At 50.6% G+C, this 70977-nt stretch overlaps 1 protein-coding gene across 1 annotated transcript; it reads left to right on the top strand.

Annotated features, from left to right (window-relative positions):
* Positions 1 to 5767: 5767 nt before the first annotated feature.
* On the top strand, positions 5768 to 52213 carry HS3ST4 (heparan sulfate-glucosamine 3-sulfotransferase 4). The gene is made up of 2 exons (XM_008490891.2): positions 5768 to 6435; positions 51577 to 52213. The coding sequence occupies exons 1-2, from the start codon at positions 5768 to 5770 to the stop codon at positions 52211 to 52213; spliced, it is 1305 nt and encodes a 434-aa protein (XP_008489113.2).
* The last annotated feature ends 18764 nt before the right edge of the window (positions 52214 to 70977 follow it).

Here is a 70977-nt window from a genome sequence, read left to right on the forward strand (position 1 = left end):
GTTGGTGTGCGATTTTTGCTGGCACGCATACACCACACCGGGCCAGCTTGGCATTCCCGTCGCATGTGTCCAGGGGCTCCGCATGGGAAACAGCGATATTTTTTTGCTCGGTTCGCTGAGCGGATGCAGCCAGGGCTTTGCAGGGGTGCAAGAGCAGCTAACACCTGAGAGCTAGTAGCCCTTGCCTGTTCTTTTAGGCTTTCACCTAAGTCCTTAACTGCCTCTAAAGTAGCATTTGCCCCTGAGTTACTGTTGCATGCGCTCTAATAAGTCCCTACCGACCAAGTCCCTGGAAGTGTAACGATGACACTACGAGCCTACAGAGTTACAATTTTGCATGACACATTGTTTTAGTAAAGCCCATGCATATACTCCGGAACTCCGCTGCCTGAATAGCGCTAGCAACTCTGTCCACAAACGACCCGAAAGGCTCTTCCCTCCCCTGCTTTATCCCATATAAGACAGAACTCCTCCAGCGCTTTAACGCGCCTCAAGGCGAGACGTGCTAAAATGCATGGATTCCTTATTTTTATCTGGTCCCAACAGTGCTTGTGCCGCAAGACCGGTGCCACGGACCTAGACCATTAACTCCTCAAGTGTTGTTCCACACAAAGGATCGCCAGCTGCCTCTGCACTGGCCACTGACTCCTGGCAGTATGATTGCCAGTATGTATTGTATAGCAGTTGCTGATGCTGAGTAAGAATCAATTTCATGATGTTCTTAGTATCTTCTGGCAGAAGCAGATTTACCTCCCCAGATATAAATCCAACATTGCCTAACAGGCTCACTCTGCACTCCGTTTTCACTGACAGTGGCACGTAATTGTGATAGTATTTTCCAGACCAGATTATTAATGTTCGCCTGCCATAACCACCAGGTACTTGAGAATAAACTACTGGGAACGGCACTGGTTAAAGAATCGCTGCGTCCCTATCTCCCGCCTGCATGGCGTCTGCAGCAATAGTTTGCCACAACATTTGCCGTCTCATGGCAGTCATTTGCAGCTCCTCAGGCGGCAAGAAATAGGAGCACTATCCCCTAAATGGATTTTTTTGACAATTTAGAGGATTCCAAAAAAGGATTTGAAGGAGGCTCAGGAGGATCTAAAAAATTTGGTGGTGGGGCAGAACCTGACAAGGGGTAGAAGAACCCTCCGGAGTAGGAGGCACAGCAGGGGCAGACAGCAAATCACTTCCCTTTCCTAAGGGCTCAGTCGGAATATTTATGACATTGGTAGCGGGGGGTAGTGGGCAATTAGGCTCTGTAACAACAACAGGAGGATTGGGCTCTCCCAGGCGCTGTGCCGCTGCACGAGCAGCCTGTTGCTCAGCCTTATGTTGTTGTAACGCATTGAATAACCGCCACTGTTTCCCTAATTTCTTAGCAACTTTATCATCCTCTATTGTACCTTCCCACAACTTGTCCCCAAAACGCCTCCATTCTCCTTCCTCAAAAACTGTATTGGGGTCTGCAAAGCAACCTTTGGCAACCCCTGCTGCCAGTAGTCCTGGCAGTTCCTTTTTCAAATCTAAACCCTTAATTCCCCACAGTTGCAAACTGCTGCACTTGTACAACCTCAGCAAGTCAGAGAGCTTGCACTCTGACCCTTGCTAAGTTTTCTGCAACTTTGGTCAGAGTCCGTATGCCCTTGTTCGGCTAACCAACTCCTCCACAGTTAAGGCTTTGATAGATTAAAGGTCCCTTTCTTGTCAGAGGTCTTCTTCTCAGATTGATGCTTGTGAATGGCAAGAGGAGTGTAGGTATGAAAGGGACAGCTTGGGCTGCAAGGAATCCCAATTCCTTGCAATTGCTGGCAACCATGTTCTGAAGTCCAAACTCAGTCTCAAAGCTAATTGCATGCCTTTGCCCCCAATATTGCTCTCAGAAATCTGTTCCAGAACATTTCTCCCACAGTCAGAGATCATCTCGCTTCCAGCTGAAATGTATTTGCCAGTTCCTACCTCTCTGGTTCTGTGCCAGCATTGCCTGATATCTGAGGCCATTTCCCTCATTTCTTGGTAGTCATTTGCTGATGTGTTTGGAGGGCAACTCCTCCCAATTGGCCAGGTCCCCTCAGATGGGCTCTGCTGGTTAGGGGTTGTCCTTGGAGTCTGGCTCTGCCCTGTTTCCTTCCCTAGTTTACTTTCCTGGAGCAGAGGTGATGAGAGTGCTGAGAGGCCTTTGTGCTGCTTGCAGGTGCAGCCACATCTCAGCCAGTCTATCCCATGGAAAACCTGGCTCTAGTTGGAGCCTGGACTTCAGCAGGTGCAGAATCAGGCCCTCCCAGTTGGGGCAGGGAAGGGGTCCCTGTTGTCTGCCAGCACTAATTGTCACATGTCCCAATTAGCTAGTGTGAACCTCAGTGCTGCTGTCCCCACAGAGATGAGAGCATCACAGACACATCCCCCAGGCAGGGACAGCCACAGGTCACACTAAATGATGAGGACTTGAAAGAAATTTGGTCTCAGGGGAGACTGCTCCATGGATGCCCACTGCAGAGATCCTCCATCTTCCTCCAAAGAAACTGGTCTTGATCCCTGCCAAAGTTTAGGGCATGAGCTAGATGACCCACCATCATGACCTCTCCTGCTGATTTCCAGGCTGGGATAAAGCCCTTCATGGACTGGACATTTCCTGGGTGCTTGGGAAGAGATCTCATTGCTAATTAATGTGACTAGAAGTGTGCAGGTCTGCAGTGTAAATACACAAACCTTTAAAAGCAGAACTGTCAAGTAAAGTGTTACACTCCATCAGCTCCTATTGCATCCACTGGCTGAGCACCACCAGGAGCTTGGATAACACTTGGAGCTGCTCATGGATGCGTTTGACATCCATGCTGGAGAAATACACATCCTGTGATGAATAAAAAGAGTCAGAGCCCAGGCAGCAGGCATTTAAGGCTAAACCATTTGTCTTAGAGGGCTTACATTCTGGCTGTAAAATTTCCTCTGGGCTGGAGGCTGGTGCCCAAGAAGAAATGGTCTTTCCGTTATGTATGATTTGCCTGCAAATCCTATTAGTTTTCTGCACAGCACATCACAGGAGAAGAGACATGAGGATGTTGAAGGAGGGCATTTTGCTAAGCACTGCAGTTTCGATGTGTGCTCAGTATAAGAAAGACCAAAGCACTGTGACTCCTCATTAAATGGTGTCTAATTTGAGATTTATCTTGCATTTTTGGAACTGAAACATTTCTCCATTTCTCTCTCCCTCTTTTTTTTTTTTTTTTTTTTTTTTTTTGGGGGGGAGGGGTGGGAGTGGGAGGCGGGGGTAGGGAGGGAACTCAAGAGCAGACTGTGTGTTCTCCATCTTGGAATGAAGGTATCTCCTGGTATGAGGAGGATGCATCTGTCTCAAGGTAGTCTATACATATTGCAACAGTTATGTGGAAGGACAAGCTTATGAAGTAAGCAGAGCAAACGCCCTCTGTCCATGGCTTCCCAAGAACGTCATTCTCTCCCTAGTCCTGCAGCCCTTGCTCCCCTCACCATGACCCAACTGTACCCACTTGAGATTTGCAGTGAAGTTCAAATCCTATTGATAAATTTTTCTGTACATTTCCCTGGGCTCAGCCTGTCCAGGCAGGGACCACGTCCCCCCTGGGTGGGCTCTGCAGAGCTCTGGAGGACACCACTGCTTGGTCACAGGCTGTGCAGGGGTCCCTGTGGAAGGGTGGGAAGCAGTGAGTGAGGGAGTGAGCATTTGCTCCTGTCAGTTCGAGTTAGTCCCATAACGTTCACATTACCATAATGCATTTGAAAAGGAATCATGAGTTACAGGAAATGATTTACAGGACACAAGACACTGCATTCAGAGGTCTCATGTGTACAATAAAAATATATATTAGGAAGGAATAATCTCTATCGGAACTGGAGCTGCACAGAGAGAACACATGTCCAGCTGAGAGCAAGCATTGAGCTTTTGTTCGTTATTGGAAAAGTCTGAGCTCTTCTTTTTCAATGAATATTTTTTTCTCAGCTCTGTGTGTCTAGTTAATATTGGCACTTAATTTTTTTCCCCAAAATGTTGCTTTTGTCTTGAGGGCCAAGGATAGCTGAGCCTCCAATGGCACATTGCTCTGAGGTGTCCCTTGCTGAGTTCACCCACTAACAGTAAGATTTGGAGCTGTCTCTGGACTTTCCCTGTAAATTTAGGCCATGTCAGCTGGGGGGAGCATGAGGCAGCTCTGCCAGCTCTCTCCCATCCAGCCCTCACCTGGACACCTTGGCTCAGTGGGATGCAAAGCTCTGCAGTTTCCCAAAGTGGAGGCTGGTGAGGAAGGGTCACGGCCTCCAAAACCTCCAGTTGCTCATGAACAGGATGAGGTTCCCAGCACCCACAACCATGGGAGCTGGAAATGTCCTCTGCACTTTTCCATCACTTGCTCAGCAGCCCAACTGGGGGCTTGTGTTAATGTTGCAGTTCTTGCCACCTGTGGCAGCGCTGGCTTCTTGGGTGACTGGCAGCATTCAGATGGTGCTTGTGGGTTGGAGGTAGCAGTTCAGGTGCCTAAGGTCGGATTGCTGCGCAGCAAGGGCCTTAGTAAATGACTGTGCTCCTCAGTTCATCTCTGTACCATGGTGATTCCAGCACCATTCTGCTGAGGGAAACCATGGTGTCTGGAATGCCAACACCTATCAGGTGCCCCAATGCTACAGGGCAATATCTATGACGGAGAGACTCCTGGGAGACCCCAGAATGAGACATGGGAGGAAGGTGAGAGACACTGAAGCATTTAATTCTCTCACAAAATCTTTGCTGAAGCCAAAGCTGAGAACTGAAGGTGGGAAGTGCCAAAATGTGGAGCTGGAAAGGATTGGTGGCTTCTCCAGAAAAGCTGTGAGACGGGAAGCTCATAGCCCCATACTGCTACATGCAGGCTGGGGACAGAGTTTCTGAAAAACAGCATGTGAAGGTGTAAGTGGCCTCACCTACCTGTGCACTAAACTACCTGCCTATGCCCGGGGTCTTCCCCCTGTCCTCCAGCTCCCAGGAGGCGGCAGCTGCCTTATCAAACCCATCCACTCTGCTCCAGATCTTCAGAGTGCTGGGGCCTGGGGGCCTTGGCCCTGCTGTGTGGGGCTCTCCCAAAGACCTGTCTGGGCATTCCCCTTTGGGGAGCTGGAGGATTTGGGTAGGAGGTGTGGTTTAGTGTGGTGAGAGGGGGAGGGAAGGGTAGGTGGGAGCAGGCTGAGATAAGGGGCCAAGGAGCATGTGGCATGGCGATTTTCTGAGAAAGGAAAGCAGAGGGATTTGTAGAGGAGAGCTGGTACTGTCCCTGCGCTGGGGTGACACGCACTCCCTGCAGGGGTGAGTGCGGGCAGGGGGTGGATGTGGCACAGCACGGGGGAGCAGGGATGCAGCCGGCGGGGCTCCGAGACCCCGCGGTCCCTCCCGCTCGTTGTCCATGGTTCTGACCGACGCTGTCCGTGGTTCTGACCGGCGGGGTTCGGCGCGCTCCCGGTTGGGGCGGGCCCTCCCGCTCCCCTCCCCGCGCCGAGAGCGCGCTCCCGCCTCCCACCCGGCACAAAGTTTCGCAGTAGGAACTCGGGCAGCACCAGTGCGGAGCCGGCGGCACCGGGGCGCTGCCGCACTGAGCCCAGGCGCGCCGGTGCCCGGCGGGGGCCGGCGGCGACCGTGCCATGCGGGGCTCCCCCCCAGCGGCGGCGGGGCGGGGGGGCAGCGGCGCCCCATGCGGCTGGGGCGGCCGGGCCGCGGCTGACACCATGTGCGCCCGGTGCCCGGGGCGAGGAGCGGGAAGCAGCCATGTCCCCGCCTGCCCAGCCGGGGGTGCCGGGCGGGCGCGGCTCTAAAGTGCCCCCGGCGCGGAAGCTCCTCTGCATGTGCAGCCTCTCGCTCTGCCTCACGTACCTGTGCTACAACCTCATGGGGGGCACCGGCCCGGGTGCCCTGCGCTCCCCTGCCGCCCTTCCCGGCACGGCGGTCCCGCGTTCCCCCGCCGTGTTGTTCCTCGGCACGGCGGGCTCTGGGGCCCCGCGCTCCCCTGCAGCGCTCCCCGCCACGGCGGCCCCGCGCTCCCCCGCCAGCGGCTCCGGAGCCCCGGCCCCCTCCGCGGCCCCGACACGGGCCTTCAACAACAGCCGGGAAGGGGCTGCGGGTGCCTGGCTGCGGACCCCGCTGGCTCCCGGGGAGGTGATCACGGCGCAGAGCGGAGCCTTCGAGAAGGACCCACAGGAGTCGAGTACCACGGACGAGGAGCTGAGCCGGGCCGGCAGCCCCGGGAGCCGCGGCGGCGGCAGCACCACGCCGGACTACGGTGAAAAGCGGCTGCCGCAAGCCCTCATCATCGGGGTGAAGAAAGGGGGGACGCGGGCTCTGCTGGAGGCCATCCGAGCGCACCCCGACGTGCGCGCCGTGGGCACCGAACCCCACTTCTTCGACAGGAACTACGAGAAGGGTCTGGAGTGGTACAGGTGAGGACGCGGGGGCTTGGGATGCGGGGAGAGGACATGTGTCCGTGGGCTCCGGGGTGGAGGTTCCCCCTGTCCCCCCGGGTGTCTGGGCGGTGGATCCCGGAGACACTGCGGCGTCCCCCAGACGCTATGGGAAGGGAGAGGAGGCCGGGGGCCGGGGCCCGCGGCGTGTCCTGGGACCACCGCGCGGGTGCGTAGCCCACAGCCGGAGCGCGGTGCCAGGGCTGGCTGGGCGATCGCGTGGGTGCCTCGCCTGGCAGCTGCTGTGATTCCAAATGCGGTTTTCTGGGAAAGCAGAAAATGTGTGAAAACATCTTTTTCCCGTGATTCCCGTGCACAGAGTGCTTAGGCAGATAGTAGTAGTCCAGCTGTTCCTGGCGTAAAACGTGTCCGAATAGCTCAGTAATTAATAAATTGCTGAAATAAACCCGACTGCACGCTGTTCCAGGTGGTGCTGAGGGCTTTTGAGGTGAAAGCTACCTGCTTTCACACAGGCTGCTGGGGTGACTTCACAAGTAGGATTTACTCTTAATTCAACAAGTTCCGTGTCAGAAAGTTTTTTCCATTGACAAGATCTAATTTTCTTTGTGAAAAAGTCTATGTGTTGTCTCACATAGGGTAGCTTTTTAAAGGAATATTATTCTAAAAGTCCTGATTATTAGAAAATACTGTTCTGCAGTAATGAAGTGTTAAGTGCCTTGGCAGATCTCACAAGTCAATGAATTGTGATGGCTCAGGGTTTCTCTCTCTCACAACTAAAAAGAATGCAATACACCAGTTGAACTTGCAAATTCTTAGCAGTTCTTTAGCTTACAGTTGTAAGCAACCCATACTCTTTCATTTGTAAGTAATGGTCTGTGGTTTAGCTGGCAAAGTTCTGTCTTTTTGTTGCAGTTGGTATGGAGGATGTTTAGCTGCTCTGAAAGTGAAGGGAAAACAGAAGAGAGGCAAGTAGTTACTGCTTGGGTTATCTGGTCACTGTTTATTAAAGCAGAATGCGTGGTCTTTGTGCCACTGGCATTTAAATGTGAGGAACTCCAGTCAGTCCTCTATGGCAATTGTGGAAGCAAAGGCTTCATAACACTTATTTGGTGTAAGATCCACTTGGCTTTGTTAAAATGCTCAGAGATTTTCTTGAAGGACTTCAATAAAGTGGAAATCAGCATGGGAAAGAGCATTTGTCTCTGAGTGTCTTTTCGTGTGCTGTACTGACAGGGGAAAGAAATAAAGGATTCACTGTGGTTATTGTGTTTATATGTATAAATTTCAAACATAGTATTTTGCAGAATTTTCCTGCAGGAAAGTCTTGCTTTGAAAAAATAACTTTAGAAACTTTCTGGAAGAGGCTAGAAAGTGACATATAAAAAGGTTTGGTTTTATTCAAAATAGACAGAAGAAGATCAAGCACTGAATATGGCAAGCAGCTGCTTTTTCATCTTTAAAGCCATGATACAAGAAAAAGGCTAGAGAGTGGGCGTAACTTCTCTCCTGGAGTAAAAGGCACACACAGGTTTTTATCTGCAGAATGTGTTTTGAGATTTTTGTCTTCCCTGCAGTAGCTCTGGGGTTTGTTTAGCTGATTTCTAGCACTGGCAGAGAGGTAGGAGAAGAGGTTGGGTCAGAGCTGGGTTGTTATGGTCCTGAGCAGAGTAGGTTGGGGGATGAATTGTCTGCTCATGGGATAAATGAATTACATAGCTGCTTAATTGACATTGTGGCCCTGAGTCTTGCCCAGGTTGCGTAGTCTAAAGCCATTTTGCACCCAAAGAGCATTCCTCTCCTTTCTCCTGGCAAGTCTTTCATGCTTGCTGGGATAAGGCACAGGGCTGGAGATCTCCGTGTCCCCTGGTGCTGTCCCAGCGCCAGGCTGGCCCCCGAGCAGGTAGCTGGCAGCTCAGTGCTGTGCAGACATGAAGAAAAAACAGAGGGGGGTAATGTGGCCATCTACACCAGCAGCTATTTCCTGCTGACCTCGGAGATTACCTGATAGAGTGCACGGGCTGGCTGCTGGCAGCTGTGTCCCAGGCAGAGTAATTGGAGTTCTCTCCATGGAAATGCCAATTTTCTTTAAGCAAAGAAGCAACTATTGAAGTGTTTATAGCAGCATCTCCTCAGAGTGACTTCTCTCATGTGTTTATATTTTGCGTATCACACTTCTTTTCATGCATTATAAACTGGGAGCTTCTAATACTCTCAAGTTTTTCTTATGTAGTGAAGCCAGGGAAGAACAGACCCTCAGGGCTGCTTTGTCATTCAGCACTGAGAACATGTCCTGGTCCAGCAGAGCTGGAGGGAAGAGCAGAGGTTTTTCCCATCTTGGTTTCTCCACCTGTAAAATGGACACAGTACCTAAACACCACTGTTCCTTGTGTCTGTGTCCCATGCTGGAATATTGATGTCTTTGCCGCCTGGAATTTTGGTGAACCCTGAACACTGTGTCCAGGATGTTTCTAGGAGCTGGAGCCAGGGTGAGGGGAGCTGACTGCTGCGGGTCTGTTCTCCTGGGAACCTTTAGGGAAAGCCTTGCTGCCTGTGATTGCTTTCACTCTGCAGTCAATGTTTATGTAGAAATTACTGAACCAAGGTCTTCCTGCACACGTACAGGTGCAAACTGGGTTGAAGGCTTGTTCCAGCTGGTTACTGTTATGCTGCCAGAACTGTTTGTATGTTTGTAATCTATGATTCTGTGCATCCTCATGTTGAGCTCTCTGGAGGGACAAAGTCAGTGATGCAGCTTTTCCTTCAACTGCACATCATACCCCCTTGTACATCAACTTCTGTTGTGAAATCTAGCTCTTTTTTTTTTTTTTTTTTTTTTTTAACCCTTAATGCTGGAGATAGCTGGGTCACTGTTAACCAGTGATAAAGACTGAGTGGGAAAAAACTTTTAACCTTTCCTTTTGTTAACACTGTGGCAACACTTCTCTCTGGGGTATACATTACTTGTATATCTTCGCTTTCTCCTAAGTCCAGGGCACAGATACCTGCCAGTAACACTATCTTCAGTGACAAACTTTGCTGACTTTGTCCCTTATAGGATGCCAGAACTTGGTCACACTGCAGATGAAAGGTAGTGGTGAGGAACAGATACCTGCCTTTCTCACTGGTGCTTCTTCACCCACTTGTTCCTTCTCAACCTCAGGATATGCCATCCTTGCTGATTTTTAGTCAGTGTCAAATGTCCTCCTGCTCCCTGGGTGCCCACAGGTTCTCATGCTGCCCAGCCAGCACAGGCACTGGTAACCCCCAGCACAGCCCCCCGGAATGTTTGCATCTCCCACGAGATGCTCATGGCCCATGGTGTGAGCTCTGCCCTGAGCTATCCTCCCATTGGGAATGAACTGTCTGAGCCTTTCTGAGAGCACAGCAAGGGCAGCAGAATGATGGGGAGTCTTGGGAGGCCCCTGAGCACTGAAGAAATTTAGCTTATATCTACAAATGCTCTTTACCAGCACAAACAGAAGTAGCACCTGGGATATACTCAAGTTCCTTGCCTAGGCATGAAACAAGTTCAAGAGCAAGAGAGGATTTGTGGATAATGGGAACTGCAAGCTCTCCACAGCATCTGCCCTTTGGGAGATTGAGGACTCTCTGTGGGAGTCCTGGCTTCCCTGGAATCTTGGGTGGCTTTAAGCACTGGAGAGGGGGAGGTGATCAGGTTGGAATAGCTGTGCTGCCCATCACCAGCAGGTTCAGGGATGGGACTGTTTCTTGTGTGGTTGCTGATACCTCCAGATGCTCCAGTGCTGCTGGTGAGCAGTCAGGAGGTGTCAGAGCAGAAATGTTTTTGGTGTCTGTGTGCAGAGTGTGGGTGCCCTCAGCACTGGCATAGGTGGCACTTTACCTGGGTCCTTCTGCTTGTGCAAATGACCAGCTCTGAGCCCTTTGGCATTTCAGTAGGTCCAGAGCTCAGAGGAACAGCTCAGTGCTCACAGTTCCCACTGCCCATAGGTGCAGCACTGTGAGGTGGTTCAGCTCTGTCTGCTCACGCTTCCAAAGCTAACCTGACATGCTTTGTTCAGCAAACAAGTAGCAGGATTTTGAAAACAAATTTGAAGTTTTAACAAAAACATGGTCTCCACAATGCAAAGAGAGTATCTGATAGTGGTGAAATCAAATTGTAGCATTCTAAAGTTCACTGATTTGAAGCTTATTCCAGTCATTCAGGAATTAAATTCTACGTGTACATGCACATTGCTTTACTCCTTCCCTCTCTCTCAGTGGAGCCCTCACGGAGAAGCTGCAGCAGTGTCTCTGTAATTAGACCATGTTCCTCTCTCTGCCCTAGGCCTGTGCACATTAAGCACTTCTCCAGGGGCACAGCTTCATGCGTGCAGCAGTCCCACAGCAGGGAGAAGCCACCATGACAGGCAATCAAATGAGTTGCATGTCTAATGCTATTTTCACTGCCTGTCTGGGTTTTTTTCAGCATTCTCCCTAACAGTCAGGCCTGTGTGCTATTCTGTGAGCTGCTACCTCATGCAAGTAATGAATAATACTGTGACAGGGAGTATAACATGTGCCCTGAGCAGTGGTTCCAAGAAGCAGCTGGCTGTGACTGTGGAGCCACCGCTCTCACTCATGTCCCTGTGGACATCAACTCCTCTGTGCTGGAAGTGGCCGTCGTGCCTCGTTATCACTGTCATGGGCTCTGCTCTTCCCAGGGTTCTTCACCATCTCCCCACCTTCTCACTGTGTTGGTCAGAGGCTGCTGGGTCTTTCTGTGCTCTGGGTCTGACCCAAGGCAGGTGGCTGGCTGTGGCTGCTGGCAGAGGAGGTGTGAGGGGTGTTGGGGGCCATTGGGATGAGCCCCCCAGCAGCTGCTGGGCAGCAGTCACTGAGATCCATTTGAGTTCAGCCCCAGGCTGACCCTTGCTGGGATTGCCCTGCTGTACAATGCTCCTGCCTCTGGGATCAGCTCAGGGAATTGGGGAAATCAAAGCCCTTCCCTCAGGGTGGCTCAGCAGGAACATCCACAGGTCAGGTGGACGGGGCTTGATGCTGGGGATGCTGGCAATGCACGAGGCCTTCCCAGTGCCCTCTATGCTTCTGGGAACTTGGGAAAAGCTTATTGATGGTTTTTCTGGGACCTGCTGCTTGTTGGCTTTGGCTGAAATGCAGTGACTGAGCTTCCATGGATCCCTGGGCACAGCTCCCTCAGTACCTGTTCCCCTTCATCCCTCCTAAACCTTTAGGTCTGGGTTAGGTCCTACGTGTGTACTTTTGAGCCCACATGGAGCAAGTCCATGATGCCAGGGTCCAGCTCCCAGTAGAGTCTCAGTCTGGCACTGGGCTGTGCAGGGTGTGGGGGCCAGGCTGTCTGCTGGCTGGTTCCTGTGTTTCACCCCTTTGGGGACTGCAGAGAGGCCTCTCCAACATCAAGCATGGGTTGTTTTCTGCTCCATGAGTGAACCCACTGCCTGCCAGAGCTGGGGGGCTTCCAGCTCTGCCCTGGGTACTGAGCCAAGGCCCACCCTGTGCCTGCTCCTGCCTTCCTTACCAGTTCCAGCCCAGGCACTGGGATGCAGGAATGAACTGGCCTCTTGGCAGTGTTTTATCACCTGATGATGGTTCTCCATAGGCTGCTGGGCTGTAGCCATGGGAATGGCAATGGCTCTCACACCTGCAGCCCCTCATGCTGAGCTTGCTGCTCCTGTAGAGAGAGGGAGAGAAGTACCAGGGACAAGGTGGTGGCAGAGAGGGCTCCAGCACACCTGCTCCTGCAGAGCTGCTTCTGCCTCCGGGTGAAATGTGTGTTTGGGGGTGACTGTGGGCTCACAGTGCAGAGAGCTGGGGGGGTCTGCATGGCCCCCCCTTGGCAGCCCAGGAGCACCTGGGAGGGCAAAGCCCAGGGCTCAGGGCACCAGCCAACCAAGTCAGGGATGCCCCTGGTGCAGGGATGCCTCTGCTGGTGACATCCCTGGGAGCACACAGGGAGCTGTCATAGGTTACCAGGCCTGAAATAACCAAACTGTTATGTTGTATTTTCAAGAACACTCTTTCTCTAGGATTTAGCTCAATAATTCACAGACAAAAAACAGCAGATATTATTTGGTTTAAGTGGTGTTTGTCATGTTGAAGTTGGTGAGCTCTGCTCTGTGTGTGGATGGGGTATCACTCCAGCACGTAGATGCTACAGAAAATGCAAAAACAAGCCTGGGGAAAAACAGCCCCTTTGGAACAGAGAGAGGCAAAGAGTCAGCCGGTTGCATTCATGGGTTTAAATGATGAGCCTCACCCCTGCAAGGCTTCTGGTTTAGCAAGCCTCATTCTGCTCTGTTCAGAGCCCAGACAGGCAAAGAAGGAACTACAGGTTCTCAAAGAAAGTTACAGACAAAGGCTTTCAGTTTTCAAAGTGAAAATTCCAGCACAAATTGGTGACACCTTGTACCAAGAGAGGTCGGAGTCTTTTTCTTTTCATGGATTTCTCTTACCTCTTGTTGTCATGGGGACTTCTTTTCCCTGAGTCATTATATCATCCACTTCAGCAGAAATTTTATTGCTTTGGGGGCTGGAGAGGCTCATGTGGGACATTTCTCTCTGCTCATGGTGTAATACACAGAGGTAATTTCTTTCAAATTATTTTTTCTTGAAGTGGTTTCCATGAATTGAGAAGGGTAGGAGTATGAATGAATGGCTGAAATGCTCGTGCTGAGTTCAGGTGAGGAGCATGCACTATCAAACTTTCCAGAGCATTAAGTGTGGATATTGTAATTTCACTGTGGTACGTATGTAGGCAGCAGTCCATTTTATCCTTTTTATTCACTTTAAAAAAAGTATTATGTAGGATTTGAAATGGTTTAAATTGGTTTCTCATCCCTTTTAAAAATTTTAAAAGGAAATCCTAAATTATAATTGTCTCCTCAATCACAGTGAGAAATTAGTGTTCAGATCAAAGGCACAAGCTCAGCCCCAGCAAAGCCTGGCACTGCCTTCATTCCTGGGGTGTGGGAGATGAAGATCCAGGGCAGGATCCATCCGGGAGTGGCTCAGCATACCTGTGATCCAACCCTGCAGGAGCTGTGCCCAGACCTCTGCTGCAGCACTTGGGCACACTTTGCTGCTTCCACCTTTTTGGGGACACTCAGTGCATGGCAGTGTGTGGCCAGGGTCCTGCCTGTTCCCCCCAGGTCCTGCCCCCCCCAGAGCTGAGGCCAGCACCCCCGGGGGAGTCCCTTCCCACACAGCCCCTGCCCAGCTGCCTGTCTGTCTGCATGGGGAGCTGCTGTTTCCAAGCTGAAGGAGGGTATTTAAAAGCCAACTGTCTGAAGGCTGTGGAAAAGATCCATATTTATGGGAAAAAAAAAAAAAAATCACAACCCAAACAACCAACAAACCAATCTCAAACCCTCCAACCTGTTTTTTCAAATCTCCCATTCCCATCCCCAGAGTCCACACACCAATTTAGTAAATGTTGCGAGGAGCACTATTTTCCCCCTTGTCATATTATACATCCAAGCATCAAGGGTGGATCATAAACTTGCTCTTTATGGCTTTAACATTTCAATTGCTAGTCACATTTTATGTAAATGAAGGTATTTACCTTGACAAGCTCTCCTGTGAAGTACAGTACTTCTTTAAAGAATTTATTTGGCAATATAAACAGGCCAAATGCTGAAGGTGGATGCAAAATTTACAGTTGATTTTTACAGTTAAGTAATGTAGGATCCTCTCAAAATATACCCATAGCTGTCTGCTCCGATCTCATCAATGTCTTGGAGAAACTGAGGCAGGGGGACAAGGGGGAAGAGGAAATAGCACAGGGGCATCAGTTATAGCCACAGACCTACTAAACAGAACTGACTTTGGATAAAAATAACTCTATCTGCCAGTCCTTATTTTGTATCACAGCTGTAACACATTTCAAGCCAAAATCTGATTTCCATTCCCTCCAGAGCCAGGCTGGAGTGGACTTGCCCCCCCTCCTCTATTAGTGGGTAATCATTTTGGATCTGAGCAGAACAGTGTTGCTCTGGTAGCCTGAATTTGCAGATCCCCTTTGTTTTAGAGCATATTTCCTTTCATCTTGCATTGAGATGGCTCCAGTAATATAATATACTTTCTCTTAGCATTCATCCACATCTGCAAATAACTTTACTTCAGCCTCAGCTCTGCCCTTTCTGTGTTTGTTCTTGATGGACAGTCATATAATTAAGCTGAGCAGTGGGCACACTCCTGGAAAGCCAACAGCAGTGTCAGAAGCATGTGTTAAATTCACATTTGTATTCCGCAGCTGACAGCAGGAGCTGCCATCACCCTAACACCAGGAGACACAGCCACCCCATCCCTGGAGCACCAAGGGGCTCTGGGATGCTCCAGCTGCCCTAGGGGCTCAGCTGCCCCCACTCAGGACCCAGCGCTGAGCCCAGGGCAGGGGGCGGGGGGGGGGGCTGCATGGCCTAGGCAGGGTGTTCATGGGGCAGCACTCGGCTCCAGTTCTGATTGTTTAAAATCAGAGACCCCAATCAGAGACCCACTGTGTCTGAAGTGCTGGTGGCAGCCCCTGGATCCCAGAGCTGTTGCTGCTGGGGGTCTGTGGGTGCCTTTGGGTTCATCCCCACTTGGTCAGTCCCTGGGCAGTGTCAGCACTTGTGCTGCTGGGTGGGTTTGGAGGGTGTAAATCATCAACCATCCCCTGCTCAGTGGTGCCAGTGGCCAGCAGAGCCAGCCCATGCTTGGAGGAGACAGCAGTCCCTCAGGAGAGGACTCTGCTTCTGCTGCCTCAGCTATTAAAAGCACACAGAAAGACAAAGAGCAGAATCCAGCAGCTGGGCTTGAGCTGGAGCTGGGGAGGGTGGTGCAGGAGAGCTTCAGCTGCTGGGAAGGAGATGGAAGTGTGGTGGCTGCTGGAGCAGGAGGGGATGAAACCTGCCCAGGGCTGTGGAGGGGAGACACTCGGCAGTGCTTTTGCTCACCAGGCATCATTAATGGCTGCCCAAGAGAAATTAAATGTCTGGTCAAGAGAGAGCAATCCAAGCTGACCAGGCATCTGCTGCAGTTGCTGTTGGAACCGTGTCTGTCCCACGGGGCTGGGCCTGATGGGACCCAAAGGGGCCCAGCAGCAGGGTCAGTGAGCTTGTGGCTGTGCTGGCCACAGCAGAGATGGGCTTGGGGGTCTTCCTCTCAGCCCCCTCTGGGGATGCTCCTTCAGAATGCCACCTAGTATGCCCCTGGGGTTGCTCTCCCATCACTGCCTGCATTTCCATGGGGCAGGAGGGTGCAGGTGGTGCCTCTGGGTCTGCTGCACACTCCTGGGTTGAAAACAGTAACAGTTCCTTACTCAGCTCCAAATCCTCTAGAAACCCCTGAAAATAATCAAAGCACTGTGGAAAAATGCCCGAGGCAATAACTTCACTGGTAAACTAACGCATCTCGCTGAGAATTTCTAAGACCTGGCAAATTGTAACACAATTTCCTATGCAAGAAGGGTTTATCTCTATCTAAATATTATTCTGCATCGCTACTCATTGTAGGGGAGCTATTGCTCTCCTAGGTTAACTGATTGAACTCTGGAAATAAAGCTGCAAGCTTATCATGCAGACGGGAGCTTGACTTTTATTGCTCCTAAATTGTAGTGATATTGTCAGATGTGAGTAAATGTACACTCCATTTAAAAATATTAAAGTTTGATACTACTTTAGAATTAAGAAGATTAAAAGAGGCATTTCTGCAGTCAAGCCCACCATGAAGTTGGAGTCTATTTGGTATGTAAAACATGTAATGTGAACAGTCTAACAATTAATGACAAAGGAGAAGCAGGATGGATTTAAGGCTCAAACTACCCTGGATTTCTCAAAGCTGGAGTGGCAGCAGGGGAAACGTGTTATTAGATCATTATAGGCTTTTCTGCTGGAGCCATTGCTAGTAAAGTTACATCAACGTGTTTTATTATTACTCTGTTTCCACAAAGTATCCTGAAGCACTCTCATCTTGGGATGTGTTTGTCTCTGTGGGAGAGTGTCCGTGTCTCTGCCATAGGCCGTCTCATTTGGAAAACCTGCACATTAATCCTTCAGCCATTTTTTGTGGTGGGCCACAGTGAGGGAGTGTTTTCCCATCATCAGAGTGTTTCAGGAGTTTGTTGATTACTGTTTGAGTTCAGAGGTGCTGGCTGCAGTTGAGGTGGTGGTCTCAGGAGGAATTCCTGCTGGCTGGGGTCCCTGCATGGCTCCAGCATGGACGTGAGCTTTAACCTGTGATGATGTCCCTGTTAACCTGTGATGATGCTGCCAGCACGCTGTGGGCAAGGGGAGACCTCAGCTCCTGGCTGTGCCTGAGGATGAGGATCAGGAGCTGATGCAGGGAGGGCTGGGGGACCCATCCTGGGGCTCTCTCCTGCAGGGAGCTCAGGGGCAGCCCAGCCCCAAGCCCTCAGCAAGGGGGTGCAGGATGAGATTCCTTCTTTGCAGCTCCAATGGCTCCTGTCCCTGGAGGGCCCCTATTTCTGCCCTCAGGTCTGGGAGCACCCCCTGGGGCACCCCTGCACCCCTGCTTGGCCTTGGGGGTCCCCAGGGGGCCAGGAGCAACTGGAGCACACTCAGGGCTTTGCTGGTGCAAATTCAGTGCTGACATTTGGAGTGGTGCTGAAAAAATATTGTAAAGCCTTGAGTGCAAACTGGGTTTCTGATCTGGTTTTCCTCCTGGCACACCCCCTGTAGCAGGCATTTGGTAACACTGGTGCCTCTCTGCTGAAATGTACAGAGCAGAATACACAGCTGCTCTTTCATTAATGGGATTTATATCCTTGGAGTTTCTTGCTGGATGACTTAGTATTGTAATGAAGAACATGAATGCTGCCTTAATTAACATGCAACCCTCTACACTAATATATATATGTTGCCACTGAAAATTAAGGTTTCCTGAAAACAGAGAGTTTAAAAGCTTGCGGCAGGTTTAGCTGGTGATGTGTGAAATGGGAAGGGATTTGGGAGGAAGTGCCCCAGCCCTGAAGCCCAGCTGGGCATGGAGGGGGGATCACTGCTGGCTCCACACCCTTGGCCCAGCAGGGAGCTGCCTGGTCCCCTCTCTGTCCCCAGTGGGCTCTGGATGTGTCCAGGGTGCAGTGGAGCAGTTGCCTCACAGGGGGCTCAGCTGCAGGTGCCCTTGGTGCTGGTGCTCGCTCCCAGGTTTTGCCAAGGAGGTGCGAAGGAACTTAATGAACCAGAGAATTTGTTCCACAATATTGCTTTAAAAAAGTATATTGTAAATGCAAACGTTCCCAACTCCCTCTCTGCGAGCGCTGTGCATGCATTGCCTTTGGCACTATTATCAGTTAGGAGGATATTTTGCATTCGAGGATTTGCTGTTTCCAGGCCCATGAATATTCAGGCTCCAGTCCACCCTTTCTCTCTGTGCACTGCACCTTTCCTTCCTTCCTTTTTTTTCTTTTTTCTTTTCCAGTGGATTCAATTAGTTCTATTTGCTGCTTTAGCAATAAAACAATTCCCTCTGTGGCATTAAAATGAGTTACTTTCATTATTTCATTTGGGTTCTTGCTGTATGCTGAAGGAAGGGAGGGGGCCCTGCTTATTGTTTGCCCCTTGGCTGGGGCATGCTGCCAAGCCAAGGAGGACTCTGGGTGTTCTTGGGGCAGCATTAGGAATTAATGAAGGGCACTCACTGGCACAGAGGCACAGGGTCTTCCTTGATGGAGCCATGGGTAAAATTTGACTGATACCAGAGATTTTTCCATACGACTTTGGTACCCGAGTCACCGAGTGAGCCTTGAGCGCACCCAAGGAGCTGGATCTGATCCATCTCCAAGCATGCAGAGCCTCTGCATTAGCTATTGGTCATGAAATACAGACTGAGCCTGCATTACGTTTTAGCTAGGGCAGGAGTTAAGCTGGGCTGAAGCATCAATTTAAACCCTGTAGCAGCTCAGTCCATGGGCTGGGACCAGTGTTGTGTTGGGGGTTGGTGCCAGGTGAGGGTCCTGGTCCTATTGTCTCCCACAGCAGAGCCCAGTGTGGTGTAAGGAGAGCACACAGGCACCAGGAGAGCCAGAATAACAGTGATTATGTGGGCAGGGTATAAAATAATTGCACGTAATGCCAGAACTCTCGTCAAGCTGCTCTTGGACTGCCCTTTCGGAGGGCTGAGATGGCGTCAGGTAGCTGTGTAGTGCTAACAGACCCATAAATCATTCTTGTTTCACACTGTGCTAAACACAAATCATATTAGTTACCATACTGAAGAATATCTAAGTAAAGAAAAGAGAGAGGCAAGGTAGAAAGAGGAAACTAGATTCCAATCTAATTGCTTTTCTACATGTGTCTCCTCGTGGTTGGGCTGGGAGATGACAACACAGGGAGGGCAGTGGGAGCGTGCAGTGTTCCTGCTCTTCTCCCCCGATGGTGAGCAGCCAAGGTGGGTGTTAGAGGTGGATGGGAGGAGACCTGGCCTTGTGTATTTAATTTTTCTTTTTTTTTTTTTTTAAATTTTCCTCCTCTTTCTGTGACTAAGGAAGGTTAAAACAGTTGCACCGGTTGTAATTCCTTTTTCATTACAAGATTAAATCTAGACCCAAATGAGAATTTCCAGGCTGGCATAGTGGCTGTGACCCCCTTGGGCCTGGCAAGTGTTGACTTTATGGAGAAGGAGGTTTGTGCTTTTTTCTCTCCCTTCGAGAAGTCCCGAGCCCTCTGCCATGGGAAGGGGGTGGCTGATGGTGCTCATCACCTGCTGAAGGGATGGGTGGCTCCTGGGGAAGTCCTGGGGAACCTTCCCCAGCAGGACTGTCAAAAGACAATTTCAGTGGGACAAAGTAAAGGAGATTAAAAAAGGCAATACATCTGTTTGGGATTGAAAGCCATTTTAAGAAATAGAAAAATTAGAGTGTACAGCAGGGCAAGCAGGACTGCAAAGTTAAGTAATTAATCACACCAGTTGTAACTTGGAGAGGAAATAAATGTGATAAAAGGATTTGTCTGAGTAGATTACAGCCAAACTAGAAAAGGAAAAAAAAAAGAAGGGGTCATCACAGACTTGGGAATTGTGCTCTTCAGAAATCTTCAATCATCCTCACAATCAATTCTGCATTTCCTTAACAGCAGCGCAGAACACGGCCCTCCCCGTGTTGTCTTAGATTAACCACTAACTGCAAACCATACATTAAATGGGGTATTGAATATTAGTCTCTCAACAATGCACTTGGAAATTGTTTATTTCCCTTCTAGGTTTTCTGCAATGCATTTAGGTACTGTAACCTAAATTGCAAAATACAGACTTGCAATCTCTGTGCTTGATGCCCTGCCAGCACCAGCACTGGTGGCGGCTGCGCTGAGGACCCACAATTACAAGAGGATTTTTCTCCTAAACTGCTGTTTGTTTCTGGAGACAATTACACTGACTTTATTATACCACGTATGTTTCTCTGCAACAAACAATTTGCTTTATGGGTTTTCCTAGTAAAATACCAAGTCACTATGCTCACTAATATGATTCAATTGCATTGTTATCTGACCTTTAAGGAACTCGCAATCTATAATAACGGGGTACTACAGCAGATCCAGTGCTGTAAGAAGTCTCAGCTGCTGGGAAATTCAGTCTGCAAATAAGTGAAACTCGGGTATGAAGGGAATAACAAGGCACTTAACCCCTTGGCTGCTGGCCTGCCTGGGGAGGTCACCATCCTGCAGGGAGGGGTGCAAGGACATGTGTGCCCAAGGAGACCAGGGCTTGGAGAGCCAACTCAGTGCCTCCATGTGTCCCATGGAGCCCAGAGCTGGAACCTCTTCTCCCCCTCCCTGGAGAGGACATGTAGGGGACCCTTTTTTTGCCAGAGGGCTGTGGTGGTCGAGCTGTGCTGGACGGGCAGTCCCACAGAGCTGCTCTGTGCCCAGCGCTTGGCAGCGGGGTGCTGCGTGCTGCCTGTGCCTGCTGTGCCACGGAAATGATGAGCACTACTATCATCCCACCCACCCACTGCTCCCGTCTGTTCACTGCGGGCACCCTGCCACACACCCAGGCACCCGGGAGCCTCTGCAGCCCCTCGCCATGCTGACAGCACAGGGACCCAACCCCCCCAGTGCCGGCTGCCCCCCCAGCTCCAGCTGACCCCACAGCGTGGTGCCACCACGTGCCCACATTGTCCCTTAGCCCGGGATGTAATTTTCCCACCTGGAATGTGTCCACTGCCACCAGGATGCTCAGGTCTGCTCTTGGTCTCAGTCAAAGCCAGAGCAACCCCTCACCTGCAAAATGAGCAGCCCAAGCTCCTGGAGAAGGGGCTTCCCACCCACCAACTCATGCTGCTGGTCCCTGTCCACATCTCCCCAAGCGGATCTCGTGTCCCCCTGAAGGACACAGTTCTGCTGAGGTGGCACTGAGAGTCCCAGTATTTGCCCTACAGGGCCAGGGGGTCTCTGCAGCCCAACAGGCAGCACAGGGGCTCGTCCCGTGCCCTGCTTGGATGCATTTCCAGCCCACTAATCTCGCTGTAATCATTCTGTTTGCTTCTTTCTGACCCTCTGCAGCAGTAATGCTTCTCCTAAGAGGCATTCGAGGGATTTTATTTAGCTAAGTGAAAGATGGGAGATAGTTGAGAATCTGTTAGACCCAGGGAATTGGCAAGAGCCTGGGAACTGAAACAGAGACAGAAATACTTCAGAAGTTTTTAATGATTGCTTTCTCAGAAGTTGGAGGACAACCTGAGCCTAACTCTAGGTGTTGGGATTTTAAGGAAGCTTCCTCAGCCTGCTGCACAGACTTTTGGCAGAGATCTTTGTGAAACAACTTCTCCACCGAGGAACAGGAGATCAGAGAACCATTCCCTTTAGCACTCGAGTGTGCATGAACTCACGGGGATATTGTTTGAGGCTCTGCTAACCTTGTTAAAGGTCACCTTCTGATCCCACCAAATATCTCCTTTACCTGGAGATAGGATTTAAAAATGAAAGATCAAAGAAAAAGAGCTTAGGAAAGAGGAAGAACCTGGAAGCTCGCTGAGCTCGCCTGCGCCTGGCTACGCAGGGGAGAGCTGAAAGGGAGAGCTGAGTGGAGAGCTGGCATGGCTGGGGAGAGGCTGTGGGGTGGGCACAAGGTGGGCAGGGGTCTCGGGGGCCATCGGGACCACCCTGTGCCACTGTACCCCCTGCCACCCCCTGCTCACCACCTGCCTTGTCACCCTCATCGCTGCGGTGCCGAGGTGCCGGTGAAGGAAGCCACGCTGGGCCAAGGTCGTGGCTGAGGTCAATACATAATACATGACAATTAATCTTAGAAACCTGCGACTCGGGGGAGAAAGGAGAGGACACTGCGGATCCTGGGCTGGGCTGTTGGGCGGAGGCTTTGGCTCTCTGTCAGCCCTGGCAAGTCAATGAAGATCAGGGCTGTGCTGGGGGCCCCTGAGCTCCCACTGCGCTCCCAGCAATGAGAGGGGGGGGTGGGAGTGGCTGCCCCGGGGGGGTCCCAGGTACCCACCCGTGGGACCCATACATCCTCATGCTCCAGCAAGCTGTGAGCCCTCTGCTTTGGGGTTCAGCAATTGTTTGTCTCTTACAATCAATTCCCATTTGAGATGTTTTAAAATGTATAGCTATCTCCTTGAGACCACAGTGTTCAGCAGGTGGTAACACTCAAAGCTTTTTTTTAATCTGTAGTAAGGATTTACAAAGGAAACCTTGACTTTTAGATTGATTTTTAAATAAGCATATATTTAGCTGTTAGTGCTTGAAGTGCATATTGGATTATATTCTTCTGCAAACAGAATATTCTAATTGATCTTGCTAATAAATAATGAAAGCCAGCCCTGCTACACAGAATTCAAGGTTACACTGCATTTGTACCAGCAGCACTGGGGAGTAATGCTTAAAAGATTAATATTTTAAGAAAAGGAAAAAAACCTGAGGGAGGGGTGGAGAGGGACTAAATGCTGAGCTTTTCTCTAGAATTTCCTTTTGTTATTTTCTGAAATGTAATTAGCAAGTGTCACTGTTTGAGACCCTCGTATCTATATAAAATTAAATTTGAAAGCCTCTCCTCCTCCCCAGCAGCTGCCCCTCAGGAGGGGCTGCAGGAGAGGGAAGGGGCTCAGCCCTGGCTGCTGGGTGGGCTGGGACCTCCGGACCCTCCTGTTCCCACCCGGGCATTGGGTACAACCAGGAATGGCAATCTGCAGAAAGCCTGGGAGAGGAGGGCACTGGGCTGGATAATCCATCTCAGTGTTCAACCTCACATCAGTCAGCACCATGATGGGCCACTGATGCTGTTTATTAACTGAAATGAGTAAAATTTTGGGGAAAAAACACATAAAAGAGCATCTCTAAGGATCCTCCACTCAGGGACAGGCATGGGACCGGCTCAGCCCAGGGGGTGTGAGGTGGGGGCCTGGGTCTGGCACTGCATCAGGAGCCCATAGAGGGGGTCTGCTGGTGTACTGTTGCTGAGAGGTTCTGGCAAGCTGCGGACCACCCTCTGTGTTGGCTCACCAGAGCCAGCAAATGGCCAGTGACAGAAAGGCCATGCAGAGCTTGGGGGAGCTGGTTATTACAGTTTGCAAATGTTGTGCAGATTCTCAGCTTGTAGAGCAGGCATTAATCACTCAGCGACACTGCAATTACCATACAGGATAGGGCATTTATTTGGCATTTAACTTGTAATTAGGGGAAATAACTATTTCTTTCCCATGCTAAGGAAGTGCAAATTGCAAAGGGCCAGGCTTGACTTGGTGAATTCATGTGGCTCAGCTCCATTGGCTTTGCCAGGGCGCAAGGGGCTTTTCTGTCAAGGTGAGCCTGCTATTAAAACTGGCATTGGTGGCAGCCATCCCTGCTCAGTACAAATCCTCCCACCCACTAGAGTGCCAGCAGTGACCAGAGCAGGGGAGGGCACGGTGGCTTGGGGTGGTCACTGGGACAGGTTCCTGAGCCCTGCGTCCTGCCTTCAGAGTTGGGTGCCTGGCAGGGCAGCCCTGTATGGATAAGGAATTGCTCCCCAGCATGTGGAATCCCTCCTGTCATCTCAAGTAACCTCAGCCCAAGGATGGGGACAAGGGCTGGGTGCAACCCTGTGTCCTCTGCTTAATGCTGGAGGAAGGGATAGATAACCTGGGAGCAGGCAGTGGTTCCAGCTGGGCAGGGCTGGAGGGTGGTGTGACACAGAAGGGCTGTCACCCTTTGAGACCAATGAAGTTTTACATTTCTGGAAAAAATCCTGTGTACTCCTGTCTGGGACCCACCGTTCTGCTCCCTGCCAGCCTGGGGCTGCACATGTGTGCTGCTGACCCTCTGCTGCTGTCCTGTGTCCGTCTCCAGGAGCCATGGTTTTGTAGCCAAAAGTGGTGCTGGGGGATGAGCCAGTGCAGGTCTGCAGGCAGGAGGAGACGTTGCTGTCTCTCTTCTCCTGTAGGCAGCTGGCAGTCGCTCTCCTCACCAGCTGGAGGGATGACATGATCAGCCAGCACAGGCTGCATAATATGAAAGAGCTGCTGGCATCTCATGGGAAACTCACTTTAAAAATACTTGATTTAGGTGCAAGCCTGTGAATGTTTCTCCCTCGCCTCACTCCATACCCCAGAGAGCACCTCCTGGAGCCCCAGCATCTTTCTGGATGAGGCCCCATGGAAGGGGATGGGGATGCAGAGCCAAGTGGTCTGAGCATCCAGGACCCATCTCCTGCCTCTGCATGGCTGCCTGGTGCATCAGCATGGGGTATGGTCTGACACGGAGCTGTGGGGCTCCAGGGGCTGCTCAGGGTGGGAGCAACAGGCAGGAGCATAGGAGTGGACACAGCAGGAAAGGCAGGAGAAAATGACAGGTGGACTCGACTGGACCCAGCCAGGGCAGAGGGCTGCAGCTGATGGCTCTTTTTTAGCTGGGCTGCTCCTTATGGTTTTGCCTTATGTGTGTTCTAGGGAGTCAGGATGAATATGGATGTGAGTGTGCAGGGAGATGGGATGGGTAATTAGAGCAGAGTCCTGGGAGTGGAACTCCTGGGCTGTAATCACACCCCAGGGAGGGATCTGGTCCTGTGGGCACCATGAGATCTCCCAGGTCTTCTGTGCTGCCTCTGCATGGCCACACTGGGGGACCCAGGGCTGCTCCCTTTCTCTCTCCACAGGTCTAATTGTACCTGCCTTGCAGGCGTGTTGTGTGAGTTGGAGTTAATTAATGCTCATGAAGCCGCTCTGCATCCTTGGAGAAGAGCAAAGTACCATAGCTGCTGTTAGGATTTGCTAGGCATTGCAATTAGAGAGATTTCAGAGTTCTGCTGCCCTAGTCTGCAGGCTGCCATGCCACCACGCTGTCCCTGTCTGCTCACTGCCACGTGCACTCACCAGGAGCCAGATCACGCTGTCTGCTGGGGAGGAGACAGCAGCACTCTGTGTCTGCTCCCTGTGATCCGCTCATCCCCTCTGCCCCCTCCCTGATTCTTGAATCATCCCCAGTTGTCACCCTTAGGCCCCATCAATGGCTGATGTCATCATGACCTGTGGCTCTGGTCCCAGCAGCCACCAGTGATATCATCAACAGCTGAAGAGTCAAAGTCACCCCAGTTATCCCCCACTGCTTCCCTCGATGGGAGCTCGGGGTGGGGAGCAGCTTCTGCTGTGGGATCAGGGTGTGCAGTGCTGGGGGGAGCAGATCTCTGGGCAGGATGGGGCGGTGGGTGCCCAGTCCGGCCCCTGTGTGTGTGTAAAGGTGGTGGGGGGGGGTGTTCACAAGGGGGTGTGTGTACAGGTGTATGTGGGGGGTGTGTGCACAAGGGTGTGTATGTACAGGGGTGTGTGTGTAGAGAGGTGTATGCACAAGTGTGGGTGTGTGTTAGTACAGAGGTGTGTGCACAGATTCAGCACGCTACCCAGGGCAGAATCCCCAGACTGCTCTTTTGTTCCCCATCTCTTCACAAACTCCTCCACTCTTACTGGCTTTTTTCCTCCCAAGACATGAAAACCAAGCCTGTTGTCCTCCCCTGTTCCTTTGCAGCAGATGAAGATGTCAGGGAGCTTGAATAGCTGCCTGAGAGATCTGTCATTACCTTTTTCCTCCTCCAATTCTTGAGATCATTTCAGAGGGATCCAATTTTCTCTTTCATATTCACTCCTGCAAACAGATTGGAAAAACTCTTTGTTAGTTGTAATAGTCTCTGAAATGTGCTGCTGTATTTCTTTTTGCTATTCTAATTAGCCTTTTAACTCAGTGCTGCTTGTATTTATAGATGGTAATCCTGCCTCTTCAGTCCTCCTCCATAGCGGAACGCTGCCACTATTTAAAAGCTGTTTGCTCTTTCCTGTTTTCTGTTCCCAGTCCCTTTGCTGTTGCTGTTTAAATGCTCCAGCTCTTTACTGAGCTTCCTGATCAGAGGCAGGGGCTCCTCTGCGCCGGCACCTTTCCCGGAGCAGGATTCAGCTCCGGTCTGGCACATGCCTTTGAGCAGCTGCCTCACTTCTCTCCTTCAAGATTATTCCAAGACCATCTACTTTAGCTGTTCACATCCTACCCTCTGCTCCTGCAAAAACCGGCTGCCCAGGGTGGGCACCAAGGCAGATCTGGTTCCTGTGCACCTTTCCAGCCACTCCGCTGCCAGCAGAAGCCTCCTGGAGATTTTTTGCAGCTGCACCCTCACATTCTTTCTCTGAGCACCTCCATTCCTCTGCCCAGAGCAGCTTCTGGATCTCTGCAAAGAAGCAACGAAACCCAGTTGGTGTCCTCAGCCATCATCCTATATAATCACCATATGTTAAAATACATTTTTCACTTTCTGATGTTTTGATGTACTTAGGAGGTTGGAGGAGTTGGTTTGCTGTAGTTTTGCTATAAGCCCAGCTTAGTGTTGCCGAGCATGGTGCATTTTTGCAGGGTGTGGGTGTAAGCATGCACTTATCCCCACAAAGCCAACGGGAGAGGACCCCCTAAGAACCCTTTTTGCTGTGCCCCTCTAACCCTCACTTAGGAACAATTCCCTTCTAATGCTTTAGCTCTGCATTTATGGAGCTTAAGATAACTCAGAGCTCTTCTGGAGAAATGCCAAATTCTAGCATAAAATATCAAAATGTCTTGTCTGGTGCAAAGCTTTATCTGTAGGCTGGAGAGGCAGGGCTTTCCCTTTATGTGGCCCTCCTGCCAGAGCTTTTCATAGCATGGTTTCAAAGAGCAAATATGCGGGAGATCTGCTGGCTTAGCGCAATTTCTAAATGCAGATAAGGCTTTACAACCCTCACGCCAGGTAGGAAGATTCCAGTGACAGCTAAATGTGCTCACTTGTCCAAATCTCTGGCTGTGGCAAGGAGAGATGGGGAGCGCAGACAGATGGTCTGGCACAGAATCAGGCTGGGAGCCTGCACGGAACTGCGTCCTGGTGGCCTTGGGGCAGAGTCCTCTCCAGGCGTGGATGTGAGGGAGAAGGAGTCCTGGCTCCCAGCCCCAGTGTGCAGTAGTCACACAATAACTGTGCAGAGCACCTTCCATGTGGGGGTCAGCAGGAGGAACGGGGCCATCAGAGCGTGTGGCCCTGGGCACTTTGGGGCTGTTGGTGTCTGTCATCAGCAGAAAGAGCTCCCCCAGGTTTGAGAGCTGGAGCAGTGGTCCTGTCCCATCATGCCAGGCTGCAGCAGGGAGAGTGCCTGAAGAGGAAAATGCTTTACTCCATGGTGCTGCTGAGTGCAGGGTAAGGAGGTTGTACTTGTCAGGGGCTCTGATGAGGAGTAGGGGAAGCCACGACTTTCTTCCTAATACCACATTTTAAAATATGTGTATCTGTTACTAGTAGGTTGCTTGCTCCACATAAAATATTAGTTCTTGTCAAGATTTATCTTCCCTGTGCATAAACTGCATATGTTGATGCCTTGTTTCTTTATCCAATCTCTCTCCTCCCAAAAATTCATCTCCGTTTTATCTTTTGCTCAGTTCTCTTTGTGTTTGCATGGTGTTTATGAGAAAGCCACAGCATTAATTCTCTGCCTCAGGAATCCCGCAAAGCCCCAGCTGTGGAGAGGGCCTGGAATGTCACCACCCCTGGGTCTCCCCGCCGGCACTGGGATCCATGGGCTGGCAGATGCAGCATAGAGAAGCAGATGGAAGTGGGTGGCAGCTTCCCAGGGACCCTCAGGATAGTTCCAGGAGTGGTGCTGAGAGGCTCAAACACAGGCTGGGGCTTGAGGCACAGAGCCCAGCTCACTCCAGCTCATCAAAGCATGGTGACCTTCCATGTGCTTCCCAACAGCGGTGGGCTGAGGACAGCACCAAAAGAGCCTGAAATGAGCATGGGAGACATGGACAGTTCCAGCACCCCTCCTACCGCTGCTACAGAGCTTCAAGGAAACCTTGGCAGATCCCAGTAGTGGCCCTAAGGAGAACCAGAGGATAGTGCTTAAGGATTCAGTGTCCTGGGATTTTCCCCTGCCCTCACCTGGTGGGACACAGCCCCCATGCTGGGCACCTTGACAGCTCCTGCCCTGACCAGCCCCTGTGACTTTGCTGAGTGCAATCTCATTAATGATCTTCCTCTCCCAGAGGGTCCAGAAATCTCAGAGAAGGTTTCAAGATAAAAAAATAACTTTCTTCCATTCAAGACTGCATCAAAGCATAGGAAAGGGTTTAAAAAAAGAAAGTAAGAAAGCCTGCTAAGAGCATCATAGCTACCAGGGCTGCCTCAGTGTCTAAGCTATCTCAGAAGACTTCAGCTTCATGGGAACAGGGTAAACCATTCCTGGGCTCAGGCTGCTCCCAGCCCTTCCCCAGATTTGCCTTTTGATCCTTCCCCCAGCTGCCATTTCCTCAGTCCGTGTTTCCCAATCACAGCCTCCTTAAGACCTCATGCTAAAACTTTACGCATCATTTATCATGAGATGTGTTAATGGTACAATCTCTGAGCTTCCTTTCATCCCAGCATGCCCACCACGTGGGCAGCACATCAGCAGTACAGATGACAGCCTCGGCTGTTTTCTAATTTGCTTTCTTCACCCCATTACATTGTGTGCTGCTACCAACAGTCCAACCTGAGCACAGACTGGAAAGAAGTTGACAGTGTGCAAGGGGTTAAAGTTTTTTGTGTTGCTATGCACAGACCAAGAAGATTTCTGTCCATTTCCCCGTCCAGTCTTGTATTTTTTAAGCATCATAAATCTGTCTCCCTTCTGCTAAAACCAGCAAGAAATCACGCCTCACTCTGTCAGTCTCTTGTCCTGATTTAAGCAAAACCATGCAACTGGTTGCTACTGTACACGAATGCAGAAGTAAATGCCTCATCTGCTATGCTGCTGGTGGTGCTGCAATCATTAATCTAATGAAACTGATAATAACTCTTGGGGATGTGGTTCTGGGTGAAATCTCAGCTCAACCAGAGACACGCTGTGCAGCCTGCACATTCAGGGACTGATTTGTCATCTGCAGGATGGAGACACCTGTAATGAGCAGGACAACTCCTGGGACAACACAGTTGGCAGGGAGGGAGCTGGGAGCTGTTTACTGGAGGAGCCCTGCAGGCAGTGCTGGGCAGTCCAGTCCCAGAAGAGCCCTGTGGCAGGGATGATCAAGCAGGACATTTGCAAGAGAACCTGAAGAACCTTTGGTCTCACTGTCAAAACTGATTGGGCACCCAGGAGCCCGAGCCCTGGGATAGCAGCCCCCTTTCCAGCAGGGTGAGATGACCACATCTCTGGTAATCCAGTGTCAGGGGTCAAAGGAAAATGCTAGTGTTTGTTTTCATTCTTGCCCCCTGTGAAGGACTGAGACAGGAGGTTTCTGCTGTCAGGGAAGGGGCTTTCATTATTTTGCACGTGTCAAAGTCTGCTTTGTGTCTGGGGATGATGTACCCAGACGTCCATGGTGGCATCTTCCTGCTGCTCAGTCAGAGATGTCCTCCCATGCCAGAGGAGTCAGAGAGTGATGGGGGCCAGCCATGGCCCAAGCTGCTAACCCCAAGGACACAGAACCATAGCCAGGAGACCATGGTCTGCTAAACATTACACCATTTTGTCTTCTTTATGGCTGGAGGCTTTTACAGGAACATGCAGGTTTTGTCTGCATTCCAGCAAGAGGAAGAAGGATGCTTATAATCCAGCACTGGAGAAATTGGCTAAGGATCAGAGATCTGTGCCAGCCGCCTTTGCTCTTCCAGAAACTGCAGCAGAGATGCCTGGGAGCATTTCTGAACTGTTTGTTTTTCCACCAAAAAAAAAAAAACAAAAACCAAAAAAAAAACAAAACCAAAAAAAAAAAACAACAAAAAAAAACACACACAAAAAACCAAAGCTGCTAAACAGTTTGCAAACTGAAGTTAATTTTGATGAACCTTCAGATTTTAAAGCATTTCGGGCAAAAGTTCCATTGTTGACAGAACACCTTCATCTGCTTTAGTGCACAGGCTTGAGATGAGTCATAATTTGAAGCCTTAATTAATTTCCTAGTATGAGGAAAAAAAAAAGACAAAACTAATAGGGCTGAATTTCAGGAGGGCTGAATTTCAGGAGGGCTGAATTTCTAGAGACCTCAAGTAATTCACTGAGAGATCATAATGTTTTCCCAGATGTAGATCTTTCATCCATATGGGCAGGAGAAGAGAACCATTCCAGGCTGGTCTGTAGGCAGGACTTCCTTCCAGAGATTCCTCTGTACAAACTGGGCACGCTCTGAGAGGAATATCAGGAGCTGACGTGTAGTCACCAGCTCTTTGCTGCCTGGAGGTCCAGGGTGCCCAGCAGGAGCACTGCCCACGTCGAGACCTTCCCAGGCAAGGGTCCCTCTTTGTGCTTGTTACCCCCCTGTGGAGAGTAGTGGGACCCAAGGTCTGGGACCTCCCCCCAGGACCTGCCTGGCTGTTGCAGCCCCCATTTAGCTGTTGCCTCCCAGGATGGTGCTCATTATCCTCCAGGTTTTATGGACTTCCAAGGGGGCAGAAGGATGAAGTTTATGGCTGCATTTATGAGAAGCAGGAGATTATCTGCATATGCTTGAAAAAACCACACAGGCTATATAAAGAAAGGAAAGCCCCATCCTTTGGCAAATTGAGTGAATAGGTATTTGGCTGAAGTCAAAGAAGATCCTAAATTATTGTTATTTTTTTCTGTGTTGCTGTACAGTAGTTTAAGGATAAAAGCCATCTGGGAAGAGTTCAGATAAGTTGTGGGGGAAGCGAGTCAGGCGTCATTGCTCTGACTGCAGCCTGCTGAATAAGCCTCTGAGGGCTTCTACCTCACCTCCTGCTCTCAGGCTGGGAAATCTGGAGCCGCTGTGCTGTGACACCCACAGGAGGGCTTGCGGAGCCAACCCCACCGCAGAGGCTTTCCCTGGCCCGCAGCTGACTGCAGCAGGGCTAATGGAGCGAAAAGCCTTCAAATCAGCTGGTCCCTGCCTGGGTCTGTAATTTAAACATGAGTTTATTAGAAATAATTAATTTACCCTGAAGCAGAAGGGCGCAGGGAGAGCAGAGCTGCTGTTTGCGCTGGAGCTGGCGCAGGGTCGGGCAGCGCTGCCGGTCCTGGTGTGAGGCTGCGGTCGGTGCCTGAAGCTGTAAGTGACATTTTGGACCTTCCTGGGAGGAGGTTCCGGGCAGTTTTGCCCTCGTCCAGCGGAGCAATGGCAGACGTGCTCAGCCTCACCGCTGCCAGGACACTTTTGCTGTCAGCAGCGAGCAGGGGCGAGCACTGAGGCAACCGGGATGCTGCGCAGAGCTCACTGAAGCCGGTGGACCTGGAGCACTCCTCTTTTGAGAACTTTCCGAAAGGGAAAACCGCCTGGGACCAGCCCCGGAGCGAGGTGCTGGGCTGATGGTGGCCAAGCTCTACAGGTCTGCCCTGGCCCGGTGGGACAGGGTCTGGTACAAGCCCTGCGGCGGCGAGGCATTGCTGTAATGATTGCTGTATCCCCGTCTGAGGGAGATAAACGTACGAAGAAGCATTGCCGAGTCAAACAAGGATAAGCACTGACAGAAGTCTGGAATGCTTTTTTCAAATGATGATGGCTTTCCTTACTAATAAGCTAAATGCAACACTCGGGCAGGGCTGAAAGCCGCAAACAGCAAAGGCTGTGTGGCCACCCCTGGCTGAGGTGCTGCGACGGGCTGGCAAGTTGCAGTAGCTTGTAGCAGGTCACAGCGTTTGTTTGGCAACCTCAGGGCTTGCTCTGCAGCAGTTCAACCGCAGCCTGCACCCCACCCTCCCTCCAGCACGGAGCTGGTCCCGCAGGAAGGGTGCCGGGGGGGTCTGAGTGCCCCACGCTGCAGTTAGCCCAGGGACTTGTCCCTGTGTCGGCTGATAAACGTGAAGTGCCGCAAAGGATCCTAGACCCGCCCAGGGACTGTGCCCGCCCTGGGACTAGCGGTGCCGGAGCTCAGACTTCAACCAGGCAGTACAGGATGGGGCGAGAAAAGGCGCTGCTGGTTCCCCGGCGGCTTCAAAACTTGTCTTTGTGTGGTGCTGCTTTCTGAATTGCTTGTGTTCACACAGCAGCCTGAGGGGCGCGATAAGACTCATGAATATAGAAATTCTTCTCAGAGGGCAGGAAGGGGGCTTGCTGGGACCTGGGGTGTTTCCCTGAAACGCTCCCGCTCCTCCTGGCTTGCTCACAGAGCCACGTGCGAGGCGATGGACGGCTCGGGTACCAACAAGCACCGGCGCTGGTGGCACTCATGGCTCCCAGAGCTGGGAGCTGGCACGGCCCCCAGTGCCAGGGGCTCAGCGTCCCAGTCCCCCGGACCCTCCAGTGCTACGGTGCCCCCAGCCCCAGCTGCAGCGATGGTCACAGCACCGAGCACTGGGCTCAGCTGGGCTCAGCTCCTGGATGCTGCTCCAGGCTGCCCTGCATCCATCCACTGGTTATTGATCGCTCTAAAAATCTTTAAAGATTAACTTCTGGGAACAAAGATAACATCTTCATGGAGCGCCAGGAAGAAACTGCTTTTGCATTCGGGTGGCTGCTCTGGTGCACTGAGACATCTGTTTGCACCAGGACGCTCAGAGCAAAAGATCTGTCAGTGCTGGAGGGGACGCGTCCTACAGGCGGCTGCCGCCCCGTGACGACGAGCAGAGGTAACCTTGCTGTCCCTGCCAGCTGCACAGGGCGCACTCTGAGGCTGTGACAGTGACACTCGTTACTACACCGGGTTCCTGGCACCTGCTGTAATCAGCCGGTCTCCGCTCTCGACCTCCAGCATCCCAACAGATAGGGCACTGAGGGAGCAGCCACAGCAGCTGAAAATGTCCCTACCCTTGGGATTCTTTGCTGCAGCCATGCTGAGTTTTTGAGGTTTCCATGGGCCAGAGCATGGGGGCTCTGGCTTCCCCCTCTACAGGCACAGGTGCACGGGACAGTGGAGTCTGTGTGAAGGGAATCTGGGAGGAGCATGAGGTACTTTGTGTCACCTTAAAAAGGCACTGAGTGTGTGGTGGTGTGCAGCAAATGGGCTCTGCATGGTAGCCAGAGTTGGATGGGTGACCACAATCAGTGGGTTTCTACCTAATCTGAATGACTGGCTGCAAGGGAATGACCTGCTGGAAACCCCAGCCAGTGGCAGAGAAGCAGAATGAGCATGGAGAGACCTGGGTGGCAAATGCATATCACCAAGGTGGTGATGTTGCTGCCTTGTCAGGCCATGAATGAGCTTTTACCCAGAGCAGTGAATCATCATTAGAAACCACTCAGTGACTGATATTAGGAGAAGCAAGTAATACTCTGGGCCATCCTGTCCATCTCAACAGCCAGCGTTTGTGCATTCCCTTTGGGATATTTGCCAGAATCTCTGACCAGTATCATGCAGTGAACTTTCCCCCTTTCCCTGGGGTGGCAATTCTCTGATTAACATGGTTTGCTGCCAGAAAAATTTCTCTGATATTCTGTCTGTTTTCCTTATGGTAATTTCTTGCCATTACAGTATCCTGATTAATTATTCTGTTTATGCCTCTAGAATATTTGCAGACTGTTGCCATTGATGCAAGAATGCGTTATAGAAGAGAAAGGCTGTAGATCTGTAATTGCTTAATGAAGTGCTGATAGACAGGGATGAAGAATACTCACTGTTATCCTGGTTTTGTGGGCCCAGTGAATATCTTCCTGGTTTGCAGAAGATTCAGCTGCGCCACAATTTATGGTCACCTTGTTGCCAGGCTGGGCTAGCTCAAGCCTCCTGCTCACCCATGTAGTCTCTCCTGGAGCTGGTTGACTTTCCTGCCATTGCCTGGCCAAAGAGATGACCCTAAGGACATCACATGCCACAGACTCTTTGTCCTAGGGAGCACTGCTTTAAGAATGCAACTTAGAACTGGGACAGGGCTTCTGTGTGACTTTATAGACTTGCAAATTAAGGTAAAAAGATGATGGTGATGTCTAGTTGCAAGTGCATAGGGGTCCAGGTTGCTTGGCCCCACATCCCTGGGTATGTTTGTGCATTCTGCCCTTCCTACCTCTCAGATGCACCCATCAGTGGTGTCTCTGTTCCCCCAGCTCTGGCTGTTGTTTCTGCTCCCTGGCACTTGGCAGTGCCCCTCAGCAGACACCTAACACTGTGCAACTCCAGCTAGGAACAGAAATCCAGCCTGGTCTGCGTTTCTCATTTTTCCTTGTGGCACGGCTGGAACCAAGCTCCCCACGCACACCTGGGCAGCAGAGGTGAGATGGTGACATCTGGCATCAGTGTGACATCATGCTTCTGCCTGAGCATCTCTTTGGCACAGGGGGCAGACACCATCTCGGATGATACTTCACAGCCTCAAAAGAAAAAGATGCTCCAAAAGGTCTTCTGAGTCCCCTGCAGGGCTCCCCAGCCTTCTCAACTGAGAGGACATAGATCCATTAATGCTTAGCTTCGTTTGTGTGTATCAAAGAAAAGAGAGCTTTTGTCAAGCATCAAAGCCAGGATTTAGGATAGAAAGAAACTGCTTTCCTGTGGGCTTCTGAGAAACCAGGGGAAGAAAAACAGTTGTTTGAAATTACTGGTGAGTCTGAAACCTGCAGTTTGTGTTCTGCCAAACAGGAAAGGCTCAAGAAATTACCTGTCTGCTGTAGCCTTTGAAGCCTGGACCCATCCAGGACTGAAACACGGGGGCACCAAGGATGCAGACCCCTTGGTTTTGGGGGCCATGGGCTGGGGGGGGGGGGTATGCACTGGAGCTGGAGCCGAGCAGCCCTGAGCTTTGCAAGGTCTGGCAGCAGACAGCCTCAGCAAAACCAGACAGGGTGAAGCAACTGCAAGGAAAATGTAAAATAAACATGTGGCCTGAAGTCTGGATGTGCAGTTTATTTTAAAACCTAATAACTCCAGATAATTGATGGGGAGTGCGGTATTTTCAACACCCTGGATTACGAGCGTCTGTCGCTCACAAGAAGCTGTAACCTTGAGCTATGAGACATTATTGGCAGTGTTTAACACAAATCTGTTTTCCATCATTGTCAAATCCCACTTCAATATGCACCACAGGAAGAAAGACGAATACTACATTGATTTCTTTAATGGGAAGTGTTCTTCAGGAGATACCAACCTGTGTGGAGATGCATTAATAGGATTACAATGGAACCTTTTTATTTTGCTATATTTTTGATTGAGCTATTTAATGGAGATTTCCTATTTTGACACACCTGCGATACCCTGCTTGGCCACACGATATGAGGGAAGCCACTGGGAGGAAAACATCTTCCTCTGAATATGGAGCTCATGAACTTGGGACTGTTTCTGCGATGAGCCTGTCAAGATGTGGCTGCAGGGAACAGCCCAGGAAACTAGGGTTTGTCAGACACCAAGGAAGAGCTCACCGGGCACTGCTGGGCAGGGCAAAGGGATGAGGGGCCAGGGAGCTGCCCCCACGCTGAGGCTCGGCTGTGCCCCCCTCCTGGCACAGAGGCTTTGCCTGGCAATTGCTGACTCAGGCATCGCTCCAGCACACAAATGGTGCCACACTGAAACGCCTGTGACAGAGTCGTGGGCTAATGTAAAGTGGTTCACAAGTCTGGCTGGCAAAGCTGAACCTTTTCTTGTGATATGCAGAGGATTTGTGTCTGTAAATAGAGAGGAGACGTGTAGGAGGCGGAACTGGTAACTGGAGGTTTGCTCCTCGTAGAGGCTCCGCTGCCACCACGGGTGGTTCCTGCCCAGCTGAGGGTGGCTGTGGGGACCTGAACCTCCCTCGGGGCTCCCCAGGGCTGTGCTGGGGGATGGTGTCCAGGCAGGACATGGCCCATCCCTTGGGGCACAGGCAGCAGAGCACTGGAGCTGGGGAGCTGCCCCTTGCTGAGTGCTGGGGAACCATTTGGTGGCTTTTGGGATGGGGGTCCCCACCCCACTGGGTCTCTGCTGGCCCGGCTGGGGACACGTGGGTCCTTCAGATCCAGGAAGACGCTATCCTGGCTGGCTGGGAGGGTTCCCCAGGACACACGGTGCTGCTCCAGGCACAGCAAAGGCCTCAAAGCACCCGAGGAGTCAGCAGGCTGGGGGAGAGCATCTCCTGACAGACATCACTGACCTGGCCTGACATAACTGACCTTGGAGAGCCATGGCCCCTGCCAGCTGCTGGGGAGGCTCTGGGCTTCAGAGACACAATTTGGGCAGCCTGGATGTGGCACAGGGGCAGAAGAGGAGCTGAGCCACAAGGATTAATCCCCTCATACCACAAGATGAGCTGAGCTCTCCTTTACTGTAACCCCAACTTGCTGGAAACTGCCAGGGAACTTTAAAGTACAGAAGGAGAAGCATTTTCCTTTGGAAAGCTTGTGGGAATGCCCACTTCCGTAAAAAAGCCTGCTGGTGTTGTTCCTGGCAGTGGGGACCAGGGCAGGGCAGGAGTGACAGTAGAAGAGCTGCAAGGGGACACAGTGCCCAGGGAGGCAGGACAGGCACAGGGAAGCACTCCTGCAGCTCACCGTGGCTCTGCTGGGTGAAACAAAGCTGCTCAGAGTACAGATTCCATTTGCTGCAGAGATTTTGATGACTTTCCTCCCATACAACTCTGAGGGTTTTCCTTCTGCTTCCTAGTCATACACCCGGGTGCCACCAGCTCAGCCTCCCCACTCCTGCACTCCTAGCAAGTGCTGGAGATTTTATTGTCTGTTTGCTAACATAGTTGGAAATTAGCACCATTATTTTGCATAGTAATTGGCAGGATGTGTGGTGGGGAGACCAAACTGCAGAGAAACTCTGAGTGAAAGGGTTTGGCAAAGCAGCGTGTTAGGGGAAACTAAATGGTGGGTTTAAGTGTCTTGAAGTCATGGTATGCAGCAGGGTCCCCGGGCTGTCTGTGCTCTCCCAGCTAAGGACAGGCAGGGACAGGGCTGAGGCTGAGGCTGCCATTCCGGGGCCCAGCACTGCTCCTGTCCCTGCAGACAATGGTGGGAGGAAGATTTTCTTCCCAGGGCACCATACAGGCAAGTTTCTGTCACCATGCCACCACAGGGAGAGGAATGTAAATGTGACAAGGCAGGTTCCTCTGAACTGTGTTCGAGTACCATCCCCAGGACAGCTTTCCCCTCCAGAAGGTGACTGGATCCAGGCTGATGGCTCTGTGTGTTTGCAGAGCTCCCATTCCTCCTCCTAACCACTGCAAACCTCCCGCTTGCTCCCAGCTGCCAGGGATGGATGTATGCAGAGCTCAGTGTAAATCTGGAGTCTCAGAGAGAACACTGTTCTCCTTCTCCCCATGCCTGCACCCCACTTGCACAGAAGCCAAAGTCCAGGAATTACTCACTTGCTCCTTTGGCTGCCACCAGCAGGGCCCTGTGCTGCCTCTAACACCTGGGCAGCTTCTGTCAGGGATAAACCTGGCTCATCAAACACACTGTGATGTCCTCAGAACACAGCCCCAGCTGTGCTCACCCTGATGCCAGACATGCAGTGCCCTGATGCCCACTCAGTCAGGACTGGGCAAATCCTGCACATGGGACACAGGGAGTGTCTGCTGAGCAGCACAGGACCCTACCCCTGTTTACTTCCCATTGCTGATTATAAGCCCAGCATTAGTATGCAGATGAAAATGCAGATCAGCCTAGATGAGACTTCCTGGACAGCAGTGCAAGTCCAACATTTAATCCAGCTTGATCTTGGACATGATTTAAGCTCCTCAAAACAAGAACACATAACCCGATGCAATGATTTAATCTCAATAAACCTCCCTGTCAACAAGCTGCAGGAGCCTTTGTTTGCCTTAGCAGTGATGTTCAGGCAGAGGTGAAGTGCTTGTCATCCGTCAGGAGAGGCTCATCAGGACATCCCACTCTGTGCCAAGAGCATCCCCACTGTGATACCCCAGCATCCCCACCCCTGTCCTGCCCCATCCAGCACCCCCGGCCGTGACAGAGGGGAAGTCCTATTTCCCCTCTTACAGGAACCCACCCAGCTCTCTGCTGCTAACCAGAAGGTTCACTCTGAGCCATGCAGGGGTTCAGGCTTGAGCAAATTAACTACTTTCTAAATTTTAGTGTTTCATCATAAGAAATCAGTTGTCATCTCTGTGCCAGGTTCTGGGATTTCTTCTGCGCAATCCTGCCCATTGTGTCAGCACAGGGGGATGACATCTCCTGTGCTGCAGGGTCCAGGTCCTACATGCAGCCAGCATCAGGAGGCATCAGAAGAAGGGCAGGATGAGAGGGACAGGCTGGGCACAGCCCACCAGCCTTCTTCATCAGTGAGCACTTAATTAACCTCTGTGTTAAAGAGCCAGTTCTCAGGAGCTGTACTTAGGAGCTATTGGGGGCAGGAAAACTTCTTCAACAAGAAGAAGCAGGGAGATTGTGAGCTTCCCAGACCTTCCTTCAGAGCTGGAAAGCCTTCACACCAGGAGCATGAGCCAAGAGATGCTGGCAGCACCAGGCAGCTGAGCACAGCCCTCACTGCTCCATCCTTGTGCATAAATTACTTCCAGACTCTGAGCTAAACAAAGGGCCGTGAAATAATTCTGCATTTTAATAAAGTTAGCATTAGTGCCACTTTTGTCCTTACAGAATGGGAATTTGCATTTCTTTTTGCCAGCACACTCTACACAGCCTGCTGGCACTAGGGATCAGCCACAGCCTCCTGCTCTGCCTGCCAAGGACAAAGTTGGGTTTTGTTGCCTAATCAGGGAATCACCAGCAGTGCTGGGCAGAGCTGCTCTGCCCTACACCACTGTCCCCAGAGCAGTGCACCCCACACCACCTCTGTCCCCTGTCCCCCCACCGCCTGCTCTCCCACAGACCTCTGTCCCACAGCCACCCAGGGGGACAAACTGGCACCTGGGCTTTTGGTCTCTGGTTCTGTAAAATCTGGAAAGAAGCTAACTGCAGGTTCTCCTTCCCAAGGGATAGACATCCCCTGGGCTTGGAGCCTGCCACCAGCTGTGCCTCTGGCAGAAGGCAGGTGATGAGCCATGGGCTGCATGGTGGTGTCAGTGACAGTGATGGTGTCAGTGACAGTGATGGTGGCAGTGCTTCCCATCCTGGGACCCTCTGGACAGAGCCCAGCTGGTTTCTCCTTCTCCTGTGATGGTCTCTTCACCTCTGCATTACTCTTCTTTGCCTGGGGGGGACCAAGGCCCACGGGAAGTTCAGCTGGGCTGGAGACTGCTGCATTTTCCCAGGACAGTCAGACTGGGGTGAGTGTGTCCTGTCCTGCCCAGGCTCTGGACTGCTGCAGGGTCAGAGGTGCATGGGATCACTCCCTCTTTTGTCACAGTCCTGTGACAATCCCACAGTCCCTAGACCTTGGTCCCTCTGACAGAGATTTGCAATAAGCTGAGGAGAGCTCTGGGGCAGTCCTAGAGCATCACAGCTCCTGGTAGAGTGGGTGCAGGGGGCTGCTGGGCCCTCCTTTCACTCCTCCATCCTCCCCCTTCTCTTCCATCCCACTCCCTCTGCTCCTCCAGGGCCTCCTGTGACCGGGAACACTGTGATCGGAGCACTCAGCCTGTTCAATTACTGTCAGTTAATGATGATTAATTTACAATTAAGGGCCTCTAAAGGGTAGCGTGTGTGTTAAATAAATATTGATCTTTCATTTTCAGCCTCAGATGTATTACCCAGTTATGTGGAAGGCAGCAGTGCCAGGAGTGGGGCTGCCCAGACCTCTCCCCACACGAGGACTGCCACTGCTCCACATGATGGTCATTTTCTGCTCCTTTCATGTGTCTGGAATATTTTCCTTACACCAGAGTGTTTCCTGACACCTACCTGACTCTTTTGTCGGTAATGAGTGCACTCTCCAAGATGTATTTTTCTAAAACCCTTTTATCAGTCAGTCATTAGCTATACAGCTCTCCTCAGCTGCCAGTTTTATCACCATTTTTAACTTGTGTTTGTAACTGTGAATGGATGTCTCCACATTATCAATATTAACACCTAGATCCAGACTAAGCTTCTGCAGGATCCTTGGTTCAATGTCCCACAGGGTCCTTCCCAGGCCACCTCACTCAGAGGACATCTAGAGATGCCACAAATGGTGGCACTCAGGGTCACAGCCCTGGCATGAGCCCAGCTGCCGATTCCTGGTCCTCAGGAGTCTATAAAAGTGCCTGGACATGGTCAATCCATCCCAAATAAACAGAGGCCACTTTATCAGGCACCAGAACCAGCAAGCCCTGGATGCTGGTGCTTGGTAGGGTCTCCACAGCAGCAGAGCTGCTTCCCTTCTGGGATTCCTTTCCACACGTGAATGATTTGGGAGGTTGCAATCCCACCCGACCTCCAGCCATGCTGCTGAGACAGGCAGCAGGAGCTCTGCTCCTCCTCCCCAGCACCATTCCAATGCCAGGAGCAGGGATCCCTTCTCTCTGCAGTGCATTTCTTGGAAGCAGGCTCAACAGTAAGAATATTGTCTCTGGCTTTCCCTTTCATTTGAAGCATGTATTTAAAATGATGCTTTTGTTCCGAATGAATGAGCTGATTCATTCAGAAGTGCAGTTTCTGTTTTTGAATCAGCAGAGCTGTTTATGTCCATATAACTGTTATTTTAGTCCTGACACTGATGTTTATGAATAAAATTTAGATCTCATTCAGAAGTACATTAGCTGTAGCTATTTGGCTTCTTGTTAAAGCATTATTTTTTATTGAGAAGACTACATTGCCAAGCAGCCCCTTCTGCATCTTGTAGCAAACTGAGTACCTCAAAGTACAGATTTGGTAAGGCCAAAGGACAGCATGTGCCCCTGCCCAGCACCCAATGTTCAATGTGCCCCTGCCCAGCACCCTGGGTCCCAATGTTCAGTTTGCAGATGATGGGAAAGTCTGGGTTACCTTGGGTGACCAGGGGGATGGAGCAGATGTGCCATGACTTAGGAGGAGGTGTTTGGGGTCTGCTGGAGCCATCTGCAAGCCAGCAAATCATTGCTTATTCATGATGGACTGGATGTTGGGTGTACTAGAGCCAATTAGCTCTCCCATGTATTTATTGCACTTTTTGTGCTAGAAGGAAGCTGTTAAATGTCAAAAACACTTTAGCATTTTAGCAGGAAGATAATTTTTTAATAGATTCCACCTACAAAAAAGGAGCTGACTGGCAGAATATTAAACTCAGGGAGATTTATTTTTAATCTCTGCCTCCAAACAGCTTGAGCTAACCATTTTTTAATTGCTTCTGGCTGATTAATACTGCTGTCCCTTGCCTGTCCTCCTCACTTGGTGCTGTGGCCTCTCACATCCCATTAACCTTTTCTGCAGAAGGGACACCTGGCCGAACTGAAGAATTAACTCTTGTAATTAGGAATGTAAACATCAGATACTGCCTGCTAACATCCACGTGCCCCATTCCTGCTTTTTCTCCGTGCTCTTTAGGGCAGGTTCCCTCCAACCAGGCTCTTCCCATCAGCAACTTCCCACACACCAGCTTCCAGTACTTTCTAAATTAATAGTCCTTTAAAAACCAAATCAAACTCCCAGCAGCTTTGGTCCTCCAAGCTCTGAGGTTGCTGTTTGGATGGTGTTGGCTGCACCGTGTTGGACTTCAGAGAAGGGCACCAGCAGTGTTCATCAGGACTGTGTGGCAAGTCTTGTCCTCTTCCTTCCTTTGCTGATTGATGCCTGTGAGCTGTGTCTGCTACCAGCAGCTCAATAGTGCTCCTGTCCAGGGCTGAGTTTCCACTCTGGTTCTGTAAGCTGTCAGCACAGCACCATGTAGGGGTGGTGTTTCCGCAGTGACACTACCAGCTCCTACGAGGTTTAATATTTAGGTGAAGCAGTTTGCTCTCAGGATCAGTAGTTAACTCCCTGGTGCTGGATGGAACAATGAATTCATTATTTATAATATGATAGGTTCTGAAAAGTAAGGTGACTTGTTTCTCAGTAATATAATGAGCTATTTTGAGTGATGCTAGGTTTAATGGCTAAATCAATATGTGTATTTAGTGTTAGGCTTTATTTTAGCACTAAGTGACATGAGATAAGCAGACTTAGAGAGTGTTAATTGGTTTGTGTTTAGCATTTACACTAATGAGAGTGTGCAGTGCTGCCCAGGGCTCTTCAGCACTAGTAATTCTGTTTATCCAAACCAGCAGTTGTTTACTCTATTGACTGGAGTGGAATCAGGCTGTTTTTTCACTTACTTGACTGCTATACTGCATATGTGAATTTAGCAGAGTCCTGGCTAAACCTAAGCTGTGCTGCACAGAGCGTGTGTGTTTGTGTATGGGGAAAAGATGGCAAAACAAACCCTGAAGGAAACAAAACATTACTGGGCACAAAGTCACTATTGTGAGGACTTCAGTACTGCAAGCAAAGAGCATTTATTTTCCCTTCATGGCCAGTGTTTCCCTGTTTCCCCTCTGCCTACGTTTTGAGGGTGTGCAGAGGGGAAGATGAGCCATGATGTTCCCCTTCCCAACTCAACTGGGCCAGAACTCCCATGGCCCTGTTCACAGGAGGGATCTTGATCCACCATTCCCCTCCAGCAGGCATCTCCAGGCTCCCATCTCTGCTGGCACAGGAGTTGGCTCTGCTGTGCTGCTCAGGTAGGGATCCTGACTGGATCCAGGGCCCTACGGATGCAGCCTGTGGGGTCTGTCCTGGGTGCAGGAGCCTACAGTGTGCCAGAGGCCCCCTCTGGGCTCGTCACTAGCCCAGGTTTGTGTCTGGCTTGCTCTGAGAGGAGCAGATGTCTGGAGAAGAGCTGCTGGAGCACCCCAGAGCTCAGGCACAACACGATTGCCTGTGAAATGGCTTGGAAACAGCCTCACCACTGCCGTGTTCCCATCACCTGGCTTGCTTTTAATAGAGTTGGTTTTGGATCATTTAATTTTTGTCTAAACATTTGCTTCCCAGCTGAGGTCTTGGAGAATGGAGCTCTGGCTTCCTTAGCCAGTGCTGAGCCCCTGGAAATGGAAGTGTCTGCTGGAAGCACTGCCACCTCTTCCTGCTGCTGGAAGCTGCCTCCTGTGCCATCCCGGGCTCCTGTATCCCCCTGCTTCCTCTACTCCCAACCCAGCCCCCTCTGGCAGAGCAGGGAGGATGCTCAGTGTGCAGCAGGACAGACACAGAGTCTGTTGCTCCCCTCTGCTCTGGGCTCCACTGGAGGCAGAACAACATGAAATACTTCTTACTTTACCAAGTTTTATTGATTTCTGCCAAACACCTCCTCTGTGGGTCGGGGGGTCAGTGTGGGGTGGGGGGAGTTCGGAGCTGCTGTTATCTGGAGCTGCAGCAGCATTGACTGTCCCCTGGACGGATGTTAAAGGGAGAGTGAAAGGATGTGACAACTCGGGGTGGGAGAGGAAGCTCTGCTGTACCCATTGCACTGACTGTGTGATCCGAGTCAGAATGAGAATCATAAATCTTTATTATTTTCTGTCTCAGCTGATTTGAACCAAATGCCTTGGACAGGGATATAGTTCACATCTCGCTGAAAACTGCAAAAAAACTGATTAAATGTACAAACTGATATAAATAGCACTCTATCTGTGTTAATGCCCAAACTGTCACTGCTTGAGGAGAGGATCCTGTGAGGATGGAGCTCTGCCCCAGTCCATGACAGCTTCCTGGGTGTTTTCAGAGGTGGTTTTCTCCCCACTGCCATTTATTTTGGTACTTTGTTTCTGTGATGCTGGCTGTTATTATGATGCTGTCAATTACAGATGGCATCTCTGATTCTGATTGCACTTTGGTTACAATTAAGCATCCTATAGAAAAATCGAAATGCTGGGTCATTAACATGAAGTAATAATTAGGTAAACCATTCAATTATGGAGGAAAAAAAATCCTTTTGAATAATAAGGATATTGTATGCCTAAAAGACATTCAGATGCCACTGTATTACCATTTGTGCATACATAATAAATAAATTTAAACACCAAAATAATCAAGAGAAGCAAATAATAAATAGCTGTACCCTCGGTAAAAGCCTGGACAGCATTTCTCCCCCCTGGGGCAGAAGAGAAGCTCCTGAATGGGAATGGGGGAATCCAACCTCTGCAGCCCTCAGCAGTCCCTGGGGGGTGATGCCTGGGTCTGATGCTGGGACTAGAATGGTGCTGTGTCACCTCTCTATGACTTTGGGGTGCACTGAGGGCTCAGGAGCCAATATCTGCTTTCCTCTGGTGCCAAGCTGGGGACATCAGGAGCTGCAGGGAAGAGTCAGGATGCTCCTGTCCAAAGCTCCTCGGGCTCCTTTGTGGGAGGGTTTGTGTCAAACCTTTGTCCTCCTCTCCCCTGGCTGTCCTCAGCACAGAGCTCAGCCCTGGGGTGTGTACAATTTTATTATCCAGCCTACACTTCCTCTTTTGTCCCTCCTTGTTATTCAATCTGTTCTGCAGATATTGCTCCTCTGTTGTCCCTCTGTAACACTTTCCAGCCTTTTAGCTGTTGATGGCTCACCTATTACTCAGGCGCTGTGTTAGGATAACATCCAGACACATCTGAAGAGTGGACTTTATTTACTGTTTTTCCCTGAAAAGCTTTTAGCATAGTGCAGCAGTAGTGCTTTCACTTAGGCAGCTGCTATTGTCAGGTTTTTTTTTTTCCTGGTAGAGGTAAATTTTTCAGATGATGAAAAATGTCTCCTCACGATGTATATTAATACTAAATTTTGATGTGCTATTTCCATGATCTTCCTTTTCAGGAAAGGCCCATCTCTGGGAAACAGGAGTGTCTTGAACCATGCAGTTGAGTTAAGCAAGTATTTTAAGTGACTGTCTATAGCTCTCTTCCTCACCTGCATCTTTTCCCTGTGAAACTGGCTTTTCCACTATGTCAGTGCAAAATGCATGAGCTGACACTTGATGGACTTGTACCCTTATGCTGAAGGGAAACCTGAACACAGAAGAAGCTATCCTGAGCTAAACATCCTCAGTCAGATATCCACAGTGAGTCCCTGCTCACCTTTGTGAGGGCAGGGCCTTGATACTGCTCAGGTGTACCTGAGGGATGCAGGAATTCAGTCTGGAAGATGACACTGAGGTGTTCCCAGTGAACAGCATAGCAGTGCTGCTGTGACAGTGAGACTTAGTCAGGGAATCATAGAATTGGCTGGGTTGGAAGGGACCTCAGAGATCATCAAGTCCAACTGTTGATCCACTACGGCCACGGTTCCCAGCCCATGGCACTCAGTGCCACATCCAGTCTCTTTTTAAATATCTCCAGGGATGGAGAATCCACTTCCCTGGGCAGCCCATTCCAATGTCTGATAACCCTCTCCATAAAGAAATTCTTTCTAATCTCCAACCTAAACCTCCCCTGGCACAACTTGAGACCGTACCGTCTTGTCTTGCTGAGAGTTGCCTGGGAAAAGAGACCAAACCCCCCTGGCTCCAACCTCCTTTCAGGCAGTTGTAGAGAGTGATGAGGTCTCCCCTGAGCCTCCTCTTCTCCAGGCTGAACACCCCCAGCTGGCTCAGCCTCTCCTCATTGGATCTGTGCTCGAATCCCTTCACCAGACCAGTTGCCTCCTTTGGTCCTGTTTCAAGACCTCAATCGCCTTCCTGAACTGAGGGGCCCAGAACTGGACACAGGACTCGAGGGGTGGTCAAAACAATCTTGACTGCAATGGGGTTAGAAGTATGCATTTCTGGTCTTTCTCACAATATGTTTCACAGCTGAGTGCAAACCAATAATAAACCTCTAATGCTGAAGAGATCAGTCCAAATTCAGCCCTGGTAGAAGGATGCCACACTGAACAGGCACAGTCCTCCATCCACAGGACTGGAGTGGTGCTGAGACTGCCTGTGTGACACTGAGATGGTGTGTCAAAGCAGATGTGCAAAGCATATCCAGCTGTGCCAGGAGCCTGAAGGGCTCTGCTGGACTTTCCAGGGGAACTGGTGGCCACTGTGCTCTCACCGTGGCTGCTGGGAGGACAGTGGGTGAGGGCACCCTCCATTTGGAAGGAAGTGAAATCCCAGCAGGACTGTCTCACCTGAGACTATCCAATCTGATTGAGCTGCACAGTCAGATGGGTGAGGGAGTTTGACACAAGGCACTAGCAATATCCCAGAGGAGATCCTTTTGAGGAAAGAAGAAAGCAAGATTGAGCATTAAGATCATTATTTCAGATTGCATTGTCCAAGCATCAACAATCCATATACTTGAGAGTCTTTGGGGAACACAAGGCTGTAATAGCTGTCAGAACAGAAAGGGTTATTTTTAATTGCAACTGAATGGATCTAATCTTGTGGTGGCTGTTCACAAAACATTGCTGAATTAGTACAGGTTCCATAGTTGCTTCATCTAAAAGACTTTAATGGATCAGCTTAGTTCTCTGCTCCATGATTATAGCGTCTATCATGCATGAGCCAGATGGTCCCAGTGAAATCAGAGCATATTTATATTTTTGTCTTACTCAGCCAGCTGCCCACTGATTTTGTTGTGTAGTGGTAGGAGGAGAGGAGCCTTCCTCTGTGAAGTGTACCCAACTCTTCCCCTAGCCCTGCCATCTCCTAAGCCCTGTAGGATGAACCAGGGCAGAGCTGTGTCCCTGGGCAGCCTCCTGGCACAGGTTTAGCTGCTTCCTGGTGCACAGGGGGATGTTGTCAGTTCTGTAGGCAATGAGAGCCATTAAAGAGGTACAAGGACTGAAGAGACCCTGAGCAATGCCTATAAAACCTCTGAATCCCTGACAGAATCAATAGTGGGCTCTCCAGAGAAACTTCTTATCCAAGCCAACTTAAGCACATGCCAATGAGCCGTTAAAGATTTTGCATTTTGCAGAGACACGGAATCCCTTCTTTTGTGATTGTTGGACTCCAGATTGGGCAAGGTGATGACAAAAATTACATTAGGAATAGCTTGTACTCCACAGACATTTATCTTGGCACCTGGGGGAGCACCTGGGGTGATGCTGGTGGGCTCATCCTTCCTCCAGGCATGTGCCCTACTGGCCCAGGCCCCATCCTGTGGGTTTGCTACAGGGGGAGGCAAAGAAAGTGGAGGAGAAGGAGAGAGCAGGGGAGCTGTGCCCCTTGAAATGGAAATCCCAGAGCTGGCATCAGGGATGCAGCAGGGTCTTGAGTGACTTCATCAGCCCAGGAGAAGGAGCTTGGGAGGGTCTGGGCTGCCTCCATCCAGGCTTGGTCAGGGTGCCCTGCTGAGCACGCTTGCCTCCTCTCGGAGAACTTGGCTATTGACACAATTTCCAATTTGGCATTTCGGTTGCTGTAGCAACTCAGTGCTGCCATTCCGGGATCAGCTCAGCACATTTAGTCACTCGGTGAGTACCTGCGTTGGTATGGCAACGAGGGACCCTGCTCCATCCTGCTGCTCTGCTGCAGGGGGTGAGTGGGGGGGCATGGGGAGACAGGGACCCACCCGAGTCCCAGGTGTTCCAGCTGTGGTGTCCAGGGTCCTGCATCCTGCACTGCCCAGGAGCAACTTGGCAGGGAAGGTGGCTGACACAGAGCAAGGAGTGTCCTCACAATCTCATGAGTGTTCTGCATGGACAATAAATGGGTTCGGAAATCTGCGACAAGGCAAAGCTGCTTGTCTTGGAGAAGGAGACTGATGGTCCCAGGCAACCCTTCATTTAGGGCATTTAGCCATGCAAGAGCAGAGCTGGAGTCACAGATGAGGAGGGCTCACCCCTTTCTCCCACTGCTGGCAGATTGATACCAGCTTGCAAACCATGAAGCTGTTTCAGTGAGTCTTCTGGGAGAGATGTGTTTTGCTCCAGCCCAGTCTGAACTGGCACCTGCTTTTCTGAAAGTGCTTTACAATTGGTGTTTGATGTTTTTTTAACAGACGTGTGCAAGCCCTTTGAATTAGAGCAGTATGAATCTATTAGGCAGCAACAGATGCAAGTTTTATGTCTCTTATTAGAAGGGATTGGATTCTGAGGTTTAGTGATGTGCAAAGGATTGGACTTTGGAGAGATTGAAATTATTTTCAGCGTTAAGTACAATATTTCTAAGCTAATGCACTCAGTCTAGAATATAGATTCACAGACCAGAAAGATTATGAAACATTAAACCTACGTAAATTCAGCAGTAAATTTATGTTTGAACAAATTCAACAAGAGATTTGACTTGGGGGCTTACAGCAAATAGGTTCTGCTTTTAATGCACATTGCAGCCTTCAGTTGCAATGCTGTTCTCCCACTGGAAAGTCCTACGCCTGCTGAATTACTGGCAGGTCACAGTTGACAGCTCAAGCAATTATACCAGAATGTGTTAATAATAAAAAAGAAAATTACTTCATGTTTGTCTTTTCAGAAGACTAAAGCAGATGTTTGCTCCACCCTGAGGAGCAGTAGAGATGAGCTCCAAGAGCAAGTGACACTGTTGCAGCACCTGGCCAGCACCTCCTTCAGGTAGCAATTGTTCAGATCCTCCTCTGTGCTTCTCCAAACCCTGGGAGTTACTGGAAACTTTCTTCTCTTGTTTGGAACATGAAAACAAAGAGTCCTTTCGAGTGGGATTGCAGGAAACCTGCAACATTGTGAGCGAGCTGCCTACACAGAGATAAATGACAGCTGTGACTGAACGAATAAACAAGATAATCTGGATTTAAATAAACCACAAGGGGATTTTGGCAACATGCAAATTCACAAATTTATAAAACGTATCTTTTGAAAATAAAGAGCTTGTCTGAAGCCAGCAGTTAAGAACAATTACTGCTGCACATTTTCCCAATGACGGCTTTAAGCAGCCTTTGCCACAAACCTGAGGAGAGGCAGAGCCAGATGATGCCCTGCCCGCCCCTCCCGGTGCCTCGGGGCTGCTCTGAGCACTGAGCAAAACACGGGGAGAAGAGAGAACAGGGAGTGCCCCGTCCAAGGGGGCTGCAGGAGTGCTGGGGATGCCTGCAGAGCAGCCTGGCCCTCCTTAGCACTGGGGAATGAGCAGGAAAGGAGAGAAATATCAAAAGCCCAAGCAAGCACCCAGTAATACATATTTGATGAAATGCTGTGAGGACCAGGTAATTTCTGGATCCAAGCCCAGGAGTGGCAATAAAAATTTCATTATGACATTGTGCCGTGCAGGGATGCTGTTGCCAGCAGCGTGAAGAACTGATGCCTGTCCCCGCGTGAAGAGGCTTTCGTGCTAATGGTGGTGGAGCTCCTTCCAGGGGAAACACCTCTGTGGCATTGTCCCTTTGTCATTGCCGGCAGGCTCCAGCCTCCTCCTCTGCAGGGCAGGAGATCAGCAAGGCAGCCCGGGAATCTGCCCAGGAAAAGCAGTGCCTAAAAAGGGAGTCCGAGACGAAGCAGAGTTTGGGGAAAAGCCCAGAGCTGCAGCAGTTCTGGTGCTCTGCAGGGCCAGCGGGTCTCTTAAGGACACTCCACGGCCCCTGAAGTTACATCTTAACCACACCACAAGAACTGAATCTGCTTTTTCTCCTCTTTTCCTTGATCATTACTTCCCTGCTGTCTCTCCTGGGTGCCAACCTATCTTTCTGTTTGTCTTAATTGTGCACGGAATCAAACACAGTCCTTAAATATGGCAACACTTGCAGATTATTAACTTTGCAATTTCTTGGCTCCTGTTTATAGTGATAACATCATCTGAAGGGGCCGTTGTAATTAATAGTTTGCTCATGCTTCTTTTATAAACCCCTGGTGTGTTTGTTTTATACTTATCAGTCAGTGCAACTTGTTTCCAGTGTAGTGTCTGAAGTGTCCCCAGAACAGAGAAAAGGCTTAGAGGTTTGGGTTGTTTGTTTGGGGTGGTTTTTTGCAGCAGCTTATTGAAACCATAATTTAAAGTAAAAGCTAAGTAAGTATAATATTAAAGGCAAGTAAATCGCCTTGCCCTGACCTTAGATCAGAGAGGACCAAAACCCTTGTTTACAAAACTGTCCATAAAGGGCTACTGCCACAGCAGAGCAGTGCTGGAGGGAGAGAGGACCCTCCACCTGGTTGTCACCAGCCCCCCCCCCCCGCAGCAGGCCAGACTGGAGAGGGAGCATGGGTGAAGGAGAGTAGCAGTGCTTCCTCTGACTTCTGATTGAATTTTCTCTCAAACCACAGCCATCCAAACCCCCACAGATGACAGACTCAGTCCATTGTACAGAGCTAGGGCAGGGTGAGCATCAGCACGAAGAGTGGGGAGCCAGCCAGCCCCTGCTTGCTCTGAGCTTTCAGTGTGAGACCCTGCAGGCAACTTTCTGCAGAGAAGCCAGGAGAGACCAGAGACAAAGCTGTATGAGAAAAACCCAACAAGCTAGTGGCTGTGGCTGCAACTGGTGGTACCCAGCCCCAGCAGGGCAGAGGTGCTGCTGAGTCTGTGCTCTGGGGATCTGGGGTTGGGCTCCCTGTCTGTGCTGAGGGTGTGTCTCATAGTCCAGCACAGCTTTTAGCTTCTCATAATCGCTGCATTTTGACATTTGACAGCCTGCTGCGTGCTGCCAGGGTGTCTGACTCAGAGGAGCACACACCAGCCTGTCCTGCCAGTGCAGCTCCCTCCTCCTGTTCAGGGATTGCACAGGAAAGCAGATTATCCTGCCCCAGCCCAGCGTGCAGAGCTGCTGCAGGGCTCAGGTAATGCAGCTCAGTGAGGAGGGGGAGTGTGCACTGTGTCCTGGGCTGGTGCCCAAGGAGCTCATACAGAGCCATTTCCAGCCCCTTCATGCTGTTGTCTCACCATATGTTTCTACTAAAAATAGCTGTGATGTGAAGGGATAATCCTGCAAGACCCTGAGCATCACCACCCCTGTCCCTGCTGCAGAGTTGGCCGGTGCTGCAAGAGCTTCCTGGGAGCCCTGGCACGCTCCTCCTGCCTCCCAACTCTGCCTCCTTGGGGAAAATTACCCAGAAACAGGTTAAACAAACGATGCTTCATGTGAGTCTGCCTGGGCACAAGTATTTGAGAGGCTTAATATAAAAATGTTGTTAAAACACGGTGAAGAAACAGTCAACACTGTGCCTCCAACACCTTTGACCATGCACACAGTGGGTATAGAAAACCTTGCATAGGGTCCAGCCAGTGCCCTGTCCCAACCCTCTGTTGTGTCCAAAGCAGCAGGGCAGGGACACAGCCAGAGTCACTGTGCCCATGGCCCTCTGGCCTCTTCAGCACCCAGCAGCTGAGGAGGCATGAAAGGGGTTGTAGTGCTTCTGCCCGAGTTGCTGTTTTGTACCTTCCAGCTTGCCATCATGCTCTCTAACTGGGGGAACCTGGGTTGAGCATTTACCTCTTCATTTTCTTAGATATAAATGCTATCTTGCTACAGTTTCATTTTACAATAGGGTAATACACTATCCAGAAAAGTCTTGCTACATGCTAATTTATCCAGTAGGCAAATTCCTTTTGGCTAATAAAAGTGCTTGCACAGGAAGCTCAAAACCCAGCAGCAATTAATTATTGACAGAGCATGTGAATTAGAGATAAAAGAAAAGTCATTCTTTCTCACACACAAGATAGTAAATAAATTTAATTATTGTACTAGAAGCAAGGGATCTTATTCTATATTAAGTTTTATTAGCTGAGACGTTTAAAAGCATGTCATCATAACAAAAAGGTCTCGTGTAATCCTAACTGCACCACTCTGGTACAAGGCTCTGAAGTGAATAGGCTTAATTGAGCAAATGGAAGCAGATGGCTTGCTGAACAGACAGGTATTGTACTGGTTTATTGTCAATTAACTTTTGTCTACATGTGCCTATGGCAAACTGACTGTATAATGTGTTACTGAGGCCAATTTAACACTTTAGGTGCCCATTGTGCCCAAGGTCCAAGAAGAAACAAAGCCAGAAGTTCTCTGGTCCTCTGGGCCCACAGGTGTGGGCAGCACCTCTCCTCTTGAGCATCCACCAATACCTGCATAGGGCTGGAAGGACCCTGGGGTGTCCACCCCTCCCCGACCCCTTGCTAACCATCCCTCCTCTGCTTCTGCACAGGAACGTGATGCCCAAGACCCTGGATGGTCAGATCACCATGGAGAAGACCCCCAGCTACTTCGTGACCAACGAGGCCCCCAGGCGCATTCACTCGATGGCCAAGGACACCAAGCTGATCGTGGTGGTGAGGAACCCAGTTACCCGCGCCATCTCGGACTACACCCAGACACTCTCCAAGAAGCCAGAGATCCCCACTTTTGAAGTGCTGGCCTTCAAGAACCGGACCCTGGGCCTGATCGATGCCTCCTGGAGCGCAATCCGCATTGGGATCTATGCCCTGCACTTGGAGAACTGGCTCCAGTACTTCCCCCTCTCCCAAATCCTTTTTGTCAGTGGGGAGAGGCTCATCACTGATCCAGCTGGGGAAATGGCCAAGGTTCAGGACTTCTTAGGCCTCAAGAGGATTGTGACAGAGAAACATTTTTATTTTAATAAAACCAAGGGGTTCCCCTGCCTAAAGAAGCCAGAGGACAGCAGTGCTCCCCGCTGCTTGGGCAAGTCCAAGGGTCGAACTCACCCCAAAATAGACCCAGACGTCATCCATAGACTGCGGAAGTTTTACAAACCCTTCAATGTCATGTTTTACCAAATGACGGGCCAAGATTTCCAGTGGGAGCAGGAAGAAAGTGATAAGTAGAGCCATGAAATCAAGAAAAAAGTTTTTTTCTTTTGAGATGTGAATCATCATTAAGAGACCCAAAACTCGCTTGGGGCTCGAGGCCGCGCCATGCCAGAACAAGACTCGTGTGCTGTCAGGGTTGCAGCCAGAGCTGCCCCACATTTCCAGCTCTGAAACCTTAGTGGCACCTCACCTGGGGTGGCACTGGGCTCTCCCCCATGATAGTGAGGGATGAGGGGGGTGTGGAAAGAGGAGGTAGAAGGAGCAGGGCTCCTCAGGGTGGTGAGATGCTTTGTGTTGCCCTTTTGTTGCTGGTGTCCCCTGGCAGCAAGGCAGGCAGGGCTGGCACCTCCTCAGGAAGGTGGGTCACAAAACTCTGGGACACTGGGCACTGGGACAAACACACAGATGGGATTTCTCCTGCTCTGGCTTTTAGTTTCCCCAGATGGCAGCATCAGATCTGGTAAATCTGCACAGGACACATGGGTTTGTAGGCACACTGGTGTTTGTGTGTGGAAGGGGTAAAGCCAGAGGAAATATCTTCAGGAACTTTATTTGCACCGGACCTGTCAATCACTTGTTGCACTAAATCCAGTATTGACCTAGTACCAGAGAACACCTGGGCCCAATTCTCCCCTGACAGATGGGTGTAACAGTTGGAAGGAGTCAGTTCTGCTTTGCCAGGGTGCTCAGTGAGACCAGACCTGGTGGTCCCCTAGGCCCCTCCTGGAAGCTGCACCGGGGACCCTCCCCAGGCACCTGCTGGGAGTGAGCTGGGGGTCCCAAGGCAGAGCTGCACAAGGCTGTGCCCTGCTCCACCATCCAGAGCCAGGAGTTCTTGCTGGGAACCAAGGGGTGATGGCAGGGACTGGGCTGGGAGACAGCCCCAAACCAGGGTCTGAGCAGGGATGAACCTCGAGGACCCTGGCACTGTCCTTGAGAACGAGAGCTCTGCTGTTTGCTGTGGGCAGAATCAGGAGTGTGATTTTCCAAAAACAGGAATCACCTTCCTCTTTGCTTCAGAATGACAACACAGAGTTAATTCCCAGGGTGAGCACTGCCCTGCTCACTCCTTCCCAGAGGTGATTTCTAAGGGCACTCAACTATTGCTGATGCTGTCTTTGTTTCAATGAGTGTAAGGATGCCTGCTGGGTGGAGCACAGATGGGTGCCAGTCCCTGTCCCCCATGGGGTCCCTGGTTGTGGGAAGACATCCAAGATATGGTGTGGGATGGCTGTTGGAGGCCCAGGACTCTGTTTTGATTAAAGTGGCAAGAAATCCCTGCTGATGTAGCTCACCAAAGGAAATTGCTGTCATGTTGGGTAACAAGGTGAACCTGCCTGAGGTTTCACAGCCTGATGTGGGGTTCATGATATCATGAAGCTGTGCTGGTGCCTAGGACTGGTCAACAAAAATACTGAAGCCATTTGGAAAATTTATACTGTGGGTTGTGCTGGAGGGGCATCACAAGACCCTGCTAACATCATGTCAGTTCCTAACAACCTGATTAGATTTAAAAACAGCTCCTGATATAAAATGATTTTTTACAGACCCACAAATCCCCAAATGACATGAAAATTGGAAGTATGTAATGGGAATAATTTTACAGTGTTTTGCATGTAATTAAAATGTCAGATCAGCTCCAAAGTGAAAATTATTGTTACACAATTTGGTGGAACCTGCTCGATGGATCCAGCTGGAAGACAAGGGGCTCATCAAGGCGCAGTGACCAGGCTCCTCACCAGAGGGATGGCCAGGGATTTTTCCCTGTTCCCAGTGTGCTGCAGACCTGATCTGTTGGGCTGGCCATGGACATGGTGGGACTGGTGGCCCTGGCTGCTGTCCGAGGATCTCAGCTCCAGAAGGACACCATCCAAGCTCATGGTGTGGCCAGAACCTGGTAGGTTGGCAGCTGTGTGTGACCATGACTGTTACAGCCATCGTTGTGTCATCACCTCTCTGGCCAAAGCTTGGACTCTCTCAGCCTCCATTCACATCTTAACCAGGAGCAGTTTTTCTTCAGTCAAGGTCTTGAGCTTGAAAGCACCCCTTAGACCACCATCTCAGCCATCACCTCTCCTGCATACCTCAGCCTTGGTCTTATCCAAGCACTGCTCCCTGGGAAGCTCAAGACAGCTTCTGGGAGGAACCTTTGGTCCCTGACTGTCATCAAGCCCCCATCACGCTTCTCACTGTACCCACTGCTGGAGGGGCAGGAGACCCAAAAAAACCGTGTTTGAGTTTGAGCACCCAACGGAGTCCCCTGAGCTCTGGGATCATAGTGTGCAGCTCTGTGCAGGGATGAAGCAGCCAGTGCTGGGGCTCAGCCCTGGAGCAGGACCCAGAGGAGGTGTGAGGAGGGGTCCCAGTGCAGGGCACAGCCCCCAGCCCCAGGAGGGCACAACCCGATGGTTCATGGACATGGAGGCCACAGGCGGTGCTGGGCTGCCCCTGCCTCACCCTCCTCTGGCCCTCCCTCCCTTTCTTTCTGCCATATATTCAGCTGTTTATTTTTTTTATATCAGCTGCAACCTCCAGCTCCGGAGGGGTTGCCAAGTGTCCAGCACGGAGGGATGGCCCTGGGGACACAGAGGACACGACCCCCCCCACACTTCTCTGTGTGCCACCACAGTGCCACTAGCCCCTTGTCAGGGCTGGGGGGGAGCAGGGACATGGCCACCCTGGGGACCACAGGGGTACTTGGGGGGTTATTCTGGTATTCTGAAATCCCCTCCTGCTGTGCTAAAACAGGGGCTTGACAGGAGAATTATTTTCTATCTGGCCAGAGTGGCCTGCCAAACGAAAGAGAGCCAGGTTAATAACATTCTTTTTTTTAAACTATTCAAATGTCAGCATTAGAATGCACAGGAAATTGAATTTTGTATTTGATTTCAATTAACAAAGCATAAATTATATTTAATTTTATACACAGTCTGGGTGATTCATTGCTCTGGAAAAGCTGGTACTTTATGGTTCAGAGACTGGAAATGCAGAGTTTGTCTTTTCCCAAACCAAACTGCTGTGCTGTCACCTCCTCCCAACGCGTGTCTGTCTGTCCGTGTCACTCTGTACCTGAACAACATGATAATCCTGAACCAAACACTTGAACCCACAGCACTTCAACAATAAATCGTTGTAGCAGCCTCATTTCTCTGCACCATTTCTCCATCCCCTCAGCAGCACCAGTCCCTGCAAGTCACAGACCCACACTGGGCATTGGCCAGCACCCACCAGCAGCCAGTCCAGCCCCAGTGGCCACCCCCAGAGGGACAGAGCCTTCTGGAGACAAAAGAGGCAGAACCAGGAGGGGTAGTGGGACCGCCTGGGCTAGCACTCAACCTGCAGGGTCCATCCTGAGGCACGGTGTCCCCAGAGGTGCCCTGCAATGGATCAGGGCATGGACACACAGAGAGCACAACCTCTGCTGTCCCTTGCAGGCAGGGACCAACCACCAGCCCCAAAACCCTGCACTGGGGACAGCAGGATTGTCCCTGCAGGGGGGGACAGCTCTCCTTGCTGGCCTCAAGGTCACAAAGAACCAATTCATGGGTGATGCCTGAGAAGTTTTACTTGCTGCTGATGAAGGGTAAATCAGTGGATAATAAAAGGAGACAGAGGGCTGGCTGCCAGGCAAAGAAATTAGGGGGGAATATTTTTTATCATATTTTGTGTGTACAATTTCCTGCTAGCTTGAAAAAAAGCTCTTTCAGAGCTCAGCCTTATTGTGTCATCTGATAAAAACCACTGAAAAACTTTTATCAACAAAATTAGGAAGTAGTGAACTATAAAATTGCTAATTATTTTCTAGTAAATTTACTTTTAAATAACTTTAGACACCAATTACAGGCACCATTAACACTGGGTATATTTACCAAACAAGAATGGAATACTTATTATTCAAATCAAGAGGGTTTTGGTGTCGATTTTGCTGTCTGGAAAGCTGCCTCCTCTCTTCCCAGGTATTTAATAAGTCAACAGGAGAGCAATTTCAAATCAAATGTAGTCATATTCCTAAGATTTTTACTGTGACATGATATAACTCAACCTGGAAACAAATACTGGTGTGAGAAGGGACGGTAAAGCTGAGGAGCTGCCCTCAGCACAGGGCCAGGGCTGATGCTCTCCTCTCTTGCAAGCTACCAGAAAGCAATTCCCACATTTGGCTGTTTCTGCAGAGTCCCCTTGCCCAACCACCCCCTGCCCAGCCCTGCCCCTGGCCCACCCAGCCAGCACCCTTCCTCCCCGCTGCCCTTCGGTTCTGCGGTGCCATGCCCGGGCTCCGGCACCGTTCAGTTCCTCCAGGGATCCTCTCCCCGCAGACTCAGGCAGCTCTGCCAAGCATCTCCCCCCCACCTCCCCTGCCCAGAGTGCTGGGGCTGCTCCAGTGCCAGCACCACTCAGCACCGGTCCCGGCGCAGAGCTGAACGCTGGCAAGAGCCTCTTAATTGGAGGTTGCCAGGCGGCTGTCAGAAAGCTGGCTGTAGAGCTGTTACCTGCTCCCACTTCCCTCCTGTTATCTTTGACATCCTCATTATTTATTAACTGCCCTGTACCCAACAGGCTGCCACCGATGCGGAGATGGTCTTATTATGCAGGGTCGATATTCCGCCTGCCTTCCAAGGTCACATCCTCCAGGATGTCTTGCAAACCAGATTGAAGAGGTACGGGCAAAGATGCAACATGTTCTGTATATGCTGATGCCAGGTTTCAAACAGAGCCCTTTGAATAAGGATGACATACTAGATGGTGATATAAGACCCTGTTGCTTACTGCTTCTCCCTGGGCTGTGTGTAGCACGGAGCTTTCTGCTCCTACATCAACAGACATAGGAAATCAGCACACCAGGCAAGGGCTCCAGCCCCCAGCATTCCTACACTGGAACAAAGAGTTTTGCATTGACACCCCAGCCTGGGAGGAGAGCCACAGGGGCTCGCTCAGCTGCACACCTGCAGTGAACTGCTGCAGCTGTGTCAGCAGGAACAAAACCCTTTTTCCAGCCCCCTGCCCTTTGCTGCTGCCTCCTCAGCACAGTGCTGGCTGCCCACGATCCCCATGGGGTGCAGGGTGGTGGCTTCTGTACCCTGTGCCAACTGATTGCAACGTCGCAGCTGTTCCAAGCAGAAAAATCAAAAGAAATTGATGCTCTGACCTCTCCAGCTATTGTGGTACCTTTTGCTCAAGGATTTTTGGTTTTGCTGACCTCAGGAACTAACCCCCTGTCAGTCACTCACTGGAAAAACAATCTTGATTAGAAATTTCTTGATGCCTTTTAAGAAGGTCTTCTAAATTCCAGGTAAAATACTTGAAGTCAGAAAAAAAAAAAAGTTGAAAGTTATTTCACTATTACTTTATACCACAAACAGGAATATTCTGGTAAGTTTTATGTGTTACACAAGATCAGATAGACCAATAGATATCATCACTTGTCCATCTACACCTCATGCAAGGACAGAGTCTACTTGATCAGAAGGTTTTGCCATGAAAGAATTTACTCACAGATTAACAGGAGTTCCTGCTCTGAGTTACTGATGCCCTAGGACAGCAGAGGAGGAGACATCAGGGCTTTGCAGAATAATGCAGAGCTCCCTGTGCCTCCAGCCCCAGCTGCTGGGGTAGGATACATGTCCCCCATGTTGGAGAGGATCCTCCAGACAACCCAGCAAAGGAGATCCATGGAATCCACACCCCCAGAGGAGCACAGTGGGGTTCTGCCTCGTGCCAGGGTGGGAGCTGGGGCAGGGGGCTGCACAGAGCTGGGAGACCTTGGCCCCTCTGAAGACGACATTTATGTCAACAATAGGTTTTGTGACTAAAGCCATTATATGCTGAGAGTTGTACGGGTAGCTGAAGGAGGGAATTAATATAGTAAGTAATCCTCTCCCTTTAGCAATATCTTTCTGCATGAAATAAAGATTGAATGTCTAGCTTCTTCTCGCATACACATTTACTCATACCAAACACTTATATGATATGCAGCTATTTACGTTTCAAGGCAAAAAGCGTGGAGTGTAATGAACTCTACTCTGCCTATCTGTCCCTGAAGAAATGTATCATGGGAAATGAGGAAAAGTATTTTTTTTGAGACAATTCCTTTCTACTTAAGCCATTCTTCTTTTTCTCTTTCATTCTCTGTTGTAAGTACTATGTGCACAACTGAGCTGCCCCTCCTGCACATGGGGTATCTGTGCTCCCAGGACCCCTGCCTGGGGGGGAGCTCCTTGGCTGGGAAGTGTCCAGGGGTGTCCAGGTGCCTCCAAAGCAGTGGTGGGCAGCACCTGGAACCAGCCCCACTAAACAACCACAGAAGGTCCTGTACCTGGAGCTTGGCTCCACGGTTCTGCTCTCCATCCCCTCCAAGGCAGAGCCCAGAAGCAGCAGCCCCACAGAGAAGAAATGAGCTTTTCTCTGGCAGTGACACACTGCTCAGGAGCACTGATCCAGATAACACCAGAGATGTCTGTGTAATGAAGGCAAACGACACCACCTGGCAATTTTCCACCCAACTGACAGAGATAAACAGTTATAAATACACCCCATTAATAGCATAAGAATCCTTCAGGGCTTGTCTTCAGGGTTTGTGGGGCTGGCTTGCAGCACGGGCAGGTGCTGGTGCTGGCCATGGCACAGGGCAGATGGCAGAGGAGGCACTGCCCAGGAGGACATGCAGGGTTTAGGAGTCACAGGGCAGCACTGCCAGGCAGTGTCCCTTGCCCTGTCCCTGCCACACAGTTGTGCTCCCCAGGGTGCAATGGCCACCATCAGCCCAACCCTGGCAGCTTGGCTGGGGCTCTGGTGGCCCTCCCCAGGGTCGCTGTGCAGCAGCTGGACTCACCTGGGGTTCAGCCCTGGTTTATCAAGGGAGAGCTAATGGATGATTTCTGCCTTCATCTTTCAAGCTAACTGCGGAATAAATCACAGTTAATAAAAGGAGAGGGGAATATGCAGGTCACTGAGGGTGACTGCATTCCCCTCTTGAAGGATTTCATCTGAGCAGAACAAGCAGCCGAGAGCAAGTCCTCTGACAAAGTCAGTTTCTTTCAGGGAACCTTCCCATTCACATGACAATTCTCTGAGACCCTCTGAGTAATGTTTTTAAGGTGTCTGTGTCCTATGGCTTTCAGTTCCCCTTGCTCACGCCCACCCGTGTTTCCTCTCCTACAAGAACCTCCAGAAGAACCTCCTACAAGAACCTCCTTAATCCTAAACACAGGCACCACAACAGCCTCTGCATAGCGTGACACAGTCTGCAAAGCCAGTTCATTAGTGACTGTGCAAAAAGGCTCTCTTCATCCCGGCTGCATTTGACCACTCTCCAGTTCACACAATCTGTCTCAGTTCACAGAGGAGGAGGTCCTGCTGAGAGGGGCTTTGCAGAGAGCTCCCGAGCTGGAGTGCACAGACAACAGCAAACACTCAGCTCATCCATCTGGTTGGGGGCCATCACTACAGGGTAAGATAGAAAAATAGTTTAACTAATATTTTCTTCTAGCAAGGTATAATAATAAAATGGCAGCTCCGGTGTTTTCCTTCCAGGTATGACAATTTGTGTGGCAAAGTAGGTTAGTTAGATTTACAATATGAGAATAACTCTCAGAAAGGAACAAAAACCCCACTAAACCCAAGCCCGTGTTCCCGCAGACATATATTAGAAATACTCTAACATCCTGAGAACTATGAGGTTTATTCCCATTCTATTACAGAAAATGTCTTTTCATGCAACTCGGAGAGAGAATGGCATACACCACTGCCTTGGTCATCTGTCTTGCACTGTTTGCAGCAGCAGAGCTCTCAAACCCCAACACCAGCCTTTAGCCTTGTAAAAAATGTCAGAATCTACTTTATTATTTTAAATAGAGTAAACAAGAGCTACCCAGCAGTGTGAACTGGAGTCCTGACCACAACAGCCCCGGGCAGGTGTTCCCAAGGGTGCTGGGCACAAACCAGCACGTGGCAGGAGAGACAGACTCAGCTGATACCAAGAGCAGAGGAGGCTCTTCCTCCTGTGCCATGGGGTGAACTTTCCATCAGCTTTCCATCACCTTTCTGCAGCACTGCACCACTGGCCTCAACCTGGTGGATTCCCCTTTTCGGGTGGGAAAGGCTTTTTGCATTTTTAATATATAAGAAGAGAGCCAAGCCAAATAATAGACTCACAGCCCTGTGCTCAAGCTGGCCTAGTTATCTGCAGTGATCTCTGAGGGAGCATCAGGCTTCTTGAGGTCTAAATGGATGCACTCACACAGAGGATATCTTAAGAGCTGTGCACTGCCTGCTACTGTTCCTCCTCTACCCACTGCGTCTTTCTTAGCTCCTTCAGGTCTTGTCCTGATTGCAGGTGTCAAATTGTTTCTGCTAAAGCTTTTTCTCCCCACTTTTGAAGCAGTCTCTTGCATCCCTTCTCTCCAGCTGTGCCCAGGTTATAGCAAATGCTCCTGCTGCGGGACTTCGCTCTTTTGTGTGCTGGAGAGCACCTGCAGCCTGGTCTGCTGCTGTGGTAGTGCTCCTGGGAGACATTCACAATTCACTTGGCAAGCCCTGGACAGTTTGCATGTGCTGGAGGTGTGAGCCTGCATCCCAGCAGAGAAGCAGCAGAACGAGACACACAGCTGGAAGGCAGCAGAGGGAAGCAGTGCCCTGGGATGGTGCTGGCACACTGCTGCACTACAGCGTGTGCCCACTATTCACAAAGACACCCCATCTTATCTCCTCTCCCACATGAAGGGCTGCTTTATACCCACTAACTCACAGAGCACCCCAGTCACAATTTGGGGCTGGGCTCAGTTTAGCTATGAGTGTACTTTACCCCTGGCACATCCTTTAGGAGGAGCAGGTTGTGGACTCACTTCTAAAGCTTCCTGCAGGGGAACAACTCTGTCACCCCTGTGAGCATCCTGATGGTGCTGAGCATGTGGCTGAGATGAGCTCTAGAGCAGGTGGAGGGATGTCTGCAGCCCATGGTGCCTGTTATGCTGGCTCCTGGCCCACTGCAGGAGGGGCTCCTTTAGGGTTACAGATAAAATGCTGTTGGCAAGTTTCAGCATCACCATTCACACAACTGCTGCTGGAGCCTTCCCAGAGCCACTGAGGAAACCTCTGCGCTCTCTGTGTGCCCAGCTGCTCAGTTAGGTCACACAGCACTTACAGCTTCTCTGGTATTCACCTTCTTGTTAAATTTGTATAACTTTTTGCTAAGCGGTAGCGAATGTTTTCCAGGGAAAGCTAATCCCAGCACATCCTCCTTGTGTAGGTTTGATATTATGGAACAGTGAGTCTGTTGAATTAATTAGCATACAGCACTTCACGTACACCTAATCTGCATATTTTGCTCAAAGGATGAGGAAAACGCCCAGGTGCTGGTGGTCCAGCTCCAGCCCCAAGGCAGAGCACTGGTGGCTGCTCCATGCCATGGCCTTGCTGCCCAACCCTGCTCCCCGGCCATACCAATTCCTTCTCTGCCTATCCTGTGCCCCCTGGCACACAGCCCATGCCAGCCCATGCCCTTCCAGCCCTGCTCCACTGGGGGATGAGGGGCAGAGCTGCCCTGCAGCTCCCTCCTGGCCTGTGCTCATGGAAGGACACACACACACCTCTGGGATCCAGAAATTTTTCCTCTTGTCACAAAATTCTTCCAGAGATGATTATTTGAAAGATGAGTCACCGAATACAATAGCAAAGACACATCCTTGACTTACTGGCAGAGAAGTGAGATGTGACCAGCATTAAGTCTCCGTGCAGTGTCTCCATCACACAGTCTAGCGTTTATTCTAAACAGCTCTCAGTCTTGTGCAGAATTTTTTTTTATGTCAGAAATCCAGCTACTTTTCCATAAGAAATGTTCCTTAATGAAAGGGAAGACAGACTGTGTGCACGGATGTAAAAATCATTACAGTGTAGCACTGAACCCTGTACAGCTGCTGTCTTGTAAAGCCTGTTTGTACAAACACAAGTGCACACGTGAAGCTGCACATGAACACCTCTGCATTGAGGTTCTGCTCTGAAATGGGGCAGAAATCCCAGCTGCCTCTGGGGAGCAGGGACTGTACTTCTTATGGTTCTTGAATTTTCTCTCTCCTTCTATTTCTCCTCGTATGCTTACAGCAGAGTTCAAACACAGGCCCTGTGCCTCTTCTGCAGGGACTGCCACCCATGCCCAGGGCTGGTCCAGGTGAGCACAGCCCCAGCACAGCAACCTGCACAGCTGGGGAGCTGCTGGAGCTGGGACAGGGAGCTCAGCAGCACAGAGGACAGCTGGAGGGGGGGGTCTGTGCCCCACACCGAGCTCAGAGCTGACTCCAGGCAGTGCCCCTGTGGGCCCTTGAGACCCCAAAGAGAGGGTACAGGGCTGGAGCAGCCACCTCTGCCCAGGGACAGCCAGCCCCAGGGTGAAGCTGCCCCTGCCTGACCTCCCCAGCTGCAGGTGGGCCCAGAGGAGCCCGAAGCCCCTTTACTGGGGCAGGGTGGGTGGGTACCCCCCAGGGGGGATTTGGTTTCTGCTCCTCCTTGGTGGTGGTGGGGATGCCGCTGTGTTGCTTTTTCCAATTCCAGAGTGTTCTGACCTTGATGATGTTGGTTTAACTAGTGTATGAAATGCAAATATAGCCTAAGCTCAACAATTCTGGCACCCAGCAGAGAGATTAAAGGGTGGAACGCTTCCCAGAAGGGTCAGCAGGAGCAGAAAAAATTATATAGAGCAAATAAACAGAATAAAAGGCTTCTCTATTATCCTGGTGCACAGGGCTGCAGCTCCAGAGGACTGCAGGAGATTGTGCTGCTTCAAGGCTTATCCTCAGGGACAGGCTCCTGATCAGGAAGCAGAGAAAGGGTGAAGGGCAAGGAGTCAAGAGTATTTTAAATAACTACAAGCCAGGAGGGACTCACTCTCCTTGGGTGATGCTGCATCACCACCACCATCCCTACAGCCGGGGAAGTTGCCCCAGGGAGCTCCCTGGGATCTGGGGCCAGACCTAGGAGACGTTTAACGCGTGGGCAGGTTGCGGGAGGGGGAATTGCTCGTGCCCGGCAGCAGGGAAGGGCAGCAGTCTCAAAACAACCTCCCCCAGCTCTGCCCGAGCTGCTGTCCCCATCCCGGAGGGAAGCTGCGGGCACACGGGCACCTGCACCATGACCCCCGCAGGGGAGACCCCCGGGGAAGCGCGCCTGGGCTCGGGGAAGATGTGGATGGTGAGGGATTCCCTCCTGTCGGCGAGGGGATGCGGGGTTCAGGGGGTGCGGGGCAGAGACAAAGCCACTGACCCCCGGAGGCAGCCCAGGGGTGGCACTCTCCTCATTTAGAGCTCTGCAGTGCCATCAAGACTTCATTAAAAATTTAAAACACAAATTACAATATTCACAGGGAAGGAGTCACTTTCCTACCAATTACAGTTAATAGGGAAAAATTAATGTACCAATTAACACGGCTGCTTCTAAAACTCAGTCAAATATGTTAATACTGTTCCTACCTCTGTAAAGGCAGCAAAATAAAGTGATGATCAGGATGGGGACTAATAAAGTTTCGCTCCTCTGTACTTAAAACTATCTGGCATCACTGACTTAAGGCACAGGAAAAAGGAGATTATTTAACATTTTAAGGTTTGTAAGACCCATAAATCATTTCATACATGCCATATTTGTTGAAAAGGATAGAATACATTCAATTTTACAGTATATTAAACTTCATCTAATTTGAACATAAGAACAGACCAGCAAAATAAATGACCAATTTCTGAAGCAGAAATTACCATTTGGCTGCTGCCATTATGAAGCTGCTGGTATTTTATCATGTTCTTAACATAATATTGCTTGTCTATTGATGCATAGTTATAGTGCTAGTCTAAATTGGAAGGCGGTGAAAGAGGACAGTGCAGAGGTTTTTTTTAATAAGCATCATTTGTCAGATGTTATTTTAGAGGTCTTTGCACTGATGATAATATGCAGATTAAAGCAAAAGTAAATAGGAAAAGAAAAAAGAAAGAAAAAAAAGAAAAAGGAAAAAAAAAAGAAAGAAAACCTTGCAAAAGGCAGAAATAAAATAAGAATTTCAGCACATTCTGGCTGCAGCAGACAGGCAGGTGGACCGGGCCGCACTGGGCACAGAGAACAGTAATTAATCTGGGTTGAAGGGCTGCTTCTGAACCTCCGTGGTGTTTGACAAAAAGAGGCATCCTGCTCTGAATCTCAATTCTGCTGGGACCCCGTGGACAAGGAGCAGGAAAGCTCTGTCCCAGGACCTGGTGATAGAGCCAGCCCCCAACCTCCACCCCTGCAGCAGCCACAAGTCTGAGGGCAAATAAAAATTATGTTTAGTTTGCAAAAGAGGAGGAAGGTATCTTCATCCTCCAGAGTTCATTGTTCTGCTAGACTTGATGTTATAGTGGTAATATATTACAGAGGAGAAAAATCATCTGGCAAAAATGGCAAGATGCTGTATTTATACAGGCAACTGTCCTGTCCCCCAAACCCCTGAATTTCCCCTGGCAGAGGATTTCTGCTGCTGGCAGATTAGCACAGAGAGGGTGCACAGCTGAAAGGAGGTGGCCAAGGGTGGGCAGCAGCACCCTGCATGGCTGCTCAGGAGCACCCCACACCTCAGAGCCTGGGCCTGCTTAAACTGAGTGAACTGCTGGGACATTAGAGCTGAAATTGTGTTCCATGACAGCAAATCTGCATAAGGATGTACTGTGCCGTAACATAGATTTCAATTACTTTCCAGGCCTGATGATGCAACATTACACTCCACTGTCAGAGTTTGCCAGCATGCTCTCACTTTTTTTTCTCCTGTTAAATGTGGTCTTTGTTGCACTTCATTGATCTCTGAGCATATTCTGCTGTTTACAGCTTTGATAATGGTTGTGTAATCTTCAGGGGTAATTGAATTCTGACAAACATAGTGGTGGAATTTTATACTACACTGAGAAACCATGAGATGGAAGTCAAACCTGAAGAAAGGAGAAGCACTCAACTCAGCTCATTTCCTAAAAATCAGGAGTTGAGCCAGGCCCAGAGCCCAGGGATATCATAAGCAAGTTAGGAGACACAACCAGGGGTAGGACCAGACCTGTTCCGGCATTTAATCCCAAGCAGTAAAAATGTCATCTAATGATTTTTCAATATATAGACCCAAAGCGATCCTGCATTTGCATGAAGTCCCAGGGAATTCCACTGGGTCTCACTCTGCTGGGATACGATACAGTCAGAAGCTATCAGTCTTTGCTTAAACACTTAGGGAAGTGCCCTTGTACAGATAAATTATTGTTTTTATGGGCATATTTTATGAATTAGATAAGGGGAAAAATGTTTCAGTTGGATTTTGATGCAAAAGTTTTTTCCCAGAGCCCTAGGGGCACATGCACAGTGCTTTCATAATCATTGCTGTTATTTATTGTTTGCCAGCACTAGGAACGTGCCCAGCAGAGTGTAGGCACAGCCCAATGCGGCTCCCAGAGCCAGCAGAGAGGGGGCATTGACCAACCCCCCACACAAGGCCACCAACACCCCTACTCCCCAACCTGGGCAGGGGTCTCTGCCAACCCCAAGTGGCTGCTATGAGTTACAGCCTCCCTTTCAGTGGCTGGAAAAACAGATGTCTTGCTTGAGGACATCCGATTCTTGATGCATTTCCTACGAACTTTGATTTCCCATACCATCCTTGCTCAGGATGCAGGGGGACTGCTCAAGTATACTGTAAATTGGTATGCTGGCAGAGCTGCTCCTGCAAGGGGGATAAGCTCAGCCAGGCAAGAAGGAGCCTCCAGAAATCTGCGCTGGAAGGGAAAACTTGCTGCTCTCCTGCTATTTGTGCCAGGGCTCCGTGTCTCCGGTTTATTGCAGCAGCAGCTGCCACGCAGAAAAGATTTCCTGCCGAAGGGTCTGAGATGCACAGAGGGGTCCCCACGCAATCGAACAAAAAGGAATTAAAGGGCTGTCTAGCTAGAGAAAAGGGATATTGAATCAAATCTGAGTCAGTGGAATTTGGAAATCCAATTGCACTCGTCCATCAGGCAGAGGCAGCGAGAGGAGCCGGGAGGCTGTGGGGGATCCCAGCCTGGAGCTGCAGGACAGGGGGAGGGGGAGACCTCAGCCCCAGAGACCCCAGACCCCACACGGCAGGTGTCCTGGGGTGGTGCAGAGCCTCTTTGCCCTGGTACGGCCCTTAGCCCTGCTCCCAGGGGTGTCACAAGGGTGGCACAGGCAGCACAAGCCGGCAGGAGGAGCAGGAGAGGAAAAACAACTCAGTGCAACCCCCCCAGCCCCACTGGCACCCCAGGAGGGGGAGGCTGTGCAGTCCCTACAGCCCTACACAACTCACACACAGACACACACAGCCCTAGGGCAGTATCCTGGTGCCCTGACCATCACCCCAGGAAAAGCACAGCTTTCCCTGCAGCCCCTTCCCCAGAGGCTTTCCAGGAGGGGCCAGACCCCAGTGACAATTCATTTCAATGTTTCTCCTATGATTTGTAGCTTGGGCTCAGAGACCTCCTCATATTTCACTCACCCAAAATCACTGCATTGATATTTTAGCAGAAGTCAGACAATTTTTAAGGTTCTTGATGGATTCCAGCAATCTGATGGAGGCTTGAGCCTCTGCTGAAAGGCTCTTGCAAACCCCTTCCAGCCATTTCCCACCCCATTTCCCCCAAGGCAGGGGGCTCTGAGGACTTCTCAGCATTGCAGGTGCAGGTTACCTTGCATCTAGCCTTTGGTAGTCATGGAATAAAAGTCTGGTTGCAAAGCCCAACACATGGGCCGTGCCCTTGGCTGCAAGGTGGGATGCTGTGGTTTACAAGACCCCTCACCAACAAAGGTGCCAGCTTGGCTGTTCTGTAGGGAAAGACACACACGAAGGTGTATCAGGCCTTGGCCCCTTCATAGGCAAGAAAATGAGGGCAGAAACACCAAGAGTCAGATGCTTGAGCTCATCTCCAGCTGGACCTGAGAGAACAAAAAGAGCCTCAGGGCTCCCTGTTGTGCCAGGGAGGTGGAGATGGGGGTCCTGAGGCAGGATGGTTTTGCTGTCACTTCCCTCCACTGACTCTGCAGGTCCCCAGCAGCACCGTGCTGAGCATCCCACCAGCAAAAGAGCTGGAACAGAGCCACCAGCAGCCATTATCCTCCCTCACGTGCTTTGTTCCCAAATTAAAGAACAGAATTATAATGAGTCTTGACATTAAATTCCATAAAAAGTCAAGCTAATCAGCGACCAAACCTGTAATTGATTCTTTTGCTAGTTCAATACTTAATGCTACATGTTAAGCAATAGGATTTTACAATTTGCTAGCACTTCACTTACAGGGAATTAAGCAATAAAAATCCATTCTGAGCACAAACAGCAGGAAGAGAGCCACATCTGCTAATAAGTGACTGAGCCAATAAAGCGGCTCAACACTTGCATCAATATCTTGTTTTTCAAAATATCTATCCCTGTACAAGACATGAAGCCTCTTTAACACACCCAAGTGCAGCTGGAACCCCCAGGAGGTGATGCTGTCATGGATGTGGTGTAGGAGGCAGCAGCTCAGAGCCAGGGCTGGGGGTCTGGAGCAAAAAGGCTATTTAGTTTAAAGCTTCCTGCCATATTTGCTTGACTTTATTCAAAGCAAAACGGAGAATAAGGAAACAGCTTCCACAGACAGCTATCAGAATTCAGTTACAAATTGTTGGGTTTTTTTAAAAATGCAGAATTGCTAGCATTTTTCTTTGCCTAGTGTTCTGAAAGATGTTTTCCTCTCGGCCTTTTATTGCTTTTCAGCACAAGTCAGATCTTTGTCTCAGAGCAGCAAGGTGCTCCTTCTGAGTGATTAACCCACAGCAGTGACAGGAGAGCCATCAGCAGCAGGTCTCATGTGTCCCCAGGAAAGGAACAGAGTCCAATCATTTTCTTACTCAGGTTCTGACCCCCAGCAAAAAAAGCCATTTTGTGCCATGACTTTCTGCTTCCAGGGCACCAGTACCAGCACAGGGTGAGGCCATATGCAGCAGCTGCACCAGCTGCTCTTAACAAAGAATTTATAGGTTTCTAAAAGGGCCTATTTCTCCTCCAGGAGGAATGGCTGTCAGGGCCTCTCTCTGCTTGGTGGGATGCAGCAGCTGAGGCTTCTGCAGAGGTGTTTTCCTTACACACACCTGCAGCAGGTGGGCTGGGCATGGAGCCCCTGCACACAAGAGCCACATTCCCCTCAGATCTTGCCCTCCTCCTGTCCCATCACCTCACACAGTCCCACTCAGGGAACACAGGAGCCCCATGGGACCAGGTGTCCCCCATCAGCTCCCTCCCTCCCCCCCCCCCCCCCCCCCTCCCCCCCCATGCCCCCTCCCCAGGGCTGGCAGAGCATGGTGGGTGCAGCTCACTCCTCCACAGATTTTCCTTTGAAAACGACCTGCACCAGGTCCATGTGGTGTGGCAGGAGACACAGGCTTCAGGAACAATTGTTATGGTGAGCACCCCTACTCCAGTTTCTGCAGGGTGCAGGTGTCCTACTTCAGTGACTCAAGGAAACTGTCAGGGCACATTGTGTGAACTCCACTGAAGCTCTGGAGTTGCTGCATTAGGCAAATACCTCAAGGGTTGGCAAGTCAGCCACATGCTGTCAGCTCTTAACATTGCCCTGACCAGAGGCAGCAGATGTTCATAAATAGCAGTAATTTTCTCTGCCTCCTTCAGCACTAACCCTGCTCTGCCTGTGCACCACCCAGAGCTTACTGCAACCCTGCAGACCCAGGACCACTCTCCTGGGCTCTTCCAGGACTCCTGTCAAACATCTACAGAGATGCTGCTGAGGTGCCTTGGGGCCAGGTCAGGAGCACCCAGCACCTGGATGCTGCTGGCAGCAGAAGTCCCAGTGCAGGGCCAGCCCACACCTCACACACAAAGCTGCCCTTTGGGGTGCAAAATGCCAACCAAGGGGAGTGCAATTGAGACCAAACCTGCCCCAACCCCCAGGCACAGCACTACAGAATCATTCCATAACAGCCCTAAGCCAGGTGCACAGTTCTGTGGGACTGAAGTGCTGAAACACAACAAGGAAACAGATCCACAGCCCTAGAAAAATCTTCCCAATTGAAACTTTCAGTACTTGCAAATCTCAATTATACAGGTTAACACTGCTGAGAAATGTGAAAGAGCAGATCAAATTCCACCAAGCTGGAGGAGAAAGCACAAAAATCAAACCCTAACATGAGGCAAGAGCATGGGGCTGGAGCCCCTAGGCAGGTGAGTGACCCTGGGGCAATGGCACTGTGACATGTGGCTGTGCAGAGTCCCAGGGAGCCAGAATTGCTGCTGCCAGAACCTGCAGGCAGCACTGCTGGGCCCTGGAGATTTTGTCTTCAGAATATACCTGGCTAATGAATTTGTGTCTGACAGCTTCAAGAGTCAGACAATTTGTACAGTGGGAGGATGTGCTGGAGCACTTGTCACTACAGACGTGTACCAAGTGCTGCAGCCAGGCACTGGGCATGCCCCACATCCATCACAGCCACCGACACCCTCTGAGGCACCTTATGCCAATAGCTGAGGTACACGAGTGCTGCTGCTGCAGCACCCTGAGGATGCCTGGTACCAGCCCCATGCATCCATCCCTCACCTCCAGCCCTCTGCTCCCCGGGGCACTGCGCCATCTGGCTGCACCTTTCCCACATCCATCCAGCAGGTTCTTCTGCTGGGCATGCAGATCCTGTTACACACAGGTAAGCGCTCTCAATCCCTGACTTGCTGAGGATATCATGACAACAGTGACTGTGACAACTGTCAGTGTCCCACACCTGGAAAAAAAAACAAAAAAAACACATCCATGAAGCCTGGGAAGAGGCAGAAGGAAAAATTGTCCAGCCCATCCTCAATTCTACTCAGGCTCAGAGCTGAAGGGAATTGCAGTGCTCTGGAAAACCACAAAGGAACAAACTAGGAGTTGATCTTTCAAGAGGCTGAAGAGCAAAGCCACCCACCAAGAGCTGCAGAGCCTCTTTGGGGAGCAACTGCAGCCTCAAGAGAAAGCACCAGGACACCTGTCAGGGCAACCCAGGGGATTTAACCAGCAGGGACAAGCCCAAGGGGCATGGAGCAATGGAAAAAAGGCCTTGTCAAACAACTCTCACCCCCTCCTTCCAGGAGGGCACTAGTTGGGATGATTAAGGCAATTATAGGGATGTAGCAAGATACACGCCACAGGTGACTCAGCCACAACGAATGCAGTTTCAAAATGTGGATTTTCACTCGTTCTCTGGGACGCTTTTCCCCCTTTTTGGAACAACCTCAGCACGAAGACCAGAAATTGCTGACTACAGGGAGGGCTCCAACATGAGTCCTCACTAACACTCGGCTTGTTCCTATGTCCTGCAGTTACCTGGCTCCCCTTGCCCCCACCCCATGAACCACGGGTGATGCCACAGACGTGGTATTCACCAGCCACTTGGCTGCTCCAGCAGAGGTTGATCCCCAAGCTCAGCTGCCCTTGCTCCTAGATCACACCAGCACAGTCTGAATCCATGCACAGCTTTCCCTCCAGTTGTTCCTGCAGAAACAGGCACCACGGGCAGACACCCACCCAAACACAGGCTGAGCATCTGCTCGGAGCCCAAGCAGCTGCCCTCATTTGCCCACCCTTCTTCCAGAGAAGCTGGGAGGGACTTAAATCTTTTAAAACGAACAAAAAAACCAGAGGGACACCTCAGTGCAGGGGCTGCTCTCACTGCCCCCGGGGGCAGCCGCCTCTGCCCGGTGCCTCCCCCCACAGGAAGGGCCGGAGGGGTCTCACGGATGACATGGTGGGGACATGGTGCAGCTA

Source organism: Calypte anna, chromosome 14 (genome assembly GCF_003957555.1).
Source record: "Calypte anna isolate BGI_N300 chromosome 14, bCalAnn1_v1.p, whole genome shotgun sequence".
Taxonomy (NCBI): Eukaryota; Metazoa; Chordata; class Aves; order Apodiformes; family Trochilidae; genus Calypte; species Calypte anna.

Excerpts from the sequence above, each read along its gene's own strand:
- HS3ST4 (XM_008490891.2), top strand. The coding sequence starts at position 5,768 with ATGTCCCCGCCTGCCCAGCCGGGGGTGCCGGGCGGGCGCGGCTCTAAA. Across the intron at positions 6,436-51,576 it reads AAGGGTCTGGAGTGGTACAG|GAACGTGATGCCCAAGACCC; the intron begins GTGAGGACGCGG and ends GCTTCTGCACAG.